This window comes from Vigna angularis, chromosome 1 (genome assembly GCF_016808095.1).
Source record: "Vigna angularis cultivar LongXiaoDou No.4 chromosome 1, ASM1680809v1, whole genome shotgun sequence".
Lineage (NCBI taxonomy): Eukaryota > Viridiplantae > Streptophyta > Magnoliopsida > Fabales > Fabaceae > Vigna > Vigna angularis.
In genome coordinates, this window is record NC_068970.1 from 22411614 (window position 1) to 22483322 (window position 71709).

General features: G+C 34.0%; 9 protein-coding genes across 9 annotated transcripts; 6 read left to right on the forward strand and 3 right to left on the reverse strand.

The window, feature by feature from the left end:
* The first annotated feature begins 1487 nt into the window (after positions 1 to 1487).
* LOC108342151 (uncharacterized) lies at positions 1488 to 2555 on the forward strand. The gene has a single exon (XM_017579870.2). It carries the CDS (start codon positions 1520 to 1522, stop codon positions 2432 to 2434), a length of 915 nt encoding a protein of 304 aa, XP_017435359.1. The 5' UTR covers positions 1488 to 1519; the 3' UTR covers positions 2435 to 2555.
* A 4470-nt stretch (positions 2556 to 7025) lies between these two features.
* On the forward strand, positions 7026 to 8068 carry LOC108328503 (uncharacterized). Its single transcript, XM_017562381.2, has one exon. It carries the CDS (start codon positions 7060 to 7062, stop codon positions 7930 to 7932), a length of 873 nt encoding a protein of 290 aa, XP_017417870.2. The 5' UTR covers positions 7026 to 7059; the 3' UTR covers positions 7933 to 8068.
* Positions 8069 to 11553: 3485 nt separating this feature from the next.
* Positions 11554 to 12645, forward strand: LOC128194975 (uncharacterized). The gene has a single exon (XM_052871634.1). The coding sequence runs from the start codon at positions 11611 to 11613 to the stop codon at positions 12484 to 12486; it is 876 nt and encodes a 291-aa protein (XP_052727594.1). The 5' UTR covers positions 11554 to 11610; the 3' UTR covers positions 12487 to 12645.
* Positions 12646 to 20737: 8092 nt separating this feature from the next.
* Positions 20738 to 21988, forward strand: LOC108340671 (uncharacterized). The gene has a single exon (XM_017578191.2). The coding sequence runs from the start codon at positions 20945 to 20947 to the stop codon at positions 21869 to 21871; it is 927 nt and encodes a 308-aa protein (XP_017433680.1). The 5' UTR covers positions 20738 to 20944; the 3' UTR covers positions 21872 to 21988.
* Positions 21989 to 28083: 6095 nt separating this feature from the next.
* Positions 28084 to 29361, reverse strand: LOC128195962 (endochitinase-like). The gene is made up of 3 exons (XM_052875203.1): positions 28926 to 29361; positions 28705 to 28852; positions 28084 to 28573 (listed from the first exon to the last, which is right to left on the reverse strand). The coding sequence occupies exons 1-3, from the start codon at positions 29338 to 29340 to the stop codon at positions 28207 to 28209; spliced, it is 930 nt and encodes a 309-aa protein (XP_052731163.1). The 5' UTR covers positions 29341 to 29361; the 3' UTR covers positions 28084 to 28206.
* A 5353-nt stretch (positions 29362 to 34714) lies between these two features.
* Positions 34715 to 36186, reverse strand: LOC128197766 (uncharacterized). The gene is made up of 2 exons (XM_052880507.1): positions 35046 to 36186; positions 34715 to 34746 (listed from the first exon to the last, which is right to left on the reverse strand). The coding sequence occupies exons 1-2, from the start codon at positions 36184 to 36186 to the stop codon at positions 34715 to 34717; spliced, it is 1173 nt and encodes a 390-aa protein (XP_052736467.1).
* Positions 36187 to 42292: 6106 nt separating this feature from the next.
* On the forward strand, positions 42293 to 43570 carry LOC108318696 (endochitinase). The gene is made up of 3 exons (XM_017556209.2): positions 42293 to 42728; positions 42802 to 42949; positions 43081 to 43570. Exons 1-3 carry the CDS (start codon positions 42314 to 42316, stop codon positions 43445 to 43447), a joined length of 930 nt encoding a protein of 309 aa, XP_017411698.1. The 5' UTR covers positions 42293 to 42313; the 3' UTR covers positions 43448 to 43570.
* Positions 43571 to 44312: 742 nt separating this feature from the next.
* On the forward strand, positions 44313 to 48363 carry LOC128197775 (uncharacterized). The gene is made up of 3 exons (XM_052880548.1): positions 44313 to 44350; positions 46178 to 46339; positions 48156 to 48363. Exons 1-3 carry the CDS (start codon positions 44313 to 44315, stop codon positions 48361 to 48363), a joined length of 408 nt encoding a protein of 135 aa, XP_052736508.1.
* An 8406-nt stretch (positions 48364 to 56769) lies between these two features.
* On the reverse strand, positions 56770 to 57195 carry LOC128197790 (uncharacterized). Its single transcript, XM_052880587.1, has one exon. It carries the CDS (start codon positions 57193 to 57195, stop codon positions 56770 to 56772), a length of 426 nt encoding a protein of 141 aa, XP_052736547.1.
* Between the last annotated feature and the right edge of the window lie 14514 nt (positions 57196 to 71709).

Genomic DNA, 71709 nt, shown 5'->3' on the forward strand with positions numbered 1-71709 from the left:
TTTTAGCAATCACTTATTTTAAATAACATATCTTATTCTTCACTTATTTCTGGTAAGTTCACTTAGAAACTTGAATCTCACATTAAAAATATAGTGTTGTGGTGTGAGGTTTGGAAGACTTTGGACTCTCCAACTATGACAACTAGTTTTAGTGATATGATTCTTCTTCTAATAAGGTTCTTCTCGTGAGACTTGTTTATACATGCTATGCAGAAAACACATAAAATATGTATACATTTAAGGATTATTTTAAAGACAAAACAGACTAAGTATAAGACAGTTTTATATTATTACTTAGACAAGTTTATGACCTTTTATAATGCCAATGGTAACTTTTAATTGGTCAGACAATTTCAGATAATTAAGCTGAGAAATAGAAACAATTTTTCTGGTTAAAATAATTGGTCAGACAACACAATTTAATGGATACAGACAAATGTTTTATTTGAACATCCTATATGCGACGTGTAAATGTATTTATCACGACTTTCTAGCCTCTGTTATGCTGTCTATGGGAAAATATGTTTGCTAGGTACATTGTTCTTGAAACGAAATGTTGTTTAAGGTGCAGATGCATGCAGAAAAAAAAAACACAGGAGACAAGAAGAATCACCTTCCCAGCCATACAATTAACATGTGATTCCAATACTGCTCCCCTTACTCCTTAATAAACTCCTTAAGAACCCTTTTCCCTTCTCTACTCCTAATACAAGCCACCAACCCAACAGAAGCACCAGAACTTATATGCTGTAATGTTTTCATTATGCTAAGAAATCAATTTCCAAGGTAGAAGAAACATCACTGTTGATTGCCCCCTCTGTCTCCTAATATCACTGAATCCACTGTCACCACAACACCTCATGGTTTCCATTATTCACTCACTTAATCATAATCTATATCAATTTGAAAGAACCTTGCCCTTATGTCCCCCAATAGCAACATCTTAATGCTAGCCTAGATTCCAGGCTAATGAAGGAAGTTTTTGGCTATAACTCAGCATTGTTCGCGCTAGCCACCATTATTTAAATCCACCCCTCACTTATACTTTGAAGAAAGACATAAAGTGCAAAACTTATTCAAATAGAAAGCAGCTTCAATTATACACATGACCATTTAGAGATAAGTTATACTATTGAATTGTGGTTGAGAAGATGGGATTATTGAACTGGTTTATCACAGAGAGGAAGCAGGGGAACATATACCAGCAATGTCTGGTGTCCTTTGTTTGTGTACTACCACTAATTTCTCGAACCTCAATGCACTTCATCTTACCTCTATGGAATAAATTAAATCACATTAGTTATGGAATTGTTGGCCTAAACTATTGCAAGGCAATCGGAAAGGTAGGGAGACCCACATTGTTGTCACATGCATGCACATATTCTACACAAATAGTTGGCATGCACACTCAATAGTTCCAAGTTTATGTTCAGTTCTACCATGTTCCTATAAATAGATTGAAGTCTTGCCAATTCCCAATCAAGCATCCTTGTGTTTGGTGCACCGCGACATAAAAAAGATGGAAGCTTTTTCTGCATTGCCAAATGCTCATCAACCAGTGAGGTCCATTAGTTTGCCCACCAGAGTGCACCCTTCTTCTCAAAGAGTTGAAGAACTTTTGAACCATCTTAGGCCTCACCATCTTCCCCAGTCTGTCTCAAGAACCACATGCTTGGAAGCAGAGACAATTCAAAGCGATTTGGTTGTGCTTGCTGAGTTGTATAACTGCATGGAGGAACTCTTCCATTCTCCACAGACCCAACAAGCACTTCTGCACTACCAAAATGGGAAGCTAGTGGAAGAGGCATTGGGTGGCTCAGTCACACTCCTTGATGCATGTGGCAGTGGAAGGGATTTGTTGTTGGGTCTAAAAGAACAAGTGCAAAGTCTTCAGTCAGCCATGCGTAGAAGAAGAGGAGATTCAAGCATTGAGAAAAGCATCTGTGAATATAATAGCTTCAGGAAGAAGGCCAAGAAGGATATTGCCAAGCAACTGGGGGCAATGAAGAGAATGGAGAATAAAGTTAATTGTTGTTCTCTAATGAGTCAAACTCAAGATCAGCATTTGATATTCGAAGCCAAAGTTCTAAAAGAAGCAAGCATCATCACTATCTCTATATTCCGTTCTCTTTTGCTGTTCCTGTCAATGCCAGGACTCAGAACAAAAGGGACCTCCGTGATCTCAAAGCTAAAGCCAACCAGGTTGTTTTCTTCAGAGAAAGAACAGAAGAACACAAATGTTGTGGACCTTAGTGCCGTGTGCTCCCTCCTTGGAAGAGGAAAACACAGTGATGCCAAGGTTGAACTTCAAAGTACTCTAAGAGTGTTACAGACATTGAATGTTTGCATTGATGGTCTTGAAAGTGAATTAGATTGCCTCTTCAGACGTATAGTTCAAAATAGAGTGTCATTTCTTAATATGCTTGCTCATTAGCACAATGATTTTGTGTGAGTGATACCTTGTAAATGTGGATGAGAGTGATCATGTAGTCCGAATTTTAAAGGATTTGCTCTCCAAAAATCAATACATGTTTGAATATCAAAATGGTTCAGAATTACATCGTGTCTTATTATGTCCACATCCTGCTTCCTTCTTTCTGCTCCTTTCTCTTTCATCCTCCATTCCTTCTGAACACAGTCAAAAGCCCTTCCCTCAACTTAGCAATGAACTTTCGCACATAGTTACTCAACTTTCTAACTAATACTTTAATTCATGAACACCTACTAATAATTCTGCTTTTAATTCATATAAGTACATGTCTTATTGATTAATAACTTTTTTTCAATATATTAAAAATATTATTTGGTTTTGCTCGATTTACAAGTACTACCGTACATGATCATTTAAAATACAATGAAATATCATAGTTATAAACTATAATACTCTATAATAACATTGCCCAGTGTAAAACTCTTTGGGGGCATTTGACCTTGTTTAAATACTACTTTTTTTTTCTCTCTTTAATTTGCAATTTGATCTTTCTATTTTAGAAAATTCAATTTGACATACATTTTATTTCTTTTATTTTTTATTCAATTAAACATTTAAACTAACATATTCATTTAAGGAACTATACAAATTATTTAATTGACTACTGTACAATAAATAATTTTAGATCGAAATTCTGGATTTTCAAAGATATAGAGATTAATTGACCCTGTTTTAAAACTGAGATTCAAAATTGTGAATTAAACACGGACAAAAGTTTTCTATATTTAAAGAAACAAAATAGTGCGATGAAATATGCGTTTTCATTAGCTTTGTTATCTAAACTTTCTATGCAACCACGACATTTTTTTAGGAAATTATTTTTTCCTCTAAACAGTAGTTTGTGTATGTATTTATTGTCAATGAAAAGGCCATGGCCCAAAATCCCAACCAAGTGTTGCAATTGAGGATGGGAGGAAGGTGTGGCGGAAATGGAGATTTCAAATTAGGGAAGAAGGGAAATAGAAGAATGGAGATTTAAAAAATGAGGGAGTGCAAGAAGAAAAATTAGGATGCAGGAAGTAGCATATTTGTATCAGATTTGATTTATTTGTTTTATAGCTTATGTTCCATACCTTATTATAATTTTCTTTGGATCATTTATCCTTCATTTCATAATGGACTTTTTCAAATGAATTGAGGGTGAACTTAAAACGTTAGCGAGGTGAAAGAAGTTAAAAGCCTCTTCAATATGCTAGTATATTGTTAAAAATTTTCCAATATACTTTTCTTTATTTCAATTTTGGGCCTGTGAGGAGATCAAGATTGACTTTATTTTGAGGCCTTGGCTCATTAAGATGGAGTTTCTGCAAGCCTTATAATATTTACACCTCCCTTAGTTACTACATACTCTCCTTTCTCTCTCCTTTCAATAAATTTATCAGATTCAATCCCTCAGTGTCTCAACCAACCTTAACAGTTAATCTTTGTTGTTTTGGAAAACGTTAGTGTTGTTTTCCGCTCATTTTCCTCACTCACTTCCTCTTATTAGTGTTATATGTAAGGTAGTTAAAATCAAAATTTAAATTATAAAATAGTAAGATTTTAGGATTCTATAAAGTATTTACGAATTAGATTCTATACGTAATGATAAGATCATCTAAAAATTGTAAAAATCTAAGTTTTCTTTAAATTTTATGTTTCACTATCTCTTAACTTTTTTTTAATAAATGAATTCAGTTTAAATTAAACCTACACCTAATTAAAAGTTAATGTAATTAAAAAAATTGATTGTTACGTGTTGTCACCACATTTCCTCTAATTAAAAATTTATACAATTATTATTAAAATTTATTTTCTAATTAAAAATTAATACAAAACTACAACACCACAACACTACTCAATTAAAAATTAATATAATTAAAAATTTTCTTTTTTTTTCAACCACAAAATTTTGGATACACACGAAACATTTATTTTGGTTAAAAGTCAAGGTGGTGGTGAAGAAAACGATGTTTGCTATCCGATTTCTAAAGGAGGAAAACATTCTTGTTAATGTGTTTCATGAGGAGATAGAGCTAATGAAAATTCTTTTAGTTTTTGTTTTAATTTGAATGATTTATATTAGATGAATTAAGTTTAATGAAGTATTGAGAAAGTGATGAATTTTGTAAACTTAAATTTGATTAAGTATTGACAAAGGATTAATTTATTTTCATGGATGTGTGTTTGGTGATATATATTATGTTTGTTTAAAACATAAAATTACAATCCATATTACGATCTACTATTTACAATTATATGAACCATTCACGATTCTAAGCATAATCTTGATTTTAACTGTTTTGATTCTATATTTCTTATTTAAATTCTTATTCTTTGTATCAATGAATTATCTTTTCATTTTTCTTTTACGTCACCTTTTGTTATTAATATTAGTAGCAAAAGCAACATAAATTTACTTCACTGATATAACATTTAAAAATTAGTATTAAAATAAAGACTATGGCAATTGTATAAATATTATGTTCTCAAATATCTAATAGTTTTACATTAGAAGTCAAGATTAACGTGATTATATTTCTTTTCCCCTTCTGATAAAATTGTAATCGAATTTCACGTTATAAAATAGATAATATTTTATAGGAATTCAGTGATTCATTCTAACTACGTTGTCAGACTTATGACTGCATCTACTTGAAATTTGCTTTATAATAATCTATAAACACTGCAATATTTATTTTCAACGAATCATCGTAGAAATCTTATAGTTTATTGCTCATTTGGTAATTACCTAATAATTTGAATACAAGACATTTCTTCCATGACTAACACAGATGTTCAGAAGTAGATTCAATGAGAATCATGGTAGCTAAATAGTGGCACATTCACCATGTGGCATAAACAATACCTTTCTTTATGGTGAATTGAAGGAAACATTGTATGAGTCAACCTCTTGGATTTAATTCTACAAGCAAAGAGAAATTTTCAAGTTACATAAATTTGTATAGATTGAAACAGAAATCTAGATTTTGGGTTCATAAGCTTTACACTATACCATCCTTCAATTGCATTTTCATGCTTTTTAAGGAGTGATGCTTATCTTTAGGTTCATGCCAACCTCTACATTAGTCTTGTTTATATGTGTTGATGATATTATAATTACTTGCAACTCCAAAAGTATGAGGTATCTTCTCTAATAAACATTATACATTTTAAAGGGTTTTGTCACTTTTGCATTATTTTCTTGCAATAAAAGTCACTCACACATCTAACGGGAGACTTTGAGTCGATCCAAATATATTAGTCAACGTTTTCAAAGATATAATTTTTGTGTAGTTTTATTAACTGCTAATCCTGTGATGTATTTGAAGATAAATCATTTTAAACAACTTTTATATTATGCAAGATAATATATTGAATAAAGATTCGTTGAGACACCTAAATATTTTACATTCATTTGACATTATCCTTATTTTTTATTCTCTTCTTTCTTGAAACAATATAAAAGTTTACACTTTTTTGACCATTTTATCCTTGTAATCTGTGTCAAATGAATATAAAAGTGTGTCATGGTATCATATTACTCTAATATATTACACCCAATTACACCCAGGATAAAGTTATGACGGAGTCATTCAAGTCATATACATGCCTTATTGATGTCAAATTGCATATTCTACTAAATCACTTTTTGGACCTGAATTTGAAAATAGCTAAAACTTTGATTACCAATTTTAGACATTGATTTAGTGACTAGTTTAGAGTTAAACTTTAGGTTTCAAATTAAAAAATAATAAATTTAAATTGGTTCGTATATATAATTTAGTTACAAATATTAATTTTTTAAATTATTATAAAACTAACCGAATTAGATTAATTAATTATGAATCTTATTGTGGCCCAATTATTGCGTAATTTTAGGTTATAGCAAATGTAGAGAACAAGCCACATGATTGTAATTAGGTCCATGAATCCGCAGGAGCAGCACAACCACATGCCAAAGACCTAAATGGGTCATCTATTATTATGTATATATCTTTTCATACACCATCCCCAGCAGCTATATCAACACGCGTCAATCCTACCACTAAAATACGCGTCCTACTTCACGTACCTCAAGATTTCTCAACAAAATCGAGGCCAAAAATTTTGAAGATTCTTTTTCATACAAGTATAATATGCAGTAGTAAGCAAAGCGTGGTTAAAACCAAAGTTGACAAGGAATATATACATGCCACTCGTGCACACAATATTATATACACTAAATACGCTCACAAACCCTAAATTCTTGGATTTAAAAAAGGTTACCTAAATCGCAATGATGTTATCTCAGATCTCAAGACCTGTACAGTAACCTTTTTCTAATTAATAATCCGTTTTTGCAGCTCAAAGTGATGACTAATCAAGATTTTTCACTACATATATCTCCATTATCATAGAGAGAAATGTAGGGTAGAGACGTGACAAGTTAACCGAAAATTATGGAAGGGAAAGCTAATGCGTGTGCCACCTACCCCACACGTTAATTAAGGTTATACGCGCTACCCTATTCCGTATATAAAGAGAGAATCAAGGAGTTTGTAAGAGCATCCAAAATAGAGCTTCTGTTGAAAATCACAAGAGAAACCATGGCAGATAAGTACCATGTTCGCTCAATTAGTTTACCTTGTAGATCACATCCTAGCACCATCAGAGTGGAGGAGGAGCTGAGCAAACTAAAAACTTGGGAAGGAACATTCACATCCACCTCAGAGTCCATTCAAACTGGCCTATCCATGCTTCAAGATTTGTACCTTTCCTTGGATGATCTTCTCAACATGCCATCCACCCAACAAGTGATTTCCCAACACAAAGGTGACAAGTGCGTGGAAGAGGTGTTGGATGGTTCCATGAGAATCTTGGATATATGTGGGATCACAAGGGACACCATGCTGCAAATTAAGGAAAATGTCCAAGCCCTTCACTCTTCCCTTCGAAGAAGAAAAGGAGATCCGAGTGTCGAAACGAGTGTGGGTGAGTACAAGTTGTTCACCAAGAAGATGAAGAAGAATGTCAATAAGTTGATCACATCGTTAAAGCAGATGGATAGCAGATTTGGGGTGTCCCCACTTTTGGATCTTGATCACCACCTTGCTGCTGTGATTAGAGTGCTTAGGGAAGTCATTATAATGAACTTGTTAGTATTTCAGTTTATTTTGTCATTCTTGACAGTGTTTTCAACGAATTCTAAGGCAAACAAATGGTTGGTTGTGGCAAAATTGATGCAGAAGGGGATCAAAGCATGGGAAGACAACTCGGGGAATGTGAACGAGTTGCAGTGTGTTGAAGTAGCTTTGAGTAGTCTTCTGATTGAGGGCACTAATGATGAGAAGATGCAGGTGGCGCAGGAAAAATTGGAGACTTTGAAGAATGCTATTGAAAGAATTGAGAATAGTTTGGAGAGTGTGTTTAGGCGCTTGATTAAGACTAGAGCTTCTCTTCTCAACATAATCTCCCAGTAGAGTATTTTGGATACGTAGCAATTTTTCTCCAAATCCTGCAATGCGTCCAAATTTTAGGGATGTTAGAGGAATGAAAAATTTACCACAATGATTTCTACATGTACACAGTTTATAAGTAATACATATTTTCATCGCCTGTATTTCCACGTCTTGTGTGTGTAATGTTTTCAACATCTATATTGATAGAAAAAATATAAGATAAGTGATTAGTCATTGTTTTCATCATGATTACCTGTACAAAAATTATTAAATTCTAAGATATGGTAATGTATTTTGATTTTTTTGATATATTTTGAGGATGAGACTGAGTGAACAATAGTTTATATATGTGTTAAGTGCAATTAATGATTAAAGTCATAAGGTTTATATTCTATATATACAAATGTTATATTAAGTAAAAAAACACCTTTCATATTAAAGAGTATGGTATACTATTTTTATTTCTATATGTGTTTATATTTAAGGATATGATTTTTTTTATCCCGTTTTCATTCAAATTAAGTAACGAGTATATTTTCTCCATGTATTTGTTCAAGTTTTCTTCCACATTGTATTTTAAATATTAATTAAATAATTTTTTACATAAAAAATAAAATATAATAAAAATGTTATTATCAAATATCCAATATCAAAATAACATCAATTTTAAAAATAATAAAATAAATGTCATACAAACTATTGAATCCCTTATGATTTTATGTTCTATTAAATTTTTGTTTTTTCTTTTCAGTTAAAAGGTTGTTTTGTTTTTAAAACCTATTTAAGATAAGTTTCGTCGTTGTAACAGGTGCTATGAAATAATAAGAATTAAAAAGGTGTTTAAGTATTTGTTTCTCAATTTTTCCCTTTATCTCATCATTGTGGGTCTCCTTCTACAGTGAGCGTTAACTTCCACGTGCAGAGTCATGAAAATATACCATATTCATTATGGTATCGGAGCATGTCTATAACCTGTTATGCTTTTGCTGCCATCTTAGTCCTTTCTTTATTCATTCTTGAAGATTGCGTTATGAAATATGGAAGCCAACACCGACACTATCCAACAAATTCAAATAACACGGCTCAAGCACACAATATGGATCAATCTCTCAATCCAGGTGAAAATCTAGATTTAATTCTAGTTTACCCTCCATAAATGAAACTAATGATAGTTCTTGGAGCATAAGCATGAAACACACCCTTTTATCAGAATCTTATCCCTTCAAATTGCTGAAAGTGTCATGTACATTGACACAACTCAAGATCTTTGGGATGATTTGAGGGAGAGATTCTTTAAAGGTGACTACTTTTTGTTATTCTAAAAAGGTACAATAACAAGGGAAAAGAAACATTACACAAATTTCACTAATTTAAAAACTTTATGGGAATAATTAGATTTTTTGAGGCATGCATTTGTGGTAAACCTTGTGAATGTGATTTACCCGTAACCTTTACAAAATATAAGGAAACAGATTATGCCTTTTGCTTTTTAAAGGGTCTCAATAAAACCTATAATAATGTCAAAACTCGAATCTTTTCATGGAACCTCTACCCAACATAAATAAGATTTTCTCCTTTATTATACAACAAGAACAACAAATTAATAATTCTGGAAATCTAAGTGTTGAAAGCAGAATTTTTCTTAACACCAATTAGAAGAATTACAAGCAACAAGAATAAGGTTTTCGGAAAGCTTAAGGAAGAGGAAATTTGTGTTTCGTTAAATACAATATATCATTTTTACGAAATTGTGTAAAGGAAAAAAATATATAATTAAAAGAAACTGCATAAAAAAATGTGTAATTAATTAAAGTTCTGATAAAAAAATCTTATTATTTAAGTAAACTTTATGAATATTTATCAAGTCAAATAACAACTAAGATAGAATAAAAAATTGTGATAAGAAAAAATAGAAACAAAAAAACTAAGGATAAGTGAGAATAGTAAATAATACTCATGCTTCCTAATTTAAAAAGTTGGAGATTACCTATAGCAATTAATGTAAGGACCTTTTTTTGTCAAAATCATGATGAATTTGAACATACTCTTCCTATTGAATAATTGAAGAGGGAGGGAAGTTGTGTAATGGGAAGGGTTTTTTCACCTTGTTAAAAGAATATTAAGTGTTTAAGAGAAGGAATGATTTATTGGAGTACTTTATTAAAAAAAATATTTACATTTTCCTTAGGTCTCTGTAAAGATTAAAAATTTTTTGAAATCAATTTTTTTTTATTCTATACTCATTCAGTCAAGTTTTGATACATACATGAAAACAGATTATGAAAATACAAAATATTGAATTAATCTTTGATGGGAAACATCGGTGTTGCTACCATACTTACCACACCTTTATATTGTGCAAATTTATTAAAAACTGGCTTAAGTGAGTGTGTGACAGCTTTAGACTATTAAAAGATGTTAAATCTTGTAAAATTGGTTTCACAATTTCTACCTGTGTTGTTTCGTATATGTGCTTACATCTTTGATCTTGATTGTGTATGAAGGCTATATTTGTCCAATGATAATATTAGAGTAGATGGTGTGCGATCTAGTTATCATTCATGCGATTGAACTTTGATCAAACTAATGGTAGATTCATGTGTGGGATCTTTATGTTAAAAGTTTTGTTTTTTTAGAAATAGACCTGGCTAAAGGTGGAGAAGAATGGATAAAAGTTCGCAATGGTGGAAGAACAAAGAAAGATATTTTTTTTAAAAGTGGGTTAAAATAGTTTCTGAAATTAATTTAAAAATCATTTTAAACTTTTTTCCAAATATTTGATTTTAAATTAAATTTTAAGTTATCCATTATTTTCATTTGAATGAACTACTCTTCCAGAATTTATCATATTGCTCCGACGCAATTAAAACCTAGGTTTTGGGTTTTTGCAAATACAGAGAAGAAGCCACATGATTAAGTTAGGTTCATACACGAATGAAGAAGCAAAGGCACATGGCATCTGTGTATCTTTCGTACAATACCACCAATTATATGAACACGCGTCAATCTTCTCAGCAAGATACGCGTCCTTCTTCACGTACCTCAACATTTCTCAACAAAATCGAGGGTAAAAAAGTAAGAAGATTCTTTTTCGGATGAGCAATGCAGTGTTAAGCAAGGCATGGTTAAGACCAAAGTGTGGACATGTACAAGGAATACATGCCATTCGTGCACACAATAATAAACACTAAATACAACCGTTCTTCTTGGAATTTTAAAAGGGTTATCTAAAACTCAAATCAAACTTTTGCGGATCTCTAAACTCTACCATCGCATTTCTTTAATAATCTCAAGCTTATGATATTTGAGACAACCCAAGCAGAGGATACCAATTTTTATATCAGAAAGCTACAAATTATTGTGGCAAGAGTAAGTGATGACTAATAAAGATTTCTGTTTACAAATTCGAGAACAAGCCAGGTATACAACTTAAGACTGGAACCCATTTCACTGCACATAATATCACATTATTATTGTATGTTATAGAGAACAATGTCGGCTATAGATGTGACTGGTTAACCGAAATCTAAGGGAAACCCATGCGTCTACCACATGCCCCACACGTTAAACAATGTGATTTGTGGTGCCTTTTTGTTTCCTTGGTTGTTTCTAATTGGGGATAGCCCCTATATAAAGAGAGTGAAGGACTTAGCAAGAGCATACCAAAATTAAGCTTCAAAAACAACTTAGAAGAGAAAAATGGCAAATAATAAGTACCATGTTCGCTCAATTAGTTTACCTTCTAGATCTCATCCTAGCACCATTAGAGTAGAGGAGGAGCTGAGCAAGCTAAAGACTTGGGAAGGAACATCCACACCCTCTTTACAGTCCATTCAGAACGGCCTATCCTTGCTTCAAGAACTCTACATTGCGTTGGATGATCTTCTCAACATGTCATCCACCCAACAAGTGATTTCTCTCCACAAAGGTCACAAATGTGTGGAAGAAGTGTTGGATGGTTCTATGAGAATTTTAGATATGTGCGGCATCACAAGGGACACCTTGTTGCAGATTAAGGAAAATGTCCAGGCCCTTCACTCTGCCCTTCGAAGAAGGAAAGGAGATTCGAGTGTTGAAACAAGTGTGGCCGAGTACAAATTCTTCGCGAAGAAGATGAAGAAGAATGTGAACAAGTTGATCACATCATTGAAGCATATGGATGCCAAGTTTGGGGTGTCACCACTTTTGGATCTTGATCACCACCTTGCGTCTGTGACTAGAGTGCTTAGGGAAGTCATTGTGATCAACTTGTCAGTATTTCAATCTATTTTGTCATTCTTGACCGTGTCTTCATCGAAATCGAAGGCAACCAAATGGTTGCTGGTGGCAAAATTGATGCACAAGGGGGTAAAACCATCTGAGGAAAACTCAGAGAATGACAATGAGTTGCATTCTGTGGAAATGGCTTTGAGCACTCTTCTAAATGAAAGCACTCATGATGAGAGCATTCGGGTAGCGCATGAAAGATTGGAGGCTTTGGAGAATGCCATTGAAAGTGTTGAGAATGGCTTGGAGAGTGTTTTTAGGCGCTTGATTAAAACCAGAGCTTCCCTTCTCAATATAATCTCCCAGTAGGGTACTTTCGGTACCAATTTTTCTACAAATCCTAATATGCATACAAATTTTAGGGGTATGCTGAGGAATGATTTGTACATGTATACAATCCAAAAGTAATACAATGGAATGTAAAAAAAAAAAATGTTTATTTTCTATATTATGGTGTGTTCTTGTGTCAATCCTGTTTTCTTTGTGCTCATCGTTAAACAGTTAATATGATTTGTCCATCCATAGCTTTGCTTAAAAAAATATTAGAAAAGACTTTGCTATTCCTTTTCGAATTTTTTTCATAAAATAAGTAATGGGACAGTTAGTTAGTAATTGAAAGTTGCAAAGGGAAACTTTGAACAACAGCTCTAGAGAACTTCATCTGCAGAATGAAATCCAAAACTCTATCACCTTAGCATTAGATCTATGTCATCTACCATTCTTTGGCCATACTATTCTCGGGAGACAACAATTTTCAAATAGAGCATTACCACCACTAAGTGTTATAACATACTATTACTACCAAACCCAAGACTTTTTCTTCTCTTTCTTGGATGCCAAAAAAACCCTTCTGAACTCTCAGGTTAGTCTTTGGAGCAGAATTTTGAGTTTTCATTTGATAAAGGCGAAATCCGGAATATGATTCATTCAGTTTAGCTTGTATGATATTACATGAAAACTGTGTTTTCGTGTAATGGCCTGACCCTAAAGGTTTGTAATTGGCAATTGCTTGTGACTTTCCTGTGTATTGAAATACATCTGCTGCGTCTTGTCTATCTATTTAGAGTCTATGAAAAAGGGAAAGTAAATGCGATTAAAGTTCTTTGGGTAATTCTGTTTTTGAAAAGGGACTATTCTCTAAACTAGGCGAAAAATACAGTGCATGATTAAACATCTTTTGTCTCTTTTCGTTTTCTCATTGAGGCATTATGTCAAGCAAATGGTCCATATCCCACAAATCAACCAAAGTTACAAAAGAAAACATTCTCAAGCACATTGTCCACTCATGATTTAGACATGCATTGATAAAGGTTGAGATTTTGTCAAATTAGCATACTCATTCAAAACAAAAGAATATCCCAAGAATCAAATAACCTAACTTAGACTTAAAGAGAAGTGTTAATGCACAGATAGAGTGGTTTTTCTGGTAATGGTAGCCTCCGAAAATAACGCTTCTTCTTTTTGGCACAATCAACTCCATGATGAAGGGAAGGGATATAATACAACTCCATTGTTTAAAGCTTGTAAATTTATCAAATCAATCAATCAATCAATATGTTGTTTCATAGTTATTCATTTTTTTAAAAGGCTATTTAAACATCTATGAAGTTCAAATTTCGAATAAAAGATTATGATACATACGTTTTTTGGTCAGTATTATACTTAAGTGGTTACATATTGGCCTGGATAAGACAACACAACCCCTTACAAACAAAGATATAGGCAAATTATTACTATAAAAGTAAACTAAATTCACACAGAATAACTACATCAACATTAATTTTATTTAATTTTTAACAACAATAAATTTTTATTGTATTGTTTAATCTTATTTTTATTTATTCGGGACATATTTTTTATAGTGGGGAATGATTAAAGCAAATTATTAAAATATTTTTTATACAAGGTAAGGAGAAATACAACTTTTTATCGATCTGACAACTTTGTTAAATTACGAATTTGAATAAATTGTTAATGAATTAATAATCTCATTTCGAACAAGTAATCACCCAACTTTATTGTAGATTTTTTTATATTAAAGCCACAGTAAATCACATACACAGAGTAAATCTCATTTTATATTAAAGGCACAGAAAATATAATATTTAAACTTGGATTTTCTTAAAATAATGAAAATGTAGATAAAGATAATATATAAAAGAATATATAGTATATTCGTATAATTACCTAAAGGGAATATAATAATATATACAGGAAAACTACTAAATTATAGAGTTTCTTCAAAATTATACATGATAAAAAAGAAATGTTATCCTATAAGTAGAGATGCATAAATTCCCGTATCTTCTTATGTTAACATTACAAATACAAATAAAAAAACACACACACAACAAAATCAACAAACACACATGGTAAGATAACTGGAAAAAATAATATTTACAAATAATGCAAAAATCTCTTAATAAGATATGTTAGTTTTAAACACACAAAAATTCATAACATAATATCATATTTTTCTAAATTTACAGGATATATTTACTTAAGTTAGACTTGTAAAATTATGCACTTGTGATGTAATACATTATTCTATCAAATTGTTATACACTAGATTAATATTTGTCACAATCATAAAAATCACAGAGACATTCTTATAATAGGATCTCCTGTCATTCTCACTCACCTAACCATTCTCTTCTACATAAGTATAAATGATTAGTAGTGTTCAGGATAGCTTCACATGATAGGATAAGTTCTTATCTTAATGCACATCCTAGTGAATCACACCAAATAGAGTTTCTCCATGAAATCCATGCATCATCAACAAATTATACCTTTGTCTCAACATTTGAAATTCATAATACTAATAATATAACCAATAAAACCAGATCATTCATGAAATACAGCCAATATAACACACAATGCAGAATGGCGCCCGATATAGTACAAAATTCACATTAAACATTGGCTTCATAGGGGCTTGGTGCCCAGTATGACCATTTTGGCACCTAGTGTTGAGACCACTAGAATCCCTCTTGATAAAATTTGGAGAAATTCGCCCAACAACACAAGGTGGTGTCTAATGACACAAAGTCAATGAGCTCCCTAACTTTGGTTTCACCTATAGGCTCATCCAGTGACAACCAAATCAGAGGCCTATTGTCAAAGTGGCGCTTGACATTGCAACCCTACGGCAAACACCTAGAACGAATTTTCTCTTTGACTTGAAATTTTGAATTGGCACCTAACACCCCTCTACTGTTGTCCAATGCCATGACATAAAGTGTTATGGATGAGAGAGTATAATCTACTCAATTTCTCAAATTGGTACTTTCTACTCTTTCCTTTTGCTCAATTGCTAAATTTATAACTCTCATTCAATCACACATCAAACCCACAAACAACACAATAATAACACATGATCGCACTGCACCATATCAACACATGCCATCTAAATTTCAAAGAATACCATAACATCTAAAGTTTCTCATAATTAACATGTAATATCCAATTCAACATGAATTCACAAGAAAATCACAAATATAGGCTAACTTTTCTTACTTGGTGAAACTACTCAAAAAGATCTCAAACACCAAAACTTATTCAACTTCACGTTATGCTTATAGAAACATCACAACGATAATAAGATCATATTGTCGTATCACTCATCAGTAGAGATTCACATTGATGACTCTAAGGTTACATGCAAGTGGAAGAAACTCACATGCAAAGAGAAAACATATTTGACCAAGAAAAGAGTAGAAAACCTACTTTACTTAAATGGAAAAATTGATTCGAGAGATGGAAAGAGCTCGCAAAGAATATTACTCTAGCTGTCTCAAATCTTCATATAGATAAATACTGAGTAAGAACAAGAGAGAAAATGAAAACTTCTAGAAAAATAATTTCTAAAGAGATTATGTTTTTTAAAATAATAAAACTCGTTTATAACCAAATTATTTATAGTAAAATGTTTTATTATGAAAATAGTCGAGTGTTAGTATTTTAAAAACAATATCAATCCTAAAATAGTATTTTTTTAAGATCCTTATAAATTAAAAAAGAAAGATCAAATTAAAATAAATTATGGTACCTTCTAAATCAATTTTCCGTTGTATTAACAATTATCATATGACCTTACAACACATGTGACCTTTAACAAGTATCACCTAGTATTAACCATTGACTTTCTTAATTGTTGAAGTGTTTGAAAATCTCTACAATCTCGTCACCGGTAATTTAATTTCATTTTGACCAATAATTTAACATCAAACTCATTTTTTTTATTGTATCTTTTCATGCAACACATGTTCACTTGGACTCACTAAGATAATTCCTTTATGGTACTCATTACCGGTTCTACATTCTACTTTGGCGTCCCATTTAATAATTCACAAATGTGTTTTTTTTAAGTGATGATTTGATGATGTAATCGATAATAAAAATTCTTTCTCCCCTTAAAATAGCGTTTATATACTTTGCAAAATTTGTTGTCAATTACTTATTCCTCATGCCTTTGTCATATACATGAATTCACGGTATCATGATATAAGCAAAAATGACTTTTTGAAACTTTCAATTCATTACATTTAATTTAGCTTGAAGTGGATTGCTTAACCCAGTGGCCTTGAAATAAAAAAATAAATTACTTTATAAAATTTCGTGAAATTATGTGCACAAGCATTTATAAGAAATATATAAAATTTTTGTGAAGGATGGACTTTATTGACTTTGTTTTGATGTTAAGTCTTGAACTATCACTCCCTCTCTCGAAGTTAATGGATGAGTTCGGAGTTGACTTACAGAAAATACTTTGACGTTTAAGTCAGATGGGTGTTTTAAGCGATTACGCTCAAATCAAATTATTGGTTAAAAACATATCAATTATCTCGACAATATATCTATATTTATAAACCTCACAACGACAAAATCAAAACCTGTTAATTGTCCATTAATAGTTGCTATTATTTTTCTTAATTGTTCATCAATGGTTGTTATCCTTAATTAATCATCATTTAATTATTTTAACCGCTGTCTCTACTTATTAACTTTTAAACTATTGATGACTTAACTTTTAAACTTTCCAGTTTTTCAACTTTTTGTTGAAGTTTGACACAATGTGTCAATTACTTCCTAACCAACTTATTCAAACTGTAAGATTAACAATATAATTGTATATAATTGTGTCTTTATTTATCGTATACATAAGATTTGTCGAGATGCCATATGATTGCAAAAGCTAGAAAATTCGTATAAAAATTTTTCACCTTTAACAGTTACAAATGTTAGAAGAAAGATGTTCCAAATTTCGTTCTTTGTAATTTTAGTCAATCACAGTTACAAATGTTAGAAGAAAAATGTTCCAATTTTCATATTTTGTAATTTTCCACCTTTAACAGTTACAAATGTTCCAATTTCACCTTTAACGTAATTTTGGTGATGACAAAATTAACACCTTTTGTTTTCTTATAATACCCAATCAGATTTTTTGAATATTTGGTAGTACAATCTTATCGAGATTCTTAGACCTTTTGATGGTTAGAGCGTTTGATAGATCAAAATCGTCTGGTGGCTCAAAATTGTCTGTTTTGATCGGTTCTTGTCTTCATCAATGCACATCTATCTTCAGAGAATCTAATAGTATCAGATAATCTATTCATCAATTTATAACTTTCTTTGTTTGTTATTAGAAACTTCGTCTACATAACATTTCGAGCTCGATAATAAAAGTACTCGTCACGTCACTTCACTAGTTTAAACATGATTTACGTTTGATAGTTATTTTTTTATAAATAAAACATTGTATTAACAGTTTGTCTAAGTGAAAGTTGTAACTGTATAATAAAAATTTGTTAGTTAAGAGAAAATTTATGGAAAGAAAAATTTAAACCTAAGTCTTATGAACATAAATTTTCATTAATTATTTATATATTTTCTATTGTTCTTTTTTATCCATCTAACTCTTCTTTGCATATTTTATTTGTGTTTTGTTGTCTATTATTCTTTCTTATCTATTTAACTCTTCTTTGCAGATTTTTTATCGTTTTATACATTTATGTGATAGAGGGTGTGAATATTTTTTTTATCAGCGATTGAAGGTGTGAATGAATTTATTTAAGCCGTAAGATTGACTAATATCACGAGTAAATTAAAGTAATTGAATAAATTCTCATTTATCTCTTAATATTTTTTTACCGGTTACACTAAGTTATGTTTGGTTTGTCAATATGTAAAAAATAAAGTTGAATTATTTTTCCACCTATCTTGCTAGAGTTTTTTTTACTAAACGAAATAAATTACATTTCAAAATTACACATCTAGGTTTATTTAAAAAAAAAATTACCTGCAGATCAAATCATACACATGCACAACATCATTGTAAAAAAATTATCAACTTCATAAACAACTTTTGACTATTGAAATCACCAACAATTAACTTAATCAAAATCGTTTAAGTAACACACAACTTCAACATAGATAGTAAAAGTAAAGTCGTGAAAACATGACGATTTCAATGCCCTTTTATTTAGAGGAAGTCGTTTTATCTTATAACGACTTTGGTTAAAAATTTTCAAAAAAAAATATAATAAAAGAAGTTATGTATATTTTATCTCTTTTAATGAAATTTTTTATTTAACTAATTTTATAAAATAATAAAATATAATATAATTTTTCTTTATTTTTAAAATTTTTGGTGGGTGGACTTGCTAAGTATAATTTATGTCTCTATCCCAAAAGTTCAACTGAAATTATAAAACTGTCCAGAGTTACAGAAGCAAAGACATAATAGGTTTCAAATTTGTTCTTTTCTTTTTTAATTTAAAGCACGCCTTTAGATTAAATAATGCTTAATGTAATAAATATGAACTCAAGCCTAGCCTAAATCATCATAAAAAGGTCATTCTCGAAGTCTTCAATTAAAAAAATTGACCATGTTTTTGGGTGATAGATATTTAGAATCAGGCACCATATCAAAATATATTTATAATGTGTTTACACTGTAGTTAAAGTCACCACAAATAATAAAAGAAAACCCTCAAAACAACAGAAAACAAAGTCACATAATACGTACCATTCCTTCCTTTCTCTTAATAAATTCTAGGATTTATGCTACGATTTGTTGTTATCTTCGAAATTGACCTAATGTGTTCCAAGGCACGCCTTTCATTTCGGTTTCTTTCTTTTCATGAAGTAATATAAAACATCCCTTGAATTAAATAAGGCTTAATGTAACAATGTGGACCACAAAACCATTAAAAAAGTCATTGTCTAAGGTCAAAAGTTGTATAGTTCAGCCATATCTTTGGGAAGCAAGAAAAGAATCTGGAATCAAAAGAAATCGTGATTTGTACAACAAATCAATATTGTGATTTCTTGATTTTCACCCATCATCCTAATTCACTCTTACATATCTTACTTTTCCATCTCATTGTAAGTTGAAATTCACCCACAAGTAAGTCTATCAAATTTATGATTTGATCATACATGTTTTAATGTAACTTGGAGTTTATGATATTATGCGTCAAACAAAATCATAATCAACAAACTATAATTAAAACATGAAATTAGTTTATCAAATATGTTCGAAAATCTTCTTGCCACATCCAGTTGGACGGCAATTAATTTTTTAAAATCACGTAAAACAGAAATATTAGGTTTAAGGCCGGCAGGGTTTGGAAGATTAGAATCCGGTAGCAACGTGTACCATATTAAAGTACTAATTATGCTACCCTCATAATATTTAAGATAAATAAAGTTATAGAACAAAGCTTTTTATAGTAATTGATTCAATTCATTCGTCCAAAATATCTATTGTGTATGATCTTTTGAAAGAGACTATTCCTTACACATAAGAACAATAATGCAAAATACAGAATGCTAAAGTAATACACCGAATTCAAACTTTGGCAGGTCCTAATCCGTAGAAGGAACATTGTGGTGACAACGTACGAGTTCTGCCGGTGAAAATGATATTTTTTTTGCCATTTTAGTTACGTGAGTTAAGGTTCAAGGAACTTTGGATGAGAAGCTTTAAATGTAACCGACCTTCATGAACATAATAAAAGTATATGCACCGTGCCATTGGCGGTGGTTTTTTCTTAGATTCATTCAAGATACAGAAACTCAAGCAGACGGTTTGGTCCTTTTCGTCTCTTCTTCACACAAGACCCACCTAATTATGAGAAACATACCTATCCCATGTGTTCTTTTTGTTTTCCCGAACGTGGTAGTGTTTCTTTATTTTTAATAAAAAAATAATAAATTTAATGCACACTCACAATTATTCATAGTATCTGAAGTTCATGTTAATTAGAAATAAAATTAATTTAAAATATATAATAAATACAAATTTTACTTTATAAATCAATCTTATAAAATTGAATTAGACTTAAAATTTATTTTAAAATTTACTCTTTTAACAGTGGTTAATTCTACCATAATTCCGAAACATTGGAAAACCATGTTAGAAAAAATTACTCACCCCAAGGAAAATAACTTGTGGAGATTCGAATTAGACTAATGGGAAGGTGGGAGTTGCCTTTCCCATGTGATATAATTATAAAGGTGATTCATTTAACATATGGATGGCTACTACTTCGGTTTGATGATGAAAACGTGACAGCAGAACTACGTCACAGAAAAACCAAACACTGCATAGACCTTAGGGAATCCATTTTTCTATCGAATGGCATCAGGGTCTATTATAAACTTGTGGACTTCTCTCTCTGCTTTCTAATGTCCAGAGGTATACATAGGGGTGCATTATACATACCATTGAGTCTAGTTTTCATATTAGGCACCCTTTAAGATGAAAAGGGCAAGTATTGCTACGTTTTCTCCAAAGCATTCTAGCAGCAAGTATGGTGTTAGATCCATTAGTTTGCCAACAAGATCACATCCAAGCACAGCTAGAAGTGAAGAGGAGCTGAGCAAGCTTAAATCATTGGAGGCATCATCATCATCATCATCTTCTACACCAAAGGTGGAAACAATTTGCTCTGGTTTATCTGGCCTTTCAGAATTGTACAAGTGCATTGAAGATCTTTTGAGATTGCCATTGACCCAACAAGCACTAGGGCAACACCAAAACGAGAAATGGGTCAATGAGATGCTGGATTGCCCAGTGAGATTCTTGGACCTATTGGGCATAACAAGGGATGCCATTCTGTTAATGAAAGGAAGTATTGAGGAACTTCAGTCTGCAATCAGAAGAAGGGTTGGTGATTTTGACATGGATAATCATGTTTCTACATATTGGAGGCTCAGAAGGAACATGAGGAAGGAGTGCACAAAATCTCTGCTTTTGTTGAAGCAGATGGATCATGAGTTATCTGGGGCCTCTCTTCCGTTGGATCTTAATGACCACCTTTCTGCAGTGGTAAGAGTGCTAAGAGAAGCTAGCTGGACCACAAGCTCCATCTTTCAGACTCTTGTTGTGTTCCTTTCTTCACCAATCTTGAAACTAAAGGCTAATAAGTGGGCGTTTGTGTCAAGGTTGATGCAGAAGGGGGTGTTTGCTTACAACAATCACGAGGAAAATATAAATGAATTGGAAAAGGTGGATTTGATTGTGGACAATCTGAGCAGAGATGCTGAGGCTGAGAACATTCAATCAGCACATGGAAGGTTAGAAGCTTTGGTGGTTGCCATTGAAGGAATTGAATATGGATTGGAGTGCTTGTTTAAGCGGTTGATTCATACTAGAGTGTCTTTTCTGAATATATTTTCTCCTTAAAGCATAGTACAACAGGCATGTAGGCCTTGTTATGTGATGCATAGCAGAGAGTTTATGAAATTTGGCATGTGTACAAATAGAGTTGTTAAATATGTAATTGTACATTCTGCTTGTTTTTCTTTGACATTTTCTATCCTTTTACCAGAATGCTAATCATCTCTTAATTTTTAGAAGCAATACTTCTCCCTAAATTGCTGTGATTTCAACGATGCTCTGGCCTTGAACTTTTGAAGATAGAATTGGAGAATTTGTTCTATAAATAAATAATGTATCAGAACGCCACAATGCATAAACTGGTGGTTGGGGTAGGAGGCAATTAAAGTAGAATCTGAGGTTAAATTGTATCTCCATAGAAAAGAATTAATATTACGTGTCAGAGTAAATTCTACATATGTTAGATTGATTGCTCTCCTAAGAGTAACTTATTCATCCAATATTTTTACTTTTTAGGGGTTAATGATCAAGCTTTTTAAGATGACACAATATAATAATATAATTTAATATTAATGAATCATGAATCGTGAATTAATTTATGTAAAATCGTCACAACATTTTAAATTTAGAACTCTTGTGAGTCTTTTTTTTTCTAATATATTACATCTTTCATTTATTTTAAATATGGAGCTCCAATGATCTCCTAGAAAAACAATCTCTATTTTTTTTAAGTGAAAATGAGAACTTTCTTAATTTTTTTTCTTTCTTATTTTATTTATATTTTTAATATTTATTATGTATCTAGTATATTTGTTACAATTGGTTGTTATTTTAACATCTTTTCAATAAGTTATCTTAGTGGTGAGAATTTTAGAAAAACTCATTTATATGATATTTTAAAATTTGATTCAGAGTAAAAATTGTATTCCTGTACTAATGTTAGTTTACACGATTTGTAAAGATTTTTTAAAGTTATAACAATTTTTTGAAAATCTTAAAATTATTTATTTTGAAAATCTTAAAATTATTTATTTTGAAAACAAGAAATTGATGAATTGATAAAGTTTCACAAAAAATTATAGGAACAGTTAAAAAAGATACTTATAGAAAATAACACGTTATAATCGTAACTACTAGACAAAAAAATGTTTAATGGATTTAGAATACAAAAAGATGCGTGCATGCTGTAATATTTGTTTATTATACAGAGAAAAGTTTATTGCATCAAAAGTGTATCCAGCGTGTGGGTTATCACAATTTAAAAAGAAAATTGATAAAAATAGTATTGATGAAGAATCAACTGGTCCTTTGGTAAGGTGCTGTGATACTTATCCATAATACCTAAGTTGAAACAATTATTTTTCATTAAAGAAGATGCAAAGAATACACGACATGACATGCAGATGGAAGAAAATGTGACAAACTTCTTCAACATTCAACTCATTCTCCACAATCGAAGAAAATTGATGAAGTATTTCCAAAATTTGGTGTAAACTTAAGAATCTTAAGACTTAAGCTTGGTACACATGGTATGAATTGTTAGCATAAAGATGAATCTTAGAAGTTTTGATATCTCAAAGTCAAGTATCAAGTGCTCTTGTTGCAAGAAGATCTTCATGAAGACTTATTTTTATGTTAAAGCTTTTTTAATTTAGTAGAATGATGTATAGGTTTTGTTTTATCTCTGATTCCATGTATTGCTTGCCTTTAGTTGTGTTAAAATTTGTTTTGAATAAGAAAATCTCATTTTCACTCAGGATAATTAATTACCAACTAATGATAAACGATTATCAATAATCGATTATGACTTGTTATAATCGATTTTCACGAGCAATTATGAAAATTTTCAAGCAAATTTTTTACCGTTGTACATTCATTAAATGCATGATCGATTACCTCATTTAGATAATCGATTATCATGCATTAAATAGATGACAACGGGCTTTTGGAGGTATCCACGAGTAAGATCTCTATAAATTGGATTGGGACTATCATTCTAATATATGAAATACAAAATACTTGAATTTCAAAAAGCTTATTTGTTTTGTTGTGTGTTGTGTGTTCTAGGGTTTGTATAATCCTTGTGCTTGTGGTTTTGAGAACTTAGTGTTAGCATAAAACAATAACTTTCATGGGAGTTGTGATTAAGTGTTGTTGTTGTTGCTGAGTTAAAGCCTGTTATCCTTTGTGAATATTCAAAGGAGGTGTTCATCCTTCGTGAAGCATTCAGATGAGGTGTTCATCCCTTGTGGGTTTCAGAGAAAGTGAGTTTCATCTTCTGTGGTAACAAGAGAGGTGTTCTAACCTTAAACTTGGTTATTTTCTTTGTGATTGTAATAGTTTGTTAGTTTGTGATAGTGAAGCGTTAATTCTCATTTGAGATTAACAATTAGACGTACGATCTGTTTGATCTGAACCAATATAAAAATCACATGTGCAATTTTCTTTCTTCCTTAATCTCTTATTTTGTTTTAATTTATCGTTACGGAACTTAATTTAAAAGAGAAAATATTTAAAGGCACGACTTGCGATAAGAAACTAATTCACCTCCTCTTAGTTTGTTGTACATGCTAATCATTCCGCTGCACTTCTCCGACATGAATTCTCATAAGAACTTAAGTAATAAATGTAGTTAACAGTCAATTTTATTGATAATTTTCAATCTTTCTCCTTCATTGTGTAAGAAAATATATGTGATGTTATTTATTATAGTTATTGGTAGAAAACTAACTAATTTCTTATACTGCAACAATCTAAAGATGATTGCAAAGTCTAAAGAGGCTATGAGAAATCATTTTTGAAATGACAAAGGCTCAACATGTTATTTTTTAGGTGTAAGGTCACTAATAGAATCATCAAACTTTCATATCTAAAAAGAAATGTGCTATTGATATTCTAAAATAGTTTATAATATAGAATTCAAAAATCCAGTATATATACTAGTTAAAGAAATATTCAAATTGACAAGAATAATAGATGATAAGAAAAGAGACCTAACCTACTACCAAACTTTGATTAAAAGTCTCATATTGCAACAAGGCTATATAATGTATTTGGACTATGATTGCCCAGTATATTTTGGCAAGAGTCATGTATATGTCATTTGCAAGGCATTAAAAGAATCATATGTTACACTAAAGACATTTTGATTGATAGAGTTTTTTATGCTAGAAAAACTACAAAAAATAAATTAAACTTACAAATGGGCAAAATTCGTTGGTAATCACAAAATTTGTTTGTAATTGCCAAACTTCGTTGGGAAATCAAAATTATTGACGAATTATCGACGATTAAATATCTACCAATAAAATGTTCAGCGATCAATTTTACAGATAATTTTTTTTACTGATAATTATCGATAACCATAATCTATCAATAATTATTTATGGTCATTATATATCGATAATTAGCAAAAACCAAAACACATCATAATTATTCATCGATAAATATTCGTTAATAATTATTGACGAATATTGATTATCAGTAAATCTCTAAATTCGATTCTTCTTTGTTTCTTCTTCTTCCATTGTCGATGTCTCTAACTCTTTTTTCTTGTCCTCTGACTTTGACTTCGTTACGTTCGCCATTTGTTGTCCTGCCTCTACCTCCTCTTCCTTTTTCTTCTCCTTTTTGTCCTTCTCATTCTCACTTTCATTCTTTTTCTCCTTCTCCTCCTCCTCTATTCTTATTCTCACCCATTTACAATTAATTTACGACAATTTTTTGTTGAATTTGATGAAAAAAATGAAAGCCTATTTTATTGACTAAATTACTAACATTATTTTTAAAAAAATGTAATTACTAATTATGTTAGGAAAGAAATCAATTATCGGTGGTTTTATCGCCGAATTTTAATTTTTTTATTATCAATGAATCCATTAACGATAAATATTTTAATCGATAATTAAAATTTTAAAATATGTCAATAAAATTTGGGTGAATTTTTTTTATTAACAAATATTTTTCAATTGATAAAAATGCGTGAGTAATTTAACAATTTTCTAATAGCAAAGTAAAACTTGTTGGTTGTACCGATAGTGAATTGGCTAGGAGATGTAGAAATAAGAAACTTCCAAAAAAATATATTTTATGATAAGTCTATAATTACATTATGTAAAGATCTAGTGTTTTAGTGTTTCATAGATGATCTAAAGAGATTAATATTTATGTTGGGTTTCTTTGAGATTATTTAGTGTAGTAGAGGAAATAAATGTTATGCCAAGGTTGTTAGAATGAAGTGATTTTGAGTGATTTGAGAAAATAGATTTGAGGGATTGAGCTCCTTTGAATACTTACACGAGTAAAGAGAGTAAAAGAGAAAATCACATCATCATATCTTAAATTACAAGAATACTTCATCCTTTTTGCAATATATCATTTTCTTATATCAGTTTTCTTTTGCAAAAGAGTAATAGATTATAAGAATTTGCACTCTAACATCTAACAATTAAATAAGTCTAAAATTGAACGAACTTAATTTCACTTGATGCAACAATAATATGACTACCCACTTCATATTTATTGTAATATTTTGTTATTTGAACATGACATAAAATATGTCGTTATCAATTTTCATGGTGGACAATTTAATTTAAATTATTTTCAACAATAAATATATATATATATATATATATATATAACAAATTACTCACATTGTAATTTATATTAACTTCAAATAACTACATCTTAATTTAAAATAATTTCACTATTCTTATCGAATTTCAGAATGTGGCCTTCTAACAGGTGGCATAATAGGTAGAACCCAGATGTGTGCTCTTGTAGTTTGAAAAATGAGAGAGGATCCACTTGTAAAAGAATCTTCGACCATTAAGTCATTAAGAGAGTAAGATCTTTATGTATAAGAAAAGTAAGTATAAGTTTTAGTAAGTTTCCCAGATGAAATGCATGTTTATTTATAGGATCTCATGATTCTGTCATTTATGTGGTTTAAATAAGAAATATGTGTTGTTTATTAAAAGGCATGTAATGGTTGTTTAAATGATAATAAAAACTGTCAAGATTTTAATAATAGACCCTTGTTGGGCTGCATCATCTAACATATTTGGGCTGGGTATGTACACAAGCCCCTCCAATCTCGAAAGTTTGATTTAGCCTTAAGAATGCCTGTGATTTGTAGTTAAGGTCGAGTTTTGCCGACTTGTAGAGTTTTCAGGTAGATTGACTATTCAGCCAAGCTCATATATCTTTGCAACAATTTGACCAAATTTGTAGGTGGATTGGTCAATCCTCACTAGAAAAAAGTGTTTCACTCAAGCACATTAGTGTATAAAAGTGTTTCATTCTCTCATTTATATCTAATAGCACACGATTTGACTTTGCTTTTCATTTCAAGAGTCAAGAATTATCAAGCATGCAAAGACAACAAGAACTTTATTTGATGTTGGGACAAGTCAAGGAACGAAATTGGTGAATTGTAAATAAATTTAACAAAAGTGGTAGCATTCAATAAATAAAAACTTTGAGGCACAAAATCTCACCCGGTTAAGTTCTTTGGTTTCCCAAGATTGTCATACATCATCCCACAATCACTAATCACAGTCTAAACAATAACAAGATTTTCGATATATTCACGTGAAAACAACCACAAGCATACGTTTTCAGTAAATCACAACATATTCTTAATCACATTTGATCTCAATATAATTTTATCATTTTAATTTTTTTTATTTTAAATAATAACTCATATTTCATATTAACATAATTTACATTTATTATATTTTAATTTAATTTACTTTTCTGATTAAAGATAAAATAATAATATTTTAATTTTAATAATTAAAATATTTTTTTAATCTATGAAATCCATGACATTATTCACAGACTTTCATAATTTTTTTCTTAAATCTCTTCATTTCTTATCATATTTTTCTTAATTCAAACACTTTTATCTTTGTTTACACTTAAATTCACTTAATCCATCAAATCCGTATTTAAAAACAAACCAGCCATAATTTCACAATCTAAAGTTGGTGTGAAATCTATTGTTTATGTAAAAAACAAGTTACAAATATTTTCATTAAACCATTAAAAGTTGAATTATTTTACAAATTAAAGAAAATGCTTGGAAATAGTTAAAGTTTGATTAAGGTAATGATAGAAATTAATCAAGTTTTACTAAGTAACTTTATTATTTTTTCTTTATTTAAGGATTTTGTTTATGTAACCATATTTTTCTTATTTGTTTTAGCTATTTAATGTTTTCGCGAAATCTGTACAAAACATCTACGCAGATTCCTTAATTAATATAAGGATAAATGATGAATTATTAGATAATGTCTTAAAGACGTTGGTTTTCTTATTTCATTCCTTAATGATAATACATTTTATTGAGGTATTATAGTGTCCCACTTTATATAAATGGAACACAGAGATAGGAGTAATCAAAACGGAGCTTGATTGTTGCAGTCCAAATTGTTCCCTGGGCTCACACCGAGCAATTGACAGTACCTCTGGTAGAATCCGATTCGACTTTGGACCCGAGCATCCGGGCCGCGCCCACATTCGAGTCCGCCGTTGATTATGTTGGTGATAACACCGTACCCGGGAACCCGGCCAGCGTTCGTGTCAGCACTAGATGGCGTCCATCCTCCGGTAATGACATTATGGCAGGACGGCTTGTTTCCTTGTGCCCTCATCCAAAACCATATGGCTGTTCTGAACGCTACGTGTCTGTCTCTTCCAACTAGATCCGGATCATTCGTCAAATCTAATCCAAGTTCGCTACCAGCTAGCCCATAATTGTAGTTGCTGTTCACACCATGCAAAAAGTAAAAATTATGGAAAGAAAGTAAGATATATAATTTCTCTGATTAATCACACTTACAAAATGATGATGTCTAAGTTTTTATATACATAAAATTAACATTTTGATTACTTACTGTGTGAGTTGAATTGGTCCTCGTCCGTAATATCTTTTACCAGGAGCACATGGCCATCCTCCACCACTGCAATAAACATTCTGGTTCCGTTCGTTGATAAAACAATATCCCCACGCGTATGGACCATCCGGTGCAGTTTGCCACCCTCCTACATAAAACAGAACATTATTCGAATACACATATATATGCAATCACTACAAAAGTACTACGAATGTTCGAACCTGTGGTTTCATGAGAAGTTTGACCGAAGAAAGCTGCAATCTCTCTTTTGCGGGTGTTGGTATCACCTGTTGTGCCAAACCCCCTGAAAGATCTAGCAGCACTGAGAAAAGCTTCGTAGGTGTAAAATCCACGCCCCGGACATGCTTGATTATTCCGGTGTTTTAGCATTTCTTCGAACTGAGAACTGCTAATGATGCTGCTGACATCGCCGCTGCCACTAGGTTGACATTGGCTCTGGCAACCTGTTCCACAATGTTCATTGGAGTTCCCGCACCACCCATATTGGCTGCAACATAACCCATTTGCGCACAGTGCTCCACCACCTTGCGAACCACATCGTTGCGCTGTGGCCCCAAGCATCAACATCGATGGCAACAAGTATAGTATCAGAGAACACAGTTTCATGTTACCCATTGTTAAGAAAGAAATGGCGAATGATATGTTTGATTCCGACGATCCATCGAGATATTTATAGATAAAATGTCATGAGTGAATTTAATTTCGTACATATTTTTTTCAAAATTGGCTGCTGCTTCGTCTTGTTATCTTAATATTCTCTACATGACTTTGTGAATGCATGCATGGTGTAACATCAATACAGTTGACTCCTATATCCAGATAATAGGGATGATAATGCAACGCGGAAGATGTCTCTCTGACCCACAAGAAAAAAAGTGTGCGATGGAGTAATTTAGTCTGGACCGCTTAGGCCCGGTTTGCAGCCGTGAGAATTAATGACGGGTTAGTCCGAATTTGTTCAATATGAGGACTTGCATTATTTAAACGTTTAAAATTCAGTAGTTTTAGATGTTTAAGAGATGTATTTTAAGTTTAACTCAAAGTTAATGTGAGACTTTCAATGTATTTTTTTTTCAAGGTATAAACATCATCTCATGTCGAGCATAAGACTAAATATTAATAGATAATATGATAACGGATGGATAGAATAATATGTTAATAAACAACAAATATCATTAAGATATACTTTAACTATAATTCTAATATCATGTTAAAAATTCAACTCAAACTTATAAATTTAACTCAAACCAAAAAATCGGTTTATAAGTATAGTTTGCACACATTATTTGTATATTATGTGCGACTTCAACTATTAGTATGTTATGTGTATTTTTTCTTAATTTATTTTCTTATCGGATTCATCCAAAAATAAATTGTTCATTCAGCGTCAAATTTATCTAAAAATAACTTTTTCATTCATATTTCTTTTATTGATGGAGTTCACTTCAAAATTATTTTTATTTTCAATACACTTATAGTTAAAAATTGAAAATTATAAAATTATGAATATTATTTATTTTAAGAAATTAGTCTGCTGGAATTATTATTTATATTAATTTAATTAAATAAAAAAATTATTAAAATTCTTATCCAGGAGCGTTAGTGCAAACTTGCAAACTTGTCGTTAAGAAATGCTCTCACACTATGATTAGTCAACAAACATTATTGGACAATTATTTTGCTTCTAACGATTTAATAAAAATATAGTTAAATTTTTACGTTTAAAATAAAATAAGTAATAATATTTAATTGCATATCATAATAATTAACATGAATTACCTAATAATTTTTCATTAGGCTTAATTAAATCTTAAATGATCATATATTTAGATATTTTCAGTTGAGTTTTAATTTTTTCATTCTATTAAATATTCAAAGTTTTTTATTTTTTATTTAGTACTTTTACTATTTAATTTACTCGTTAATCTGATGATGATGTCAATATTATTTCGTCTCATTATTATTCTTATTTAAAAAGTTATTTTTATTATTTTCATTCAAAATGTGATAGAATATCATGAAACTCTCTTATTCTTAATTAATTTTCATGTAGTCAAATATATTAATCAAGGGATTGTAATCATCATTATTGATGTAGGTAACAATTCTTCTTATAACTCATTTTCATTCTTTTTTTAATATGTAAAGACAATAAGTGAGGTGGTAGAAATAAAATAATACTCACGTCACCCATTAAAAATATTAAACATCATACTTAATTTAAAATTTAAAATTTTGGATTCTTAATAAACAAAAAAATTAATAAAAACTCAGTTGAAAATATAATAAAGAATTAAAAATCAACTAAACCTTTTTCATTAAATGTATATTTAATGTGATGGCTAAATGGTAAAAGAAATCAAAGGCAAAGTCAATACCCTATTTTTATGGTCACAAATGTTCTTGCACTTCCATTACTATAACATTGTGTATGGTTATTAATTTATTCACTTGCGCATAAAAAAGTAATGTTTCTAATTATAATTGTGACACTTTCAGCAAATTTAAGAAAATAATCATATTATAAGAAATTCACAAAGTTAAAAAAGAAAAAAAAAAGCACATTCAAAGCCAGCTCTCTCTCTCTCTCTCTGTGTGTGTTGTGTAAGAGAACAGAGAAAAGAGGAAGAAAGAACCAGAGAGCAGAGCGGAAAGAATTGTATTATGAAAATTGCAAAAAAAAATACAACAAGGAAAAGAAATATATACAGAAAGAAAAGAAAACTAAAAAAGCTTCCTAGACCGAACGTCCTAAAAAGGGAACGATCGGTAATAAGAAGACAAACAGAAACAAACGAGATGGAACGAACGACAGAGCAAAAGACGAGCGTTCCTGTCGAGCAATGTGAGCGACAGGCACAAGGACGAGCGTTCCTGTCGAGCAATGTGAACGACAGGCACAAGGACGAGCGTTCCTTTCGAGCATGATGGACGACAGGCACGATGCGAGTGTTCCTGTTGAGCAGTGTGAGCGACAGGCACGATGACGAGCGTTCCTGTCGAGCAATATGAACGACAGGCACAAGGACGAGCGTTCCTGTCGAGCAGGATGAACGACAGGCACGATGCGATCGTTCTTGTCGAGCAGTGTGAGCGACAGGCACGAAGACGAGCGGCAACAAACAGATGAGGACGAACGACCATAATAACTCTATCATCCCCCCTCAAGATGAACATGAATGTTATGCATGTTTAGCTTGGAAGTGACCATATGGAAAGGAGAAGGATAAAGAGATTTGGTAAAAACATCTGCAACATGATTGGTAGAGGAAACATGCAGGAGTTTGATGGACCATCTTGAAGTTTTTGTCGAGTGACATGACAGTCTATATCAATATGCTTTGTTCGTTCATGAAAAGTGGGATTCTTGGCAATGTGAATAGCAGAGTTGTTGTCACAGTAAACAGAATAAGGTGTCGGGCACGGTATATGCAAATCTTTTAAAAGATATTGCAGCCATTGTAATTCACAGGTTAAGGAAGCCAAAGACCTGTATTCGGCTTCAGAAGAAGATTTGGAAACGGTGGTTTGTTTCTTTGATTTCCAGGAGATAAGAGCAGTTCCAAGAAAAACGCAAAAACCAGAGATGGATCTTCTAGTGGTAGCACAAGTAGCCCAATCAGAGTCAGAATAAGCGTGAACGCGGAAAGAATTATTTGCAGCATATAATAGACCAGAACCGGGAGCATTCTTTAAGTATCTAATAATTCTCATGGCTTGTTGCATGTGAGGTTGGCGAGGAGTGGAGATAAACTGACTAAGTTGTTGAACGGCAAAAGTAATGTCGGGCCGTGTATGAGTGAGATAAAGAAGACGACCAATAAGACGCCGATAAGAATAAGGATCAGTGAGAAGAGGGCCCTCATCAGCATGAAGTTTGATAGAAGGATCAATAGGAGTAGAAGCAGGTTTACAACCTAACATACCAGCTTCAGAGATTAACTCAAGACAGTATTTTCTTTGATTAATACATATCCCAGCTTGAGATCTAGCAATTTCAAAACCCAGAAAAAATTTGAGATCTCCAAGATTTTTAATGTGAAATTTGTTGTGTAGGTGATCTTTGACAGTGGTGATTTCAGACAGGTTATTTCCAGAAAGAAGTATATCATCAACATATACCAGAATAACAGTGATAGCAGTAGGAGAGTGTTTGATAAAAAGAGAGTGGTCAGCAGTGCTTTGTTTAAAACCAAGAGAAACCAATTCAGATGTGAGTTTATGATTCCAGTTCCTGCTAGCTTGTTTTAAACCATAAAGAGACTTTTGAAGTTTGCAGACAAGATTGGGAGTAGATGATCGGAGACCAGGAGGAGGCCTCATGTATATATCTTCAGATAAATCACCATGGAGAAAAGCATTGTCGACATCCAATTGATGAAGAAACCATTTATTGATGGCAGCAAGAGCAAGAACGAGCCGAACTGTGGTGATTTTAACAACAGGTGAAAATGTTTCATAGTAATCCAATCCTTCAGTTTGAGTGAAGCCTCTTGCCACTAAACGAGCTTTATATCTATCAATAGAGCCATCCGGTTTGTGTTTAATACGATATACCCAACGACAACTGATAGGTTTTTGTCCAATAGGAAGATTAACCAAAGTCCATGTGTGATTTCTTTCAAGAGCAGCAAGTTCAGAATTCATAGCCTGTTGCCAACATTCAAACTTGCTAGCTTCTTTAAAAGAAGAAGGTTCAACTTGAGCAGAAATATTATGACAAAAAGAAGTGTGGTTAGAGGAACAATTATTATAAGAAAGAAACAAATGCATGGGATATGGGGTAGTATGAGTTGGTTGAATAGCAGAAGTAGTACCACAGTAGTAATGATCTAGATATTTAGGTCGAGTTTTATTTCTAAGGGAAATTCGTTGTTCAACAGTGGGAATAATGATATTATCAGTAGGGTGAGAAATGTTACAAGGTGAATGATTTGGAGCAGTGGAAAAAGGTAGAACAGTAGGAAAATCAAAGAGAATAACATCAGAATTATCATCATGTGTAGGAGAGGAAGGGGAAGTAGAACAATTTTTATAGGGAAAAATAGTTTCATGAAAAATGACATTTCGAGAAATGATAATTGAATGGGAATACAAATCATACAGCACAAACCCTTTGGTTCCAGATTTATATCCAAGAAAAATACATTTAGTGCTTCTGGAATCAAGTTTTGTACGTCCTGCAGTGACAGAGCTGGAGTATGATAAGCATCCAAAAACTTTTAGATTTGAAAAATCAGGTTTGATGGAATAAACTAATTCATAAGGAGATTTATTGAGAAGAAAAGGTGTGGGAAGTCTATTAATAATGTGAATAGCAAGTTTGATAGCATAAGACCAGAAAATGTTAGGAACTTTAGATTGAAAAAGGAGAGAACGACAAACATTAAGAATATGTTGATGCTTCCGTTCAACAATGCCATTTTGTTGAGGAGTAGCAACACAAGAGGTTTCATGAAAAATACCTTTAGTAGAGTAAAAGTCATTAAGAAAAAATTCTTTGCCATTATCAGACCTTAGAATTTTAAGTGTACAGGAAAACTGATTTTCAGTTAAGAGAATAAATTTTGGAAGTAAGTTTTTAACATCAAATTTTTGTTTTAAAAGAAGAATCCATGTAAAACGGCTATAGTCATCAACAATAGTTAAAAAATATTTGTATCCATCAATAGAAGAAATAGAAAGGGGGCCCCAAATATCAACATGAATTAGATGAAAGAAACAAGGAGATTTGGTTTTGCTAACAGAAAATTTTAGACGTTTTTGTTTAGCAAAAGCACAGGCGTCACAAGCATCAAAAGATTGAAAGGAAATATCACTATATTGAGAGGCTAAACTTTGAAGAACTTTATTTGAAGGATGTCCAAGTTTCATGTGCCACAAATTACAAGAATCATTAGAACTGTTATGAAGAGCAGAATGAGAAATATTCAATTCAGAAGTAGTGGTGACATTATTACTAAGAAGATAAAAAAGACCCTTGTATTTCTTAGCTACTCCAATCGTCTGGTAAGTATCCATCTGCACAATGAGACAGCTATTATGATGAAAAACAATGAAGAAATGATTTGAATGTAACAATTTAGAAATAGAAATAAGATGAACAGAGAAATTAGGAACAAAAAGAGTATTATGTAGAATCAAATTGCCTAAAATGACAGTGCCAGAAAATTTAGCAGTAACAAAAGTGTGATTTGGTAAACATATTGAAATGGGAGTGATGGGATGTAAAGAATGAAAAAGAAAGTTAGAAGAACATATATGATCAGTAACGCCACTATCTATAATCCAAGGAGAAAGATTAAGTGAGGAAAAAGAACCTGATGACTGTGGAGTACATTGATTAACACTGGCCTCCCTAGTAGTAGGAGATTGAGATTGCTTCAATAAACCAAGAATGGCGTTATACTGATCTTGAGAAAAAGTGTATTGAGGTTGAGTTTGATCAGCAGAAGAATCATCATTAGAAGTATCAGTGGAGGTGTGTGAATCACCATTAGTCATGTTGGCAGAAGAATTGGAGATAGCTAAATGAGGTTTGATGACAGGTTTATAACCTTGAGGAAGGCCATATTTGATCCAGCAATTATCAGAAGTATGATTAGTTCTTTTACAATGATCACAATATTTAGAACGACCACCAAATTTAGTAGTGCGTCCTCGTCCACGACCAGAAAAAGTACCAGAACGATCGATCTTATAAGGCTTGTGTTGAGGATCGTAAGAATTGAAATTGGCCATAGAATCTTGCGGAGTTTGTGAGGACGAATTATGAAATTCACGTTCTTGTTGAAGGATCAAAGAAAAAGTTTTGGTAAGATTCGGCATGGGTTCCATTAGCATGATTTGGGAACGTACAGAAGAGAATTCATCGTTTAACCCACGGAGAAACTTGATTACAGAATCATCATTGCGGTCTTGTTGAATCTTGATTAATAATCCACAATTGCAAGGAGAAGGACAGGTACAGACAAGAATGGTCTGATATAGAGAAAGCTCTTTCCAAATTATTTGAAGGCGAGTATAATACTGAGATACAGTGGAATCACCTTGTTTGCAAGAATGAATGGCTTCTTGAAGATCAGCAATACGGAACTTATCACCATGAGAAAAACGTTGAAGAAGATCAATCCAAATCTCATAGGCAGATTCCATCCACATAACAGATTGTTTAATAGGAAGCGTCATGGATCGTGTCAGCCATGAAATCACCATCTTGTTACAACGTTTCCAGGCTTCGTGAAGAATATCATCAGCAGGAGGGCAAGGAATAGTGCCAAGAACGAATTTTTCTTTATTCTTGGTTTCCAGAGCAACGAGCATATCATGGCGCCATTGTTGATAGTTATTGTCAGAAAGAGGAGGAGTGACAAGAAGTAGAGCGGGATTCTCACCGGGATGCAGAAACAGAGGATTAGTAGGATTGGAAAGATAATCGGTGGTAGAATTGGAGAAAGCCATGAGAAAAAAATTTGTCTACTGATACCATGTAAGAGAACAGAGAAAAGAGGAAGAAAGAACCAAAGAGCAGAGCGGAAAGAATTGTATTATGAAAATTGCAAAAAAAATACAACAAGGAAAAGAAATATATACAGAAAGAAAAGAAAACTAAAAAAGCTTCCTAGACCGAACGTCCTAAAAAGGGAACGATCGGTAATAAGAAGACAAACAGAAACAAACGAGATGGAACGAACGACAGAGCAAAAGACGAGCGTTCCTGTCGAGCAGTGTGAGTGACAGGCACAAGGACGAGCGTTCCTGTCGAGCAGTGTGAACGACAGGCACAAGGACGAGCGTTCCTGTCGAGCATGATGGACGACAGGCACGATGCGAGCGTTCCTGTCGAGCAGTGTGAGCGACAGGCACGATGACGAGCGTTCCTGTCGAGCAATATGAACGACAGGCACAAGGACGAGCGTTCCTGTCGAGCAGGATGAACGACAGGCACGATGCGATCGTTCCTGTCGAGCAGTGTGAGCGACAGGCACGAAGACGAGCGGCAACAAACAGATGAGGACGAACGACCATAATAACGAGCGGCAACAAACAGATGAGGACGAACGACCATAATAACTCTATCATGTTGTGTTAACGTTCTTTTATAAGAATACCGAATGATGAAAAATAACTAAGTATTATACCAATTGAATTGGAACATTATTAGCATTTAGTGGCTGAAAGTAGTTAATAATTAAAAAAGATAAATTATATTGTATCATATGATCGGACGGTTTCCATTTCACGAACATAACCGTCTGGTCATCAAAAATATATGATGAGTATGGACGGCCAGTCTCATAAGCACACACAAATATTGATTAAGGAGATTAAGGCAAATTACAAACTAAGCATATCAGATCAGAGTTGGGCCGAGATTAAAACATCATTAATCCTAGGCCCACACCAGAAAACTATAAATGTAAGTCAAAGGTAACAGGTAGGTGGACGCATTTATTGTATATTAATTACTGCCACTGTTATATTGGATAACCGGACGATACGATTACTGACTTTGATATCAGAGCATCTTTAACAGGTACACACCGACCAGATTAGCGAATTGGGAGCGTGGAGAGCAAGATCGGACAACGAGGAAGAACAAATTGTAAAGGTGTTTGTGACTCAATCATATAACCAAAACATATACGTTTGAAGAAATAGTTAAAATAGTATAGAAAATATTATCTATATACATCATTATCATTATGTCAAAAATAATTTATTGTTTGGTGAAAAGCTTGCTCCTCGTCGTGATATTTATTACTCATGTACCCAAAATATCTGCTGAAAAACAATTTAAGTGCCGTGTTTGGAGGGTAGAACTCTTTCAACTATATTTGTGTTCATCAAAATATTTAATCTGTCTTAATACACATGTATTTAATTTGTCTTAATATAGTTCATAAATAAAGATAACACAGGTATCTCATTTACTATGTTATTGTCTTTCATTTTAATTCCTTCCTGAACAACGGGCTATCTACTATTATGTTGTTAAATATTTTGTAAGCAATCTTATTGTTGTTAAGTTTTCTTAAATAATTTAATTAAAAAGGAGGTAGTTATATATTGAATGTAAGAAATTAATTATACTGAAATTTAGTAGTAAATGCTTTATGAAAGGTTTTTCAACCTCAAATTTGTTTGATGCAAATATACTGTTATATGTTGCACGTAAAATGTTAAATCTAGTTAAACAAAACGACGAGTAGTCAAAGTTTGAAATAATGAAAATGGTTAATTGTTATGACAAAATTCTAATTGTTTAGAAAACAATTAAATTTATACAGAAATAATTATGATAAAAACTTCATCAAGATTATATTTTATGCATCAAATTAATATGAAAGCACTAAATAATATATTTTTAAGTTTTATTCTATCATTTACATTTATCAAACCTTAATTTCGTAAAGCAAGTCTAAACATTAACGGTAAAATCCCTAATCTCTTAGATTTTTACCAAAAGTTCACATTATGTTTAGATATTTAAATATTTATAGTGACTAATTGATTACATTTTATGTCTAGAGACAAACTATTAATTGTTTTTTCCCAATCAAGGTTCTAAATTATTCTCCAATAATTAGATACTAAAAATATGCAATCAATAATCATATAGTTAAGAATAATAATAGAATACAAGAGTAATGAAAACTGTCAAAACGGGTAATCCGGCCCGACCCGACCCGACCCATCACGGGTTGACCACTTAGTGAGTCAACCCAACCCGACTCATTTATTAGTGAGCCAAAAATATTCGAACTCGACCCGACCCACCACGGGTTGGTGGGTTAAACGGGTTGGCTCATTGGCTCACTTAATTAACCTTTTTTTTAACCTTCTTCTTCTCATATTCTTATAATATGTTACTTTGATCGATCAAATTGAAACAGTAATAATTGAACCAATTGATATAAAAGAAAATGAAACAAAAGAAATATATTGTTATATATATTCTAAGCTATCAAGCGTAAAATTTTGCCAATTTAATTTAGTGAGACATACAAGAAACTACATATAGACGTTAACAAAAATATATAGCACAAGATAAAATTGTCATTTTTATCGTCTTTTTCTTAGGGTCAGTTTCCTATTTCCAAAAAGAATCATCTTAAATTCTGTAAAGCCAAACTGGATTAGGTCTAGAATTTGTAATTGAAGTAACAAACTCTAGACAACTAATTCTATTAATTAAATTATCCATTTTTATTGATAATTGAATTATCAACTATGTTGATAATCTTCTTAAATACTTTGAGATTTTCATTTTTCTACAAAATATTTTTCAAATAAAACCAAATACTTCTATTTTCAAAATTATTAAATAAATCCTTATTTGTCTAAAAAGTAATAAATAAAATACCAATAAAAGATAAAAAAAAAATAATAAAAACATGATAATGTCAATTATCATATGTCATGATTTTTTATATGAACAAGTGGTTTCTTTGACTATTAGAGAGATAATGTTAGTGTTTGCAATTTTGTAAATATATGCAACTCAACATTTTTCATATTTTTCGTGAAAAAAATCATTGTGCCGATAAATTAGTTAATTTATTTTTAATTCATAGGAAATAATATAAGTGATTTAATGTTTTACTTTCATGCATTTATTTAGATTTTTTTGTTCTTAATATATATATAGTTTGTTTATGTTCGTGAAGTATAATTTTTATCATAGATTTGGTGTGATTCCTTATGTTTTCTATTCTTTTATTTTATTTTTTCTTTTTAATGAATTTTCATGTGATGATAAATTATCCATGAACTTTTGGATAGTAATATAATTGAAATGTGAAAGTTCCTAATAATACCTAACATGACCTTGTTTGGAAGTATAAACACAATGATTTCAAATTTTTACTTTTCATTAGTATTTTAAATTTTCCAATTTTAGATACGTAAATTATTTTAATATATTTCTATCATTTAAAATTGAAATTTTTAAAATTTTCTATCCATATAATATAATTTTATTATACAATATTTTACCTTTTATTTAAATTTTGAATTATTTAATTTTAAGTATTTAAATTATTTTAATATATTTTGAAATTTTAAAAATTCTTTAAAAATGTTCTATATCATTTACAATAAAATATTTTAAATTTTAGTGAATTTAAATATAGTCATTCAGAGATTAAAAAGATGAAGATGATAAAAGTGAATTTTCTATATCTTACTAAATTTAAATTTTATTTAAAAAGGTTAACTTAATAAATTCAGTACAAGATATAAAAGTATCATGATATTGGTCTAATTTATTTAATATATAGGTAAAGAAAAATTATAGTGATAAAAAATGATAAGTACGTAGTAAATATTGATTACGAATTTTATGAGGAAGAGATATTTTTGTCAACAGGTCAGAAAAGTAAGATGAATAGCACTCTTAATAACATAAGTAAACGCGGCTGCTAAGGTAATAACTAATTTCGTGTAACATATGGCACTCTCTAGCTTTTAACAGCAATTCCTTTTGAGAAATGTCACTGAAACTGAATATGTCTCAAAACTCAAATAGTATTTAAAAGATTCTTAATTATATCCACAACGCAATTTGAGCTCACCTTATAAAATATAAGTTAGTACGATCATTATGAACTGGTTGTTACTTAATAAATTATGAAAATTTTCCATTATGTGACATGATCAATATAAAATGATAATTGATGTATATTGTTTTATTAAATGAGTTAAGTAATAAGAGATCGTTGTTATTACTTACATTAATATTGATGATGATGATGATTGTTTGATTAGCATATAGGTAATGACATGAAAATTTTATTATTTATTTAACGAAAGTAATAAAAATTATTATTTTTATATTAATCGTAATGTTGTTTTTAACTATGTACATAATCTTTTTAATACATGAAAATAAGTAAACAAAGTAAACAAATCATTCCATTAATGAGAAAATTAAACGACAGAGATCAAAATGAAATTTTTTTCTTTGAATATTTAATAAAATAAAAATTAATTGAGGTCCAATTAAAAATATCTAAATTTGTGAAACTTAAAAATTTATTAAATTTAATAAAAATATTATTAGGTAATTAAATATTTATAAGACTTCTCATTAAGTATTATGAATTATTTTACTTTAAACTTAAAAATGTAAATATATTTTCATTAGAAAATTTTAGGAGCCAAAAAAACTAATTAGTGATGGTATTGTCTGGTAGTGTATAGTGTTTAAGAGATTATTTTAATGAATATTTTTATATTAAGAAGTGAGTTTTAAGCTTAATTAAATTTTACAGAATTAGTTTGTAAAGTGAGGTTTGTACTCATCTTTAATTATGGACTATCTTTAATACATTTTTTTGATGTTTGAGACATATATATTTCAAAAGTAGGACTATATAAATTAATGGATGGTTTAATATAATAGCAAGTGACGCGATAAACCCAAAAAACAACAAATTTTCGATAACGAATTACACAATAAGTCGATACTATATTAAGAAGTAAACTTTATATTAAACTAAATAATCGATTTATAAGATAAGATTTACATTTATTTATATATTATAGAAAGAAAAATATATTTTAGTATAAGTTTTTTAACAATATTTTAACAAAACAAACATACATTTTTTTTATTGATTCATCATTTATTTATTATTATGGTGATGTACTCAATATCAATAAAATAATTGACACGTGTTGGGTCCAAAAAAAATATGTATTAACTTATCATTCTCCACTAATTATAAATCTACCTACATCACTTTAGCTAAAACATTTGATCTTTCAACTAAATTTTATGCGTACTCTCGTCTATGTAGGAGTCAACTTCATATAAATTACACAATTTATTTTTGGATGAATCCGATAAGAAAATAAATTAAGAAAAAATACACATAACATACTAATAGTTGAAGTCGCACATAATATACAAATAATGTGTGCAAACTATACTTATAAACCGATTTTTTGGTTTGAGTTAAATTTATAAGTTTGAGTTGAATTTTTAACATGATATTAGAATTATAGTTAAAGTATATCTTAATGATATTTGTTGTTTATTAACATATTATTCTATCCATCCGTTATCATATTATCTATTAATATTTAGTCTTATGCTCGACATGAGATGATGTTTATACCTTGAAAAAAAAAATACATTGAAAGTCTCACATTAACTTTGAGTTAAACTTAAAATACATCTCTTAAACATCTAAAACTACTGAATTTTAAACGTTTAAATAATGCAAGTCCTCATATTGAACAAATTCGGACTAACCCGTCATTAATTCTCACGGCTGCAAACCGGGCCTAAGCGGTCCAGACTAAATTACTCCATCGCACACTTTTTTTCTTGTGGGTCAGAGAGACATCTTCCGCGTTGCATTATCATCCCTATTATCTGGATATAGGAGTCAACTGTATTGATGTTACACCATGCATGCATTCACAAAGTCATGTAGAGAATATTAAGATAACAAGACGAAGCAGCAGCCAATTTTGAAAAAAATATGTACGAAATTAAATTCACTCATGACATTTTATCTATAAATATCTCGATGGATCGTCGGAATCAAACATATCATTCGCCATTTCTTTCTTAACAATGGGTAACATGAAACTGTGTTCTCTGATACTATACTTGTTGCCATCGATGTTGATGCTTGGGGCCACAGCGCAACGATGTGGTTCGCAAGGTGGTGGAGCACTGTGCGCAAATGGGTTATGTTGCAGCCAATATGGGTGGTGCGGGAACTCCAATGAACATTGTGGAACAGGTTGCCAGAGCCAATGTCAACCTAGTGGCAGCGGCGATGTCAGCAGCATCATTAGCAGTTCTCAGTTCGAAGAAATGCTAAAACACCGGAATAATCAAGCATGTCCGGGGCGTGGATTTTACACCTACGAAGCTTTTCTCAGTGCTGCTAGATCTTTCAGGGGGTTTGGCACAACAGGTGATACCAACACCCGCAAAAGAGAGATTGCAGCTTTCTTCGGTCAAACTTCTCATGAAACCACAGGTTCGAACATTCGTAGTACTTTTGTAGTGATTGCATATATATGTGTATTCGAATAATGTTCTGTTTTATGTAGGAGGGTGGCAAACTGCACCGGATGGTCCATACGCGTGGGGATATTGTTTTATCAACGAACGGAACCAGAATGTTTATTGCAGTGGTGGAGGATGGCCATGTGCTCCTGGTAAAAGATATTACGGACGAGGACCAATTCAACTCACACAGTAAGTAATCAAAATGTTAATTTTATGTATATAAAAACTTAGACATCATCATTTTGTAAGTGTGATTAATCAGAGAAATTATATATCTTACTTTCTTTCCATAATTTTTACTTTTTGCATGGTGTGAACAGCAACTACAATTATGGGCTAGCTGGTAGCGAACTTGGATTAGATTTGACGAATGATCCGGATCTAGTTGGAAGAGACAGACACGTAGCGTTCAGAACAGCCATATGGTTTTGGATGAGGGCACAAGGAAACAAGCCGTCCTGCCATAATGTCATTACCGGAGGATGGACGCCATCTAGTGCTGACACGAACGCTGGCCGGGTTCCCGGGTACGGTGTTATCACCAACATAATCAACGGCGGACTCGAATGTGGGCGCGGCCCGGATGCTCGGGTCCAAAGTCGAATCGGATTCTACCAGAGGTACTGTCAATTGCTCGGTGTGAGCCCAGGGAACAATTTGGACTGCAACAATCAAGCTCCGTTTTGATTACTCCTATCTCTGTGTTCCATTTATATAAAGTGGGACACTATAATACCTCAATAAAATGTATTATCATTAAGGAATGAAATAAGAAAACCAACGTCTTTAAGACATTATCTAATAATTCATCATTTATCCTTATATTAATTAAGGAATCTGCGTAGATGTTTTGTACAGATTTCGCGAAAACATTAAATAGCTAAAACAAATAAGAAAAATATGGTTACATAAACAAAATCCTTAAATAAAGAAAAAATAATAAAGTTACTTAGTAAAACTTGATTAATTTCTATCATTACCTTAATCAAACTTTAACTATTTCCAAGCATTTTCTTTAATTTGTAAAATAATTCAACTTTTAATGGTTTAATGAAAATATTTGTAACTTGTTTTTTACATAAACAATAGATTTCACACCAACTTTAGATTGTGAAATTATGGCTGGTTTGTTTTTAAATACGGATTTGATGGATTAAGTGAATTTAAGTGTAAACAAAGATAAAAGTGTTTGAATTAAGAAAAATATGATAAGAAATGAAGAGATTTAAGAAAAAAATTATGAAAGTCTGTGAATAATGTCATGGATTTCATAGATTAAAAAAATATTTTAATTATTAAAATTAAAATATTATTATTTTATCTTTAATCAGAAAAGTAAATTAAATTAAAATATAATAAATGTAAATTATGTTAATATGAAATATGAGTTATTATTTAAAATAAAAAAAATTAAAATGATAAAATTATATTGAGATCAAATGTGATTAAGAATATGTTGTGATTTACTGAAAACGTATGCTTGTGGTTGTTTTCACGTGAATATATCGAAAATCTTGTTATTGTTTAGACTGTGATTAGTGATTGTGGGATGATGTATGACAATCTTGGGAAACCAAAGAACTTAACCGGGTGAGATTTTGTGCCTCAAAGTTTTTATTTATTGAATGCTACCACTTTTGTTAAATTTATTTACAATTCACCAATTTCGTTCCTTGACTTGTCCCAACATCAAATAAAGTTCTTGTTGTCTTTGCATGCTTGATAATTCTTGACTCTTGAAATGAAAAGCAAAGTCAAATCGTGTGCTATTAGATATAAATGAGAGAATGAAACACTTTTATACACTAATGTGCTTGAGTGAAACACTTTTTTCTAGTGAGGATTGACCAATCCACCTACAAATTTGGTCAAATTGTTGCAAAGATATATGAGCTTGGCTGAATAGTCAATCTACCTGAAAACTCTACAAGTCGGCAAAACTCGACCTTAACTACAAATCACAGGCATTCTTAAGGCTAAATCAAACTTTCGAGATTGGAGGGGCTTGTGTACATACCCAGCCCAAATATGTTAGATGATGCAGCCCAACAAGGGTCTATTATTAAAATCTTGACAGTTTTTATTATCATTTAAACAACCATTACATGCCTTTTAATAAACAACACATATTTCTTATTTAAACCACATAAATGACAGAATCATGAGATCCTATAAATAAACATGCATTTCATCTGGGAAACTTACTAAAACTTATACTTACTTTTCTTATACATAAAGATCTTACTCTCTTAATGACTTAATGGTCGAAGATTCTTTTACAAGTGGATCCTCTCTCATTTTTCAAACTACAAGAGCACACATCTGGGTTCTACCTATTCTGCCACCTGTTAGAAGGCCACATTCTGAAATTCGATAAGAATAGTGAAATTATTTTAAATTAAGATGTAGTTATTTGAAGTTAATATAAATTACAATGTGAGTAATTTGTTTTATATATATATATATATATATATATATATATATATATATATATATATATATATTTATTGTTGAAAATAATTTAAATTAAATTGTCCACCATGAAAATTGATAACGACATATTTTATGTCATGTTCAAATAACAAAATATTACAATAAATATGAAGTGGGTAGTCATATTATTGTTGCATCAAGTGAAATTAAGTTCGTTCAATTTTAGACTTATTTAATTGTTAGATGTTAGAGTGCAAATTCTTATAATCTATTACTCTTTTGCAAAAGAAAACTGATATAAGAAAATGATATATTGCAAAAAGGATGAAGTATTCTTGTAATTTAAGATATGATGATGTGATTTTCTCTTTTACTCTCTTTACTCGTGTAAGTTTTCAAAGGAGCTCAATCCCTCAAATCTATTTTCTCAAATCACTCAAAATCACTTCATTCTAACAACCTTGGCATAACATTTATTTCCTCTACTACACTAAATAATCTCAAAGAAACCCAACATAAATATTAATCTCTTTAGATCATCTATGAAACACTAAAACACTAGATCTTTACATAATGTAATTATAGACTTATCATAAAATATATTTTTTTGGAAGTTTCTTATTTCTACATCTCCTAGCCAATTCACTATCGGTACAACCAACAAGTTTTACTTTGCTATTAGAAAATTGTTAAATTACTCACGCATTTTTATCAATTGAAAAATATTTGTTAATAAAAAAAATTCACCCAAATTTTATTGACATATTTTAAAATTTTAATTATCGATTAAAATATTTATCGTTAATGGATTCATTGATAATAAAAAAATTAAAATTCGGCGATAAAACCACCGATAATTGATTTCTTTCCTAACATAATTAGTAATTACATTTTTTTAAAAATAATGTTAGTAATTTAGTCAATAAAATAGGCTTTCATTTTTCAATCAAATTCAATAAAACAATTGTTGTATATTGATTGTAGATGGGTGAGAATAAGAATAGAGGAGGAGGAGAAGGAGGAGAAGAAGAAGAATGAGAGTGAGAATGAGAAGGACAAAAAGGAGAAGATAGAGGAAGAGGAGGTAGAGGCCGGAGAACAAATGGCGAAGGTAACAAAGTCAAAGTCAGAGGACAAGGAAAAAGAGTTAGAGGCGTCGACAATGGAGGAAGAAGAACAAAGAAGAATCGAATTTAGAGATTTATTGACGATCAATATTCGTCAATAATTATTAACGATCAATATTCGTCAATAATTATTAACGAATATTTATCGACGAATAATTATGATGTGTTTTAGTTTTTGCTAATTATCGATATATAATGACCATAAATAATTATTGATGGATTATGGTTATCGATAATTATCAGTAAAAAAAATCATCTGTAAAATTGATCAATGAACATTTTATTGGTAGATATTTAATCGTCGATAATTCGTCAATAATTTTGATTTTCCAATGAAGTTTTGCAATTACAAACAAATTTTGTGATTACCAACAAATTTTTCCCATTTGTAAGTTTAATTTATTTTTTGTAGTTTTTCTAGCATAAAAAACTCTATCAATCAAAATGCCTTTAGTGTAACATATGATTCTTTTAGTGCCTTGCAAATGACATATCCATGACTTTTGCCAAAATTTGGGCAATCATAATCCAAATACATTATATAACCTTGTTGCAATATGTGACTTTTAATCAAAGTTTTGTAGTAGGTTAGGTATCTTTTCTTATCATCTATTAGTGACCTTACGCCTAAAAAATAACATGTTGAGCCTTTGTCATTTAAATAATGCTTTCTCATAGCCTCTTTGGACTTTGCAATCATCTTTAGATTGTTGCACTATAAGAAATTAGTTAGTTTTCTACCAATAATTATAATAAATAACATCACATATATTTTCTTACACAATGAAGGAGAAAGATTGAAAATCATCAATAAAATTAACTGTTAACTATATTTATTACTTAAGTTCCTATGAGAATTCATGTCGGAGAAGTGCAGCGGAATGATTAGCGTGTAAAACAAACCAAGAGGAGGTGAATTAGTTTCTTATCGCAAATCGTGCCTTTAAATATTTTCTCTTTTAAATTAAGTTCCTTAACGATAAATTAAAACAAATAAGAGATTAAGGAAGAAAGAAAATTGTACATGTGATTTTTATATTGGTTCAGATCAGACAGATCTACATCTAGTTGTTAATCTCAAATGAGAATTAACGCTTCACTATCACAAACTAACAAACTATTACAATCACAAAGAAAATAACCAAGTTTAAGGTTAGAACACCTCTCTTGTTACCATAGGAGATGAAACTCACTTTATCTGAAACCCACAAGGGATAAACACCTCATCCAAATGCTTCACGAAGGATGAACACCTCCTTTGAATATTCACAAAGGATAACAGGTTTTAACTCAGCAACAACAACAACACTTAATCACAACTCCAATGAAAGTTATTGATTTATGCCAACACTAAGTTCTCAAAACCACAAGCACAAGGGTTATACAAACTCTAGAACACACTTATCACAGCACACAACAAAACAAATAAGCTTTTTGAAATTCAAGTATTTTGTATTTCATATATTAGAATGATAGTCTCAATCCAATTTATAGAGATCTCACTCATAGATACCTCCAGAAGCCCGTTGTCATCTATTTAATGCATGATAATCGATTATCTAAATGAGGTAATCGATTATGCATTTAATGAATGTACAACGGTAAAAAACTTGCTTGAAAATTTTCATAATTGCTCGTGAAAATCGATTATAACAAGTCATAATCGATTATTGATAATCGATTATCATTAGTTGGTAATTTATTATCCTGAGTGAAAATGAGATTTTCTTATTTAAAACGAATTTTACAAAAAAAATGCTAGTAATTTAGTCCATAAAATAGGCTTTCATTTTTCCATCAAATTCAACAAAAAAGTTGTTGTAAATTGATTGTAGATGGGTGAGAATAAGAATAGAGGAGGAGGAGGAGAAGAAGAAGAATGAAAGTGAGAATGAGAAGGACAAAAAGGAGAAGAAAGAGGGAGGGGAGGTAGAGACAGGACAACAAATGGCGAAGGTAACAAAGTCAAAGTCAGAGGACAAGGAAAAAGAGTTAGAGGCGTCGACAATGGAGGAAGAAGAAACAAAGAAGAATCGAATTTAGAGATTTACTGACGATCAATATTCGTCAATAATTATTAACGATCAATATTCGTCAATAATTATTAACGAATATTTATCAAAGAATAATTATGATGTGTTTTGGTTTTTGCTAATTATCGATATATAATGACCATAAATAATTATTGATGGATTATGGTTATCGATAATTATCAGTAAAAAAAATTATCTGTAAAATTGATCGATGAACATTTTATTGGTAGATATTTAATCGTCAATAATTCGTCAATAATTTTTATTTCCCAACGAAGTTTTGCAATTACAAACAAATTTTGTGATTACCAACGAATTTTGCCCATTTGTAAGTCAAAATATCTTTAGTGTAACATATGATTCTTTTAATGCCTTGCAAATGACATATACATGACTCATGCCAAAATATACTGGGCAATCATAGTCCAAATACATTATATAGCCTTGTGTTAACTCTTTGGCAAGTGTACCAAATCGTTCAAAGTAATAAACCGGTAAGACCGGATATCGTTTCCCAAGAGACTCGTGTAATACTTTAAAACCGTATAATAAGTTAACTAACTTAGACTAAGAATAACATCATTTTGGTATGATTCAAGTGTAATAAAATTTACATTCATAAATATGCAATAAAATGAACGTCTTATAGGCTTAAAGATTGAAAATGGTTAATGGATAATGAAACAATATGGATGAGATGTGGGAGAATGATTGTAATTACTACACTATCATGCAAATGCACATTACTACTTCATCAATTGATTGCGTTTGTCAACCTTCCTACTATACTTAGACCCAATTCCTTGGTAGAAAAAGCCTAGACTCACTTTTGCAGTCCCAATTCCTTGGTAACCTAGAAAGTTCATCTGCATTACAATTAGAGGTTTATGACAACTAAAGGATCAAGCTCCATTCCTAGATACAATCTCCTATAGGTGTTAATTCCAGTTCAAGATCCACACAATATTTTCCAATATCTAGCAAATCTTAAAATCATGCTATGGTTGATCAAGTCACAACAAGCTTTAAGAGAAGGAAATTAAACACTCACAATCAAATGAAAGAAGCTTAAATTCATTAAAACTCAAGTGCATTTACATGAAAGTTTCGTAACTACATCATTCCCCAACAAATTGAGATTAGTTCTCCATAGTCATGGAGAACTTGAGCTTACAATGGAGAAAAATGGAAGAATGGGGATCCAAGGAGGAAGGATGGAGAGTTTCCACTGCCCAAAACCAGCTCCCTTAGGTCTGAAAATGGTGTTCCAAGCTTTAGCCGCCAAGCAGGTGCCATCCTCAGTTACAGAATGCTTTAAATAGATCTAGGGTTCCAGGTCAGCAAAGGTCGCGCCCGGGCGCCCCTCCTCAGTCGCGCCCAAGCGCGAAGCTCTCGCAGAAGGTCGCGCCCGGGCGCCCTCTTGGTCGCGCCCGGGCGCGAGGCTTGCGCAGAAAATGTATCCTGCCTCCTTCTTCTTGGGCACTTAGGCGTGAACTTCCTTTCCTGCTCCATCAGATCCTGCTTTTGAATCCTTTTCTTGCTCCCATTCTTGGTAAATATAGTACTTCTCTAACAGCTTGCAATTCGCCTACAAATTTGAGGAATTAATGATGAAAACTTGTACGTAACGCTTAAGCTAGACTTATTCGCAAACTTAGATAAAAAGGGAGTGATACGACTATCGCGGTCAAACAAATTTGATGTGCACAGAAAATAATGCAGTATGAACTAGGAAGTGACTCCTAGGTCGTCTCTCAAGGACCAATTTTGGTGGTTTAGTCTCAGATTTTTTTACACGAAGTGGGGGGGTTTTGTGAATGTTTTGATTTGGTAAAATAAAATTAAAACTGACTGGAAATTAAATTAAACAAAACTGAATTTAGAAACACTGAATATAAATTTTAAAAACAGTAAAATCAAATGGTAAAAACGGAACAGTAAATATTCAGAAATGGTAAAATTAAACGCAGAAATAAAAACATTAGCGAAAATAAAACAAACGGTAAAACAAAATTACAATATTTAACAGTGCAGAAAATCATGAACGGTAAATTGAACAGATAAAAACATTTAATTGAAAATCAAATTCATCAAGGAACACTTAAATTGAAATTCAACACTTAAAATAAAATGAAAATGAAAATGAACAAACTGTGAAACAATTGAACTACAGACTTCAGAAATAAAATTTTACATTTGTGACTGTTTGGAAATGAAAACCGAGAGAGTGGAAGAAGAAAGAGGAAGAGGAAAGAGCCTCTTCCATAGCTGTCCTAAACTACTCCTAAAATTCTCATACCAAGGCCTCCTGAGACTCCTACACTACCGAGGCCTCCAAGGCCGTCCCCCCTTCTACTGGAATTCCTACCCCTTTTTATATTGGAGGTGCTCTCTTTCATTCATTCTTCACGCTGCCTTTCTCCCCTGTTAGCTTGCTCCCGTGACAAATAGAATAAGGTGGGAGGCCCTCCATTTGTTTGTGCCGTGTGCTTTTACCAAAGGTTGGGTCCCTAATCCGTGTCTTCTTCTTCACGTGAATGCTCCATCCTTGAACGTGAATCCCACATTGCTGCTGTGCTTCTGCTGGAACGTGCATCTCCATTCTTCTAAGCCGTGACCAATAGCTTTACTCCTAATCTCCCAATTGGCTGGATGTGAACCTTGCTGCGGTGTGCAGCTCTTCTTAATTCTTCTCCATTCCATCATGGCTTTCCTTCTTCATGCTGAACGGATCACACTTCCTCCTCTGGACGCTGCTTCCATGAGCTGGCCATGACTTTTTCTCCCTCTCGGTGGTTGCTGGAATGCTGCCAAATGAAGCTGTAAAAACTCCATAACAGCTGCAACATGAAGGTGTGCTGGATGCGTGAGAAGTGGTGGAGTTGGAAGTGTTGGAGCTGCTGGTTGGAGTTGGACCGAGGACTCCTTCCTCTGCTGGACTGCTCCGTGTGAAGGTTCTTCCTAAGCTGGATGTGGCAGCTGTTTCCCTTCCAGCACCAATTCTCCTAGACGTAACCTGTGCATCCAGCCGTGATAAGGTGTTGGATATCTCCATCAAAGTGTGTGGCTGCTACACCTCCATTCTTCATTCCAGTTGCTGGGCCGTGTGGTCTCCTCTTCCACTCTTCATCAAAACCTCTTCAAGTTGGACCAAGAGCTTCCCAAGCTGGACCATCTCAAACTGCTGGACGTTGGTGGATGGAGCTTGAAGCTTGCTGTTGTCTCTGTAAAAGCTGCTGGATCAGCTAGGACACAATTAAACCGTGGCAGCACCTCCAGACGTGCGGACCAGCTGCTCTCAAAAATTGCTCTTTTATTCCAAGGATGCTTTGCCCAATAAGATGGGGCCGTAAGCTTTTCTTTCTCTACTAAATTCAGCACTTCAATTTTGGAGTAGTGCTTTTAGACGTGAGCTGGTCCCCTCTTTGATTCCACTTCAAGTTCATTATGTGTTCTCTTCTACGTGTTCACCACTCCAAGTGATCAAGCCTTCTTAACAAAACCGTGACCTTCCAAATGTGGTGGCTCCCACTCATTCCATTTGATTTACGGCTTTAACCAATTCACACATTCAAAAAGAATTTTCCAGTCCTAGGTGGTAGCTCCCATTCCAACGTATACTTGACTTGCGAAAATGAATTGTAAATGGGCCCATGAATGAATAATTGAATGAGTGCTTAAGAATTCTGCAGCCTATTTCCTTTAAAGAAATCACATATCTTATCCTCCAAAGAGCTATAAAACTGTGAGTGGCCCCTTGAAACATGGTGACTTATTTTTACCATTTTGTTGACTTGCCAATGGTTGCAAAACCGTGTGGAATGAGCTTCTTCTAAACCGATTGTGTCCATGTGAAATGAGTGACCAATAGACAAAAATAAATCAGCATATAACATGAAATATGCTTCTCCCATAACCGTGGCACCATCTTTCCAATATGTAAATGAATATTCTTTCAAATATTCCAAATTTTATCTCCAAAATTTTCCCTGTAATCGATAATGAAAATAATTAGCTCAAATAATTCAAATTAACTAAAATAAGAATTTTTTGATCAAATTAAGCACAATTCAGTAAAATGGGAAAATACTGGACAATTATGCACAATTCCCTAATTAAATCTAGTACAATACGCTAAGTGAAGTGAAGAAAATATGATTCATCAGGGAGGATTAAACATGTTTCAAGCTTAAAAAGGGTAGATTTGGTACAAGAATTGGTTCAAAGATAATGGTAAAAATTACCGTTATCACAACCCCAAACTTGAAATCTTGCTTGTCCTCAAGCAGAAAAACAAACAAATGAACTGGTTTGAACAAACAACTCAACTTTAATGCTTCATCACTCAACAAGAGTAAAATTCAATCATGCTTGCTCATCATGTTGACTAGATTTTTGTCACAAGAGGTGAAACTTTCACTGGTGGTACTCACAAAATTACAGAATTTAAACATCAGCTATGTTCTATGAGGGACTAACACACATGGCAAAAGTATTTTCTTAACTAACATGGAACCCTTCCTCTGAAAAGAAACTGTTTCACTCACTTTCACAGGTGTATGGGGATGTGTGTCTCTCACTCAATCATCACAATATCACACAATTGAACTTTGCCTTTCATTTCCCTTACAATGAACACACTTACCTATAAAATTGAGGTACAAGAACATTCAAGGCTCTACAAGGGTTAGGTTAAGAAGGAGCTTTGGTTTTTCTAGGCAAAACTAATACTAAGAGAGCATTCATTTTAGCACAAGATAACAAAGTCTCGCGTACTTCCACCAATTGTAAGCAAATCTTACTTCTTTTTCCCTTTTTGTAGTATTTTTAAATTTTTTTTTTCTTTTTCCTTTTTCTTTTCATTTTTCATTTTGGCTCTTAATGTCATTTTTCTCATGTCACCTCAAATACCCCAAACTTGAACCATTTTCCTGTACCCCACTTGAATGCTCATCTTAGCTTAAGGTAGAGGGATTACAAATTTTTCGGATTGCTTTTTAAGGTTCATGGATGGGCTACATAAGGTTACAATAGGCTTTGGGTTCAAGAACTTAAGACAACAAAGGGAGAACAAGACAACCTTGATCATGTGTATTGAACAAGTAAATGATCCACTTTAGGGAAAATCAGGCAAAACTCAATTGTGCTTCTAAAGTGAATTCATTCAACAATAATTCTGAAGCACAAAATCTCACTAGGTTACTTAGGGTTCCATATTTGTTTTCAAACACAATGCCACGCATATTAATCACAAGAAGAACAGCGCATGAAATTCATTCAGTCGAGCGTAACCACAGTGAAAAAAAACTACCCAACTCGATCCTAATTTCTCAAAGTCTCGCAGAGTAAAAGCAAACATAAGCGATTTCTAATCAAGTCAAGTTCAAAACATTTTCATCAACATGTTCATTCAACCAAGTTCAAAATTTGACCAAAAGTACGAGTGCTGAAATTAAATTAACTACGGAAATTAAAGCATGAAAGTAGTAATTGTTTATGAAAGAGATGAAAGTTGCCCGTCTCATTGTCTCATCTGTCTCCTCAAGAATCACTCTCAGTTTCCTCCTCTTCTTCTTCCTCTTCAGATTGCTCTTCCTCATCTTCCTCCTCAGATTGATCCTCTTCCATTGCTTGAGCTCCAGAGGATGTTCCAGCTCCCCCATCAGTAGAGGTCTGGTCCCCAGGCCAAGCTACTCTTGCAGCATACTCCTCAGAAGTCATGAAACCTGGGTGAGAGGAGGCGTAGACCTGACACATCATGTCTGCGTGAGCAAGGCCCATCCTGTGGAGTGCTTCCAGCTTAGCATTGAGGTCAGCCATATTGAAGGGGTTTTGTGGGCCGTCTTCTTCAGGCTGTGCAGGTGGTTCTGGATGATTTGTCCTATGCCTTCTTGGTGGCTGGGGTGCAGGAATGTTTTGACCCTCTTCATCAATTAAGCAGTATTGTAGGTAATAGGACCGATCAATGGTTTTCCTTGGTTTCTCAAATGGAGGCATTGAAGTGTCAACCCCAGCAATCTCACATAGGTGAGTGATCAGAGATGGGTGGCCTAGTGGAGTGTTGCTCAGTGCAGTATGGGCACAGTCATTGATCTCATGTGCAATAATGTTACCCACATTGATTGGCTGACCCTGCAGTATAAAGAAAAGGAGAAGTGCTCTACTCACATTGAGGTCAGACATATGGGAGCATGGAGATATGTTTGCATGTATGAATGCCATCCAATATTTGGAGAGAGGTGTAAGAAAGGAACGCTTGATATGCAATGGTTGTCCCTATCTGTTTCTATGAAAGTGGCCTCTTGGGAGGCACAAAGTCCTCTCAACCTCCTGATAGTCTATCCCTGCAAAATTAGTCCGGTTTGCGTCTGAATAATGACATGTTGAATTGCCCCCTGGCCACTGAGTGTTCAAGAAAGAGTTGATTGTATTTGCATCAAAAGCCACTGGCCTCCCTCGCACATAACTTGTGAACGGCTGTGGTTCGTCTGAATAGCTGCGAGCATTGGCATAGAATTCCCGGACTACATCAATATTAGCCGGTTCAGGGAAGGAGATAAGATTGCTCCAGTGTCGACGCCACACCTCTTGGGCAAATTGTGGTTCCTCCCGAGGTAGCTGTTCTATTACTCTTTCCATAAGGAGCCGTCTGTTTTGAGAATCCTCAAAATTTTTCTTATGTCTCTGGGAGAGGAAGGTTTGAGGTTTGGAGTTCTTCTTTTGCTTTTGCCTCTTTGTTGCTATGGTTTTGATTCTTTTTGTTCCTGAAACAGAGGCCATTTCTGCACAAACATGCAAGCATTGTGATTGTAAGGAGGAGACACAGAAAAATCAAAGTGAAATGTAACGTTTGTGCAAAGGTTGTGCATTCATGGCTCAAGAGCATACACAAACAATTAGGACACTCAATCACAAACAATCACAAGGAAATCAAAAGACAAAAATTGAAAAAAAAAAAAAAAAAACGTATGAAAAACTCAACCATGGCCAAATGCTGGCCGAACCAGTCGCGCCCGGGCACGACCCTGCAAGGGGCGCCTGGGCGCGACTTCTGCAGAAAATTTCTGCAGAATGGTTCCTTCTTCTCTACCTATTTTTGTGAGTTTTGGAACTTTTAGACATGATACCAACATACAAGCAATTCAATTGAACAACAAAGACAAATTCAAAACAGTCAAAACACAGATGAAACAGAGAAAATTGGAAAAACATCAGAAGATCAATGCATGGACCAAGTTTTTGGCCGAGCCAGTTGCGCCCGGGCGCGACCCTGCAAGGGGCGCTTAGGCGCGAGTTTCTGCAGAGAGCAGAACTCAGTGGCAGTGGTTTGGTTCCACTTTTCCATGATCAAACACGCATTCACACAGTTTAATTGAACAAACCTACTCTAATTCAAACAATCAACACATGAAAGCAAAAGAAATTTTCAAAACTAGCAAACGAAAATAAAACCTACTTGATTTGGAGAATTGAATTTGAATTTGGAAATTGGGGATCTTGAGAAAGTTGAGAGCTTGACCGTGATTGCCCAAAGAAAACGGATTTGGTGAGGAGAAGGAGTGGGTGTGATGTGTAAGTGATAAAGTTGAGTGGGTGTTTTGAGTTGGGAATAGGTTTACCAAGTGAGAGAGTTCACAATGGTGAGTGGGATGGTTGTTGAGTGGTGGCAGTTTGTGTGGCTTAGATGGAAGGGTATGGTGGTTTTGAGGTTTTGGAGAGAATATGCACGAGAGAGAGGGAGAGAAGGCTGGAAATTAGGGTTTGAAAATGAGGGAAAATCTGACCACTGTGCACTTAAGTGGCAATTTGGTTTGGGCCTGCATAAGTCGCGCCCGGGCGCCCCTCGTGTGGAGGGCGCCCGGGCGCGCCCAGCACGCTGCATCTCGCGCTTGGGCGCGCCTGGTCAGGGGGGCTTGGGCGTGAATTCTGCAGAATTTCAGCAGACTGCAGAATGGCTCAACTCACAGTACCATTTTCTGATTTTTGCATTCTCTAGCTCTCAAAGCACCCCAGAACACCTTGTTTTTATCAAACACATTTGCTTAACTCTCCAAAAAGGGGGAATTCACTTGAAGAATCAAATTGAAGGTGTTCAATTTCACAAATTTTCAACATTCTCCAAAACAAGCAATTAAAAATCAAGACACAACACAATCACACTATTCACATCTCAAGCTACACAACACACTAACATACTTCCTCACAGACAAATTTTAACAAGTTCTAAAACACATTCAAACAATCAACATCACACACAAATAACAAAATAACACTGAAGGGAGGTTAGAAAGCTGGGTTGCCTCCCAGTAAGCGCTTGTTTAACGTCATTAGCTTGACACACTGATGCTCAAGGATCTGAGAGATGAATGATTGTGGTGAGACGCTGAATCTCACCGCCTAGGTACTGTTTCAGCCTCTATCCATTTACCACCCAACTTCTGTTTGGATCATCTGCTGCAGAGTTAACCAACTCAATAGCCCCATGGGGCTTTACCTCCTTTATGATGAACGGTCCAGACCACTTTGATTTCAACTTGCCTTGAAGAATTTTGAATCTTGAATTGAAGAGTAAAACTTGTTGGCCAGGTTGAAACTCTCTCTTTAAGAGCTTTTTGTCATGATACAACTTAACCTTCTCTTTGTAATTCTTGGAGTTATCATAAGCTGTCAATCTCATTTCTTCCAACTCCTGTAATTGCAACTTCCTCTTTTCTGCAGACAAGGTAGAATCAAAGTTCAAGAACTTCAGGGCCCAATAAGCTTTGTGCTCCATCTCCACCGGTAAATGACAAGATTTGCCATAGACTAGTTGAAAGGGAGTCATCCCAACAAGTGTTTTCATTGCAGTCCTGTAAGCCCACAGAGCATCATCCAGCTTTAATGACCAATCCTTCCTGGAAGAAGAAACAGTTTTCTCCAGAATCCTCTTGATTTCTCTATTTGATACTTCCGCTTGCCCATTGGTTTGAGGATGATATGGGGAAGTGATAATGCTAAATTATACCATATTTTAAGCATCATTTTAATGGCAAAATCAACTCCTTTCTTACTTATAACTTGCTTAATCCTCTTGTTTTGTCTTATTTTCTAAATAATTGTGTTTTTGGCTACTTTGATGTACTTTCATCAATAATCCCTTATTTTGTAGCTAAAAATGAGCTTGGAAGACTCTCCAACAATGTCTAAGGCTGAACCAACCACTAGAAGCAAGCAGATCTGCAGAAAAAGTGAAAATGATGCAGTGCTGAAAAGTCAGGCCCAAGCCCCCCCTGGCTGAGGGGCGCCCAAGCGCGACTGCACCAGGGCCAGTTTCTGCACAGAATTGTGACCAGGTGCCAGTTTTGTGTGCTGGTCGCGCCCGGGCGTGAAAAAGGGGCGCCCGGGCGCGACTGAGAGGGCGCCCGGGCGCGACTTTTACTGATGTGGCAGACAGCTTATTTAACCCAGAAACGCGAAGGGTTTTGGGTCTTTGGTCATTTGGAGGCGCGATTTTACTCAGAGGAGAGCTTGGAGGACTGCTAGGGTTCGTGGGAACACTCCCTTCTTCCTCTTGGGTTCTTCATCTTCTTCCATGGTCATCTTGTAAGCTTTAGGGCTCTCCATGGAAATGGAGAGCCAAACCCATCTTGTTGGGATTATTTGTAGCCTTTGAATTCTTGTGTAATTGTTGAATGATTTGATTATATATATGCCTTTTCTATCAATTGCTAGTATTCTTGTTTCCAATCTTAAAGCTTGCATGTAATGGGAACGTTCATGGCTTGATTTTGGGGTTTTATGGGTTATGGGAACGTAAGATGAAATCTTGAACTGAAATAGGAGTCCTTGTGGGTCATTGATTCTAGGAATGGAAGATGATTCACATGTTGTCTTAGATCCCAGCTCTTTAATGCGGGTTTTGCTTGTTAGATTGCCAAGGAATTGGGATTTGATAAGGAAAACCTAGGCTCTTTCATCTAAGGAATTAGGGCTAGAGTGCTTTAGTGGATTGACTTTAGTAAATTGATAGAGAGGAGATGAAATTGGTTATACACAAGAGTGCATTGGTGAAAACTAGCCTTAACAATGTCATTTCATACCATTTCTAGTCTTTTCCATTTCCAAGTGTCTTCAATACCAAAGTCCAACCTTGTAATTATGTATGAATTTACATTTCTGCACTTGTTCTGTATATTGATGTTATGTTATTGAGTCTATATGAGTTGTTAATCGCACAATTCTCTAGTATTACGAGTCTCTTGGGAAAACGATACCCGGTCTTACCGGTTTATTACTTGAACGATTCGGTGCACTTGCCGAAATCGAGCCCAACAAGTATTTTTTGAACTAACAAGTTAAATTGGGCCTCATCAAGTTTTTGGCGCCGCTGTCGGGGACTTGTGTCAATACTAGACTTTTGTGAGGTTTCTAACTTATGTAGACTTGATTTTGTATATAGAACTAACTCTTTTGTTGTAAATAGAGTTTCACTTTTGTTTGGGCGAATTTGTGGCTTTAGCCTAGTTGTGTCTAAGTGTATGCAGGGAGATGTTCAGACATGGAGGACTGCAGCCTCAAAAGCATCATGAAGACCCTGAGATTGAAGGAATTATAGGACACAAGGAGACAACTATGTTGAGCATCACAAGCTGCCCCAAATTCTTCCTCCCTTGAAGATGCTCCAAGTGCTAAGTAAGATGAAGAAAGGGAGAAGAAAAAGAGAAAGACTAGTCACCACCACCCTTGGATGAGAGACAAAGAACTCAAGCCTAGCAAGCAAAATTTGATCAAGAGGATTGAGTGTTTGAAGATGTCAAGGTAGTGGAAGGGCTAAAAAGAAGAATTCAAGCTATGAGAGTTGATTTGGTGGCTAGAAAGTTGTTCAAGAAGAGTTGGTGGAAGGAGCACACCAACATCAACATTTGCACTTCATTGAGTAATCCGTCAAGCTAATGACGTTAAACAAGCGCTTTTGGGAGGCAACCCAATTTTATTACCTATTTTACTTGTGTTTGTGTGATTTTTGTGTTATTTGCATTTTTGGCTTATGTTTTGCATGTTTGTGTAGTTTTGCATTGTTGTGATTTTTGAGTTTTGATGTTGTTTTTGTGGTTTATATAAGTGTATTAGGTTAGTTTTAGCTTGTTTGGTGTGTGAGTGCATTGAATGAAGGTCTAGAACCAAAAATCACATGGTGAGTGGCCAATTTCGCAGAAATCTGCATTATGCAGAAAACTGATATGGCGCCCAAGCGCCCCCTGCTGAGGGGCGCCCGGGCGCGACCTGCACGAGGGCCATCCTGCACAAGCTGACCGAGTGGCGCCCAAGCGCCCCCTGCTGAGGGGCGCCCGAGCGCGCGATGCACCAGTGGCGCCCAAGCGCCCCCTGCTGAGGGGCGCCCGAGCGCGAGCTGCACCAGGGGCGTCCAGCACCAAAAATTCTGGTTCTGCACTTTTGTTTTTCTTGATTTATGATGAGTTTCCCATTCTTTTGCACTCTTTCACACACTCCTTTTGTTGTGTTTTTTTTATCTTTTTGTGTTGTGGTACCTTTGGGAAGCTTAATTCTAAGACTTCCCTCTTTGTTCTTGTACTTTTGTCTTTGTTTGTTTTGGATTTCTTTGTCTTGTTTCTTTGCTTTCTTGTGCATCTTTCTTTTAGTTTGTTTTATGGATTCTTCTCTTCAGTTGTTGACTATGAGATACTAAGTTTGCTTTGAGCTTTGTTGTTACAGGATAAGATCTTCCTTAGGACTTAACAAGTTTGAAACCACCATTGGCCAACCTATGAGCCAGGCTAGAGCAGAGCAACCTATGACTTGAAAATTTTGCTGCTCGTGTAGCATGGCCTGGGGGCCAGGCCCCTACTGATGGGGGAGGTGGAGCAGTTGCGGAGTATAAGCTACTGTTGGAGGAAGATGTTGCAGATGAAAGTGAAGCTAGTCTCCTACACTGCTGGAGCTGCAAAGAGTCCATTTTAATCAGTTTTTTTGTTTTAATTTTTTGTTTTATCTGCTTTCAGTTTTTGAATTTGGATTTCTTTTTGACTTGCCTTGTGGATAGTTCTTGTGCAATTGGTCTGGTGATTTGAGTGAATCATTTTCTATGCTTGAATTGAATACAAATCTGTTGTGCTTGCTCTTTATCCATGAGAATTATTTTGAAAATCTGATTGAGATTATGTGGTTGAACTTGTTGAACTGAGATTGTGGTTGCTTGTATCTGTTGAGATAGATGCTTAGTTTTAATTGTGATCAATATTCTTGGCATGGTGTTTTTCAAATTTTGGAACCTTGAGTGAACCTGTGAGATGTTGTGCCTCAGAGTTTATTGATGAATGTTATTACTTTGGAATCACAGTTGATTTTGCCTGAGTTTCTCTATTTGAACTGTTACTTGCATGTTATAAATGATCAAGGCCATCTTGTTCTTCCACCTCTTCTACATTTTTGAGCCTAAAAGCCAATGCAATAACCTTTGAACCTTAAAAAGAAAACTTTCTCATTCCCGAAACCTTAAGCCTATTGAAAAATCCTTAACCTCCTTACCTTGAGTTGAGATGAACATGTATGTTAGAGTGAGGAGAATGGTCTAAGTTTGGGGGAGTTCTTGTCAAAAGGGGAGCATTGAGAAAAACAATAAGTTGAGTTAAAAAGAAAGAAAAAGAAGAAAGAAGAAGAGAAAGAAAAACATGAATTCAATGAAAAAGAGTTGGGAAATAAGTTGAGAGTGGTTTATTCAATTTTGGAGAAAAAGAGATACTAAGCTATATCATGAATTAAATTGTTTGGTCTCTTATCTCAAGGTGCTTTGTTGTCCAGAAAAACCAATTTTTCTTCTTAGCCCAGCCACAATACAAGCCAATCAAAGTCCTTGTGATGTAACTTGCTTGTAAATGTGTTTGAAATTGTTGAAACGAAAGGCAAAGTTGATTTGTGTAACATTGTGATATTTGAGAGTTAGACACACATCCTTATACACCATTGTGCTTGAGTGAAACACTTTCCTTGGTGAGGATTGGTTCCATGCACTCATTGAAAACAACTTGCCATGTTTGTTGATCTATCATTTGCATCTATCATGTGATTTTGAACTGTTAGCACCATGATTGAAGTTTAGCTTGCTAAGACTATATTGTCTCTTGAATGTGATTTATAAGTTGAGCAAGCACGATTGATTTTGTTTATTTGATTGAAACTATGCTTGAGTTGCTAGACCATTGTGATTGAATTGTTTGCTAGGAGAAGTACTTTTGCTTGAGGACAAGCAAAGTTGTAAGTTTGGGGGTATTTTGATAATGCTAAATTATACCATATTTTAAGCATCATTTTAATGGCAAAATCAACTCCTTTCTTACTTATAACTTGCTTAATCCTCTTGTTTTGTCTTATTTTCTAAATAATTGTGTTTTTGGCTACTTTGATGTACTTTCATCAATAATCCCTTATTTTGTAGCTAAAAATGAGCTTGGAAGACTCTCCAACAATGTCTAAGGCTGAACCAACCACTAGAAGCAAGCAGATCTGCAGAAAAAGTGAAAATGATGCAGTGCTGAAAAGTCAGGCCCAAGCCCCCCCTGGCTGAGGGGCGCCCAAGCGCGACTGCACCAGGGCCAGTTTCTGCACAGAATTGTGACCAGGTGCCAGTTTTGTGTGCTGGTCGCGCCCGGGCGTGAAAAAGGGGCGCCCGGGCGCGACTGAGAGGGCGCCCGGGCGCGACTTTTACTGATGTGGCAGACAGCTTATTTAACCCAGAAACGCGAAGGGTTTTGGGTCTTTGGTCATTTGGAGGCGCGATTTTACTCAGAGGAGAGCTTGGAGGACTGCTAGGGTTCGTGGGAACACTCCCTTCTTCCTCTTGGGTTCTTCATCTTCTTCCATGGTCATCTTGTAAGCTTTAGGGCTCTCCATGGAAATGGAGAGCCAAACCCATCTTGTTGGGATTATTTGTAGCCTTTGAATTCTTGTGTAATTGTTGAATGATTTGATTATATATATGCCTTTTCTATCAATTGCTAGTATTCTTGTTTCCAATCTTAAAGCTTGCATGTAATGGGAACGTTCATGGCTTGATTTTGGGGTTTTATGGGTTATGGGAACGTAAGATGAAATCTTGAACTGAAATAGGAGTCCTTGTGGGTCATTGATTCTAGGAATGGAAGATGATTCACATGTTGTCTTAGATCCCAGCTCTTTAATGCGGGTTTTGCTTGTTAGATTGCCAAGGAATTGGGATTTGATAAGGAAAACCTAGGCTCTTTCATCTAAGGAATTAGGGCTAGAGTGCTTTAGTGGATTGACTTTAGTAAATTGATAGAGAGGAGATGAAATTGGTTATACACAAGAGTGCATTGGTGAAAACTAGCCTTAACAATGTCATTTCATACCATTTCTAGTCTTTTCCATTTCCAAGTGTCTTCAATACCAAAGTCCAACCTTGTAATTATGTATGAATTTACATTTCTGCACTTGTTCTGTATATTGATGTTATGTTATTGAGTCTATATGAGTTGTTAATCGCACAATTCTCTAGTATTACGAGTCTCTTGGGAAAACGATACCCGGTCTTACCGGTTTATTACTTGAACGATTCGGTGCACTTGCCGAAATCGAGCCCAACAAGTATTTTTTGAACTAACAAGTTAAATTGGGCCTCATCAGGAAGCAACTTTATGTTTCACCTCATAGTGTTTTAGTATCTTTTCAAGCTGATAGTTGCAGAAATGTGATCCTCCATCACTGATAAGAATTCTTGGCACCCCAAATCTTGAGAATATATTTTTCCTCAAAAATTTAATCACAGTGGTTGCATCGTTCTTCTGACATGCTACTGCTTCCACCCATTTGCTAACATAGTCTACTGCAACCAGAATATACTCATTAGTATAAGATGAAGGTAGGGGACCGACAAAATCAATACCCCAGCAATCAAAAACCTCAACTTCCAGGATGCTTTGTAGTGGCATTTCATGCCTTCTTGAGATAGTGCCCACTCTTTGACATTTATCACAACGCTTGGCGTGGGCATAAGCATCCTTGAATATAGTAGGCCAGTAAAATCCAGATTTGAGGACTTTGGCATCTGTTCTTTCACCATTGAAGTGTCCTCCATAGGGTGAATTATGGCAATGCCACAAGATTCCTGCTGATTCTTCTTCAGTAACACACCGCCTCAAGAGATTGTCAGCTCCTAGTTTGAATAAATAGGGGTCATCCCAAACAAACTGCTTAGCATCATTTAAGAATTTCTTCTTTTGTTGCCATGAAAGATCATCTGGAAGGATTCCCGCAACTTTGAAATTAGCTATGTCAGCAAACCAGGACCTTTGTTGGACCATCATCAAGTTCTCATCATAAAACTCTTCACGGATTTCTCTTTCTTTAGTTGTAACTTCATCATTGACAAGTCTTGAGAGATGATCAGCAATGACATTTTCGCTTCCTTTCTTATCACAGATCTCCAAATCAAATTCTTGCAACATAAGAACCCATCTTATCAATCTTGGTTTGGAATCAGGCTTGGTAAGCAAATACTTGATAGCAGCATGATCAGTGTAAATAATCACCTTTGATCCTATGAGATAGGGTCTGAATTTCTCTAATGCATACACTATGGCAAGAAACTCCTTTTCCGTGGTTGCATACTTTAGTTGAGCTCCATTCAAGACCTTGCTTGCATAGTAGATTGTGTGGAACACTTTCTCTCTTCTCTGTCCAAGCACTGCACCAATAGCATAGTCACTAGCATCACACATTAATTCAAAATCTTTGTTCCAATCAGGAGATATGATCACCGGAGCGGAAATTAGCTTGGCTTTCAATGCTTCAAATGCCTTCAAGCATTCCTCATTCAGTTCAAATGGTGTATCTTTTACAAGGAGATTGCTTAAGGGCTTAGCAATCTTGGAGAAATCTTGAATGAATCTTCTATAAAAGCCAGCATGCCCAAGAAAGCTTCGAATTCCTTTCACATTAGTTGGTGGTGGAAGCTTTTCAATGACTTCCACTTTAGCTATGTCCACTTCAATTCCTTTGGAAGAAATTTTATGCCCCAAAACAATCCCTTCCGTTACCATGAAGTGACATTTCTCCCAGTTAAGAATGAGGTTGGTTTGGATGCATCTCTTCAACACTGTTTCTAAATTGGCCAGACATAGGTCAAATGAGCTTCCAAACACTGAGAAGTCGTCCATGAAGACTTCTATACATTTCTCCACAAGATCGGAGAATATAGCTTGCATGCATCTTTGAAAGGTGGCAGGGGCGTTGCAAAGCCCAAAAGGCATCTTTCTATAAGCGAATATACCGAAGGGGCACGTGAATGCGGTCTTTTCTTGATCTTTTGGATCGACAGCTATTTGATTATAGCCAGAATAACCGTCTAAAAAGCAGTAGAAAGCTTGCCCTGCTAATCTCTCCAGCATTTGATCCATAAAGGGGAGTGGAAAATGGTCTTTTCTTGTGGCCTTATTTAACTTCCGGTACTCAATGCACATTCTCCAACCAGTGACAGTTCGTGTAGGTATAAGCTCATTTTTCTCATTACATATAATTGTCATGCCGCCCTTCTTCGGGACCACTTGCACAGGACTTACCCATGTGCTATCAGAGATAGGATAAATGATCCCTGCCTCAAGAAGCTTGAGAACCTCTTTTCTCACCTCCTCTTTCATGACTGGATTTAGCCTTCTTTGAGGTTGAGTTGCTGGTTTAAAATCATCTTCCATAAAAATGCGGTGCATGCAATAAGTTGGACTTATCCCCTTTAAATCAGAGATAGACCATCCTACAGCTCCTTTGTTTCTTTTCAACACTTCAATCAACTTTTTCTCTTCAGCAGATGATAAGGAACTGCTGATAATCACAGGCTTGTTGTTACCCTCATCTAGAAAAACATACTTTAAATGAGAGGGTAAAATTTTTAGTTCAAGCTTCTTCTCTTCCATCATGACATCAGTCTTTATATCTTCGATCTGTACCTCATTAGATGGAATCTCCTTCAGCACATCCAAATCTGTTAAACGTTCTTCAATCATTCTCTCTTCTTCTTCATTGAGAGATTCACGTGCATCTATGAGTGTTTTTATCAGCGGGGACGACACATGTATCTCCCTTTCTACCGTTATGCAGGCTTCGTCAAGCACATCAACTTGAAAACAAGCTCCCTCATCAGTGGGGTGAGACATTGCTTCAAAAACATTGAAATTCACCTCTTCATCTTCCACCCTCACCTTGAGCTTACCATCATCAACATCGATGAGTACTCTTGCCGTCTTCATGAATGGCCTTCCAAGGATGAGTGGTACCTCCACATCCGCCTCCATTTCCATGATAACGAAATCCACTGGAAACACAAATTTATCTACTCGTACAAGAACATCCTCCACTACACCAAGTGGATACTTGATGGATTTGTCTGCCAATTGTAGGCTCATCCGAGTAGGTTTGAGTTCAAGCTCTCCAATTTTCTCAAATAGAGAGAAAGGCATCAAATTGATGCTTGCACCCAAATCGATCAATGCTTTTCCAATAGCTAGCTTACCTATAGTGCAGGGAATGGTAAAGCTACCAGGATCCTTGAATTTAGGAGGGAGGAGCTTCTGGATAATGGCACTGCAGTTACCTTGAACTTCAATGGTCTCTTCCTCAATGTATTTCCTCTTTTTAGTGAGGAGTTCCTTCATGAATTTTGCATAGGCCGGCATTTGTTGTAGTGCTTCTGAGAATGGTATTTTTATCTCCAACTGCTTGAAGATATCCATGAACCGTCCAAACTGCTTTTCTTTATCCTTTCTTGTGTATAATTGTGGATAGGGAAGGGGCCTCTCAACTTCTTTTTCTTTTCTTTTTCTTCTCTCATCCTCTTCTTCTTTTTCTTTCTCTCCACTAACACTATTCTCATTTTCTTTTCTCTCATTCTCTTCTTCTTTTCTATTCTCACTCTTTGTCTCATTTTCATCTTTTCTTTCATCACTCTCTTCTGAGTTCTTTTTCTCTCCACTCACTAACAACTTACCACTTCTTGTAGTGATTGCCTTGCACTCCTCCTTTGGGTTGGTTTCAGTATTAGCTCCAAAACTCTTATCAGGTTTTTCTTCTAGCTTCTTGGCCAGTTGGCCAACTTGTATCTCCAAATTCCTTATGGATGCTTCTGTGCTTTTGTGATTGGAGATGGATACTTGCATGAATTGTTGAAGAGTGTCCTCCAATTTAGAGGTCCTGTCTGATAAAGAGGGGTGTGGTTGGTATTGTTGTTGAGGTGGTCTGTTTGAAGGTCCAGCTTGTCCTTGGCCCATGCTTGGGTGCGGTCTCCATCCTTGATTAAAGTGATTGTTACGGTTTTGATTACCCATATAGTTCACGTCTTCTTGGGTATTGACCTGCATAGCACAATGACCATTAGCATGTTCTCCACCACACAATTCACACCCTTGATGTTGGGCTTGTGAAACATTCTGGAGTTCTTTTGGCAATTGAGAGAGTTTGTTCATGAGCGCTTCAAGCTGTTGGGTCATTATCTTGTTTTGGGCTAATAGAGCGTCCTGAGATTGTAGTTGAAAAACGCCTTTTTGCTGAGCCCTTTCATTCTGCAATTCACTGTCATTTGCAGCCATGTTTTCTATTAGCTCATGAGCTTCTTCTGGTGTCTTCCAACGGATATTTCCTCCAGCTGAGGCATCTAACATCAATTTGGTTTGGGATCTCAATCCTCCCAAAAACATGTTGAGAACGGTAGGTTCATCAAACCCATGAGTGGGTGTCTTTCTCAGTAGCCCTTTGAATCTGTCTCAGGCTTGACTCAAAGTCTCATTAACATCCTGCTGAAAAGATGAAATCTCCTGTTTCCCTTTGTTAACCTTGGACTGTGGAAAGAATTTGTTGAGGAATTTTGCCACAACATCCTCCCAGGTAGTGAAACTATTTTCAGGGAAAGAGTTTAGCCACATCTTCGCATTACCTCCCAAGGAGAATGGAAATAAGCTGAGCCTTATTGCCTCATCTGGCACTTGATGGATCTTTACAGTGTTGCAAATTTCCAAGAAAGTTGCCAAATGATTATAAGGATTCTCGTGTGATAGGCCATTGAATTGATTACTTTGCACCAGATGGATGAGAGCAGGCTTCATTTCCATGTTCACAGCATTTACCCGTGGTCGAGCAATACTATTAAAGTGGAGCGGTCCTGCGAAAGTAGAGTAATCTTCCAAGGTGCGCCTTGCTTGTCTATCACCATTGCCATTCATATCATCACCCATATCCCCCATTTCCTGATTAGCTGTGGAAGAGTTTGGTTGCTCAGAGATTACAGGTGCGGGAGAAATGTCTCTCGAAGTTCTGTTTTCTCTCCTTCTTCGGCTATTGTTTCTTCTTGCTGTCTTTTCAACTTCAGGATCCAATAGAAGAGGTTCAACTGATGGTGTGCTTCTAGTACGAATTTTTCTCTGCATTCACTAAAAACAACAATACTAGAGCACAAGATTAACTTTAAGATCACTAAAACAAATTTATTCACAGTATAAAGAATATAAAAATAAAGCCTAAGTTGGTTAAGAATTACACAACAGTAAAGTACTAAAGCCGAGTCCCCGGCAACGGCGCCAAAAACTTGTTAACTCTTTGGCAAGTGTACCAAATCGTTCAAAGTAATAAACCGGTAAGACCGGATATCGTTTCCCAAGAGACTCGTGTAATACTTTAAAACCGTATAATAAGTTAACTAACTTAGACTAAGAATAACATCATTTTGGTATGATTCAAGTGTAATAAAATTTACATTCATAAATATGCAATAAAATGAACGTCTTAGAGGCTTAAAGATTGAAAATGGTTAATGGATAATGAAACAATATGGATGAGATGTTGGAGAATGATTGTAATTACTACGCTATCATGCAAATGCACATTACTACTTCATCAATTGATTGCGTTTGTCAACCTTCCTACTATACTTAGACCCAATTCCTTGGTAGAAAAAGCCTAGACTCACTTTTGCAGTCCCAATTCCTTGGTAACCTAGAAAGTTCATCTGCATTACAATTAGAGGTTTATGACAACTAAAGGATCAAGCTCCATTCCTAGATACAATCTCCTATAGGTGTTAATTCCAGTTCAAGATCCACACAATATTTTCCAATATCTAGCAAATCTTAAAATCATGCTATGGTTGATCAAGTCACAACAAGCTTTAAGAGAAGGAAATTAAACACTCACAATCAAATGAAAAAAGCTTAAATTCATTAAAACTCAAGTGCATTTACATGAAAGTTTCGTAACTACATCATTCCCCAACAAATTGAGATTAGTTCTCCATAGTCATGGAGAACTTGAGCTTACAATGGAGAAAAATGGAAGAATGGGGATCCAAGGAGGAAGGATGGAGAGTTTCCACTGCCCAAAACCAGCTCCCTTAGGTCTGAAAATGGTGTTCCAAGCTTTAGCCGCCAAGCAGGTGCCATCCTCAGTTACAGAATGCTTTAAATAGATCTAGGGTTCCAGGTCAGCAAAGGTCGCGCCCGGGCGCCCCTCCTCAGTCGCGCCCAGGCGCGAAGCTCTCGCAGAAGGTCGTGCCCGGGCGCCCTCTTTCTCGCGCCCAGGCGCGGAGCTCGCGCAGATGGTCGCGCCCGGGCGCCCTCTTGGTCGCGCCCGGGCGCGAGGCTTGCGCAGAAAATGTATCCTGCCTCCTTCTTCTTGGGCGCTTAGGCGTGAACTTCCTTTCCTGCTCCATCAGATCCTGCTTTTGAATCCTTTTCTTGCTCCCATTCTTGGTAAATACAGTACTTCTCTAACAGCTTGCAATTCGCCTACAAATTTGAGGAATTAATGATGAAAACTTGTATGTAACGCTTAAGCTAGACTTATTCGCAAACTTAGATAAAAAGGGAGGATTAAACATGTTTCAAGCTTAAAAAGGGTAGATTTGGTACAAGAATTGGTTCAAAGATAATGGTAAAAATTACCATTATCACCTTGTTGCAATATGTGACTTTTAATCAAAGTTTGCAATCATCTTTAGATTGTTGAACTATAAGAAATTAGTTAGTTTTTGGATACTAGGGGAGAGGTTGCAACTTGGGTAGAATTCAGAAATAGGTTTTTGGAGAGGTACTTTCCAGCCAGTGCTAAACAGGAACGAGAAAGGTAGTTTCTAGCGTTACGACAAGGAAGTATGTCAGTGAAGGAATACAAAGAAAGATTTGAGTATCTAGCTCGATTCTATACTCAGGATCTTACCGAGGAATGGAAGTGTAGGAGATTCGAGCAAGGATTCCGTCATCAGATATTGAAACCATTAGTTCATCTTAAAATTATGGATTTTCCGGAACTGGTGGAGCAAGCTTTGGTGGCTGAAAGACTAGGCGAGTCAATGCGTGTAATGAGAAATCAGAAAGGCAATTTGTCGAGGGACAAGCCTCAAAAGAAGCCATATTGCAGGCCACAGCAGGATAGGCAGCGGGTGCTAAAGTGTTTTGAGTGCGGTGGAAATCATCTCAGGAGAAATTGCCCAAAGCTTGAAATTGGGAGGTCGGATGAGAAGAAGTGTTACCATTGCCATAAGTCTGGACATTTTGCGTACTCCTATCCCGAGAAGAAAGCAGTTAGAGGGACCCCATCACATCAAAAGTTGTCAGGTTAAAAGCCGGAAGTTAAGGTAATTTTATTTAAGATACTTGTTTCTTGTGTGGAAAAGGTGTAAGAGTGCTTTTGAATTTAGGAAACTAACACATCACTTGAGAGTTAGAGGATTGTAAGAGGAAGAAGTATTCATATACTTGGCTGAGTAGTAGCATAATTTTCGAGGACGAAAATATTTGGAGTTGGAAAGAATGTAAGACCCGTGAAATAAAAATATTTTTTATTTTTATTTTTATAATTTCTAATATTAAATGTTTAATTATGATATTTTATTGGGTGATAAACATATTTAGGAGATATATGACAATTAATTAATAATTTTTTTATTTTAATTTTTGAAATGAAAGAAGAAAAAAATTTATAGAAATCTTCTTGCACTATATTGTTAATGTGATATTGTTGTCTTAATGGTTAATATGTTTGTCCAATTTACCTTTTCATTGTGCTTGCATGGGATTATTTTATTTTGGGTTTAATGATGGTGGGGTCCGCTGGGACCCACAAGGGCGTGATTTTCTTTCCTACACAGAGGTTTGGTTGTTAAGATTTGCTTGGATAATATTATTATTTTGGTTCTCATATATAAGCGAGGAGAGAGAAACGTATGTTATTTTTCACGAACAGAGGGAGGGAGAATTCCTTAGTTTATTTTGGTGCGTTGCATGCAGAAGTAAGGGTTTGGTCTTAGGTTTTAAACAAACAAATAAATTAAAATAATAAAAAAAAAACACAAAGTGTTATTTGAGAGAGGTATTTAAGTAGGTTTAGGGTAAAAACAGTAGGGGAGGATACCCACTGCAGCCGTGAGAGAAAAAGCACCAAGAAGATCATAGTTGGAAGCAGCCGTGTGATGGTGGAGGGTTTTTGCACGAGAATGGGCAAATTTGCCTCTTATATTACCAAAATAGGCAAAGTCAAACAAATTTACGTAAATGGGGAAGTCGTGGGGGGCCCAAACGACTTCAAATGAAGAAGTCGTGCCCCCTGCACGACTTCACACTGTAGATTACTACAATGCTGAAGTCGTGCACCCCAAAAACGACTTCAAAGGACTATAATCGATTACAGTGTGCTGGTAATCGATTACAACGTGTTGAAATCGTGGTAACCCAGCACGACTTCAAGTTAAATGGGAAAAAACGCACTGGTAATCGATTACGGCAGGTGTGTAATCGATTACCAGGTTGTTTTTGGTGGAAGATTTACACTGGTAAGCGATTACAGGGTCGTGGTAATCGATTACCAGTGTGTTTTTTATTGGTTTATGAAATTTTGTATTGTAATTGTGGTGGATATTTTGAAGTTTATTAAGTGTGTTGATATGAAGTTGTGTAAGCACGCATCGTTGTTGATTACATTGTGATTTATTGTTTTGTATAGGAAGAGTATATCATTTGATTTAATAAAAATAAGAGAATATGATAATATGAAAAGACAAAGTATTTTATTCAATGAAAAGTGCATTACATAAAGAAGAACAACCTAAAATGAAAATAAAATGAAAGTACAAATTGAAAGGCATCTAGGAAGATGATCCACCGTGTGGACCAAAATGACGACGCAGATACTGGATGTCGTGCTCCACATTTTCAACTCTAGCATCAATAGTATCGAATCGGTCACCCATATTGAGCTCCAATTGTTCAAATCTTGCATTCATCGTTTCATTAAGTGTATTGAAGTTGTCGCCAACAAATATTCGGAGATCGTTTATCCCCGTCATGACTTCATCAAATCGACTACGAGG

What these genes read in the sequence shown, in the direction of transcription:
- LOC108328503 (XM_017562381.2), top strand. Translation starts at nt 7,060, where the DNA reads ATGGCAGATAAGTACCATGTTCGCTCAATTAGTTTACCTTGTAGATCA.
- LOC128195962 (XM_052875203.1), bottom strand. Translation starts at nt 29,340, where the DNA reads ATGGGTAACATGAAACTGTGTTCTCTGATACTATACTTGTTGCCATCG. An exon ending in AACTTCTCATGAAACCACAG is followed by an intron (nt 28,853 to 28,925) that starts GTTCGAACATTC and finishes TGTTTTATGTAG; the next exon opens with GAGGGTGGCAAACTGCACCG. An exon ending in GGACCAATTCAACTCACACA is followed by an intron (nt 28,574 to 28,704) that starts GTAAGTAATCAA and finishes TGGTGTGAACAG; the next exon opens with CAACTACAATTATGGGCTAG.
- LOC128197790 (XM_052880587.1), bottom strand. Translation starts at nt 57,195, where the DNA reads ATGAAAACACTTGTTGGGATGACTCCCTTTCAACTAGTCTATGGCAAA.
- LOC128197775 (XM_052880548.1), top strand. Translation starts at nt 44,313, where the DNA reads ATGTATGACAATCTTGGGAAACCAAAGAACTTAACCGG. An exon ending in AAACCAAAGAACTTAACCGG is followed by an intron (nt 44,351 to 46,177) that starts GTGAGATTTTGT and finishes TATTGATTGTAG; the next exon opens with ATGGGTGAGAATAAGAATAG. An exon ending in TCAGAGGACAAGGAAAAAGA is followed by an intron (nt 46,340 to 48,155) that starts GTTAGAGGCGTC and finishes AATTGATTGTAG; the next exon opens with ATGGGTGAGAATAAGAATAG.
- LOC128194975 (XM_052871634.1), top strand. Translation starts at nt 11,611, where the DNA reads ATGGCAAATAATAAGTACCATGTTCGCTCAATTAGTTTACCTTCTAGA.
- LOC108340671 (XM_017578191.2), top strand. Translation starts at nt 20,945, where the DNA reads ATGAAAAGGGCAAGTATTGCTACGTTTTCTCCAAAGCATTCTAGCAGC.
- LOC108342151 (XM_017579870.2), top strand. Translation starts at nt 1,520, where the DNA reads ATGGAAGCTTTTTCTGCATTGCCAAATGCTCATCAACCAGTGAGGTCC.
- LOC108318696 (XM_017556209.2), top strand. Translation starts at nt 42,314, where the DNA reads ATGGGTAACATGAAACTGTGTTCTCTGATACTATACTTGTTGCCATCG. An exon ending in AACTTCTCATGAAACCACAG is followed by an intron (nt 42,729 to 42,801) that starts GTTCGAACATTC and finishes TGTTTTATGTAG; the next exon opens with GAGGGTGGCAAACTGCACCG. An exon ending in GGACCAATTCAACTCACACA is followed by an intron (nt 42,950 to 43,080) that starts GTAAGTAATCAA and finishes TGGTGTGAACAG; the next exon opens with CAACTACAATTATGGGCTAG.
- LOC128197766 (XM_052880507.1), bottom strand. Translation starts at nt 36,186, where the DNA reads ATGGCTTTCTCCAATTCTACCACCGATTATCTTTCCAATCCTACTAAT. An exon ending in ATGTACTCCACAGTCATCAG is followed by an intron (nt 34,747 to 35,045) that starts GTTCTTTTTCCT and finishes CTCATTGTGCAG; the next exon opens with ATGGATACTTACCAGACGAT.